The following is a 72,089-nucleotide window of genomic DNA, read 5'->3' on the forward strand; positions in this document are numbered from 1 at the left end:
CCACACTCCCACCACTCTCTGCGTGAAGAAGCCCCCCCTAATATTCCCTTTAAACTTTTCTCCTTTCACCCTTAACCCATGCCCTCTGGTTTTTTTCTCCCCTCGCCTCAGCGGAAAAAGCCTGCTTGCATTCACTCTATCTATACCCATCAAAATCTTGTACACCTCTATCAAATCTCCCCTCAATCTTCTACGCTCCAGGGAATAAAGTCCCAATCTATTTAATCTCTCTCTGTAACTCAGCTTCTCAAGTCCCGGCAACATCCTTGTGAACCTTCTCTGCACTCTTTCAACCTTATTTACATCCTTCCTGTAACTAGGTGACCAAAACTGTACACAATACTCCAAATTCGGCCTCACCAATGCCTTATATAACCTTACCATAACACTCCAACTTTTATACTCGATACTCCGATTTATAAAGGCCAATGTACCAAAGGCACTCTTTACGACCCTATCCACCTGTGACGTCACTTTTAGGGAATTCTGTACCTGTATTCCCAGATCTCTCTGTTCAACTGCACTCTTCAGAGTCCTCCCTTTTACCCTGTACGTTCTACTTTGGTTTGTCCTTCCAAAGTGCAATATCTCACACTTGTCTGCGTTAAATTCCATTTGCCATTTTTCAGCCCATTTTTCTAGTTGGTCCAAATCCCTCTGCAAGCTTTGAAAACCTTCCTCACTGTCCACTACACCTTCAATCCTTGTATCATCAGCAAACTTGCTGATCCAATTGACCACATTATCATCCAGATCATTGATATAGATGACAAACAACAATGGACCCAACACCGATCCCTGCGGCACACCACTAGTCAGTCACAGGCCTCCACTCAGAGAAGCAATCCTCCACAACCACTCTCTGGCTTCTTCCATTGAGCCAGTGTCTTATCCAATTTACTACCTCCCCATGTATACCTAGTGACTGAACCTTCCTAACTAACCTCCCATGAGGGACCTTGTCAAAGGCCTTGCTAAAATCCAGGTAGACAACATCCACCGCCTTCCCTTCATCCACTTTCCTGGTAACCTCCTTGAAAAACTCTAATAGATTGGTCAGACATGACCTACCACGCACAAAGCCATGTTGACTCTCCCTAATAAGTCCCTGTCTATCCAAATATTTGTAGATACTTATCACACCTTCTAATAACGTGCCCACCACCGACGTCAAACTTACTGGCCTATAATTTCCTGGATTTCTTTTGGAACCTTTTTTAAACAACGGAAGAACTTGAGCCACCCTCCAATCATTCGGCACCTCCCCCGTGAATACTGACATTTTAAATATGTCTGCCAGGGCCCCTGCAAGTTCAACACTAGCTTCCCTCAAGGTCCACGGGAATACCCTGTCCGGTCCTGGGGATTTATCCACCCTGATTTGCCTCAAGACAGCGAGCACCTCCTCCCCTTTAATCTGTAAAGGTTCCATGACCTCCCTACCTGTTTGCCCTATTTCCGTAGACTCCATGCCCGTTTCCTCAGTAAATATGGATGCAAAAAAACCATTTAGTATCTCCCCCATCTCTTTTGGTTCCATACACAGTCTACCACTCTGGTCTTCAAGAGGACCAATTTTATCCCTCACTATCCTTTTGCTCCTAACATACCTATAGAAGCTCTTTGGATTTTCCTTCACTCTGTCTGCCAAAGCAACCTCATGTCTTCTTTTAGCCCTCCTGATTTCCCTCTTAAGTAGCTTCTTGCACTTTTTATACTCCTCGAGCATCTGATCTGTTCCTTGCTGCCTGTACATTTCATACAACTCCCTCTTCCTCTTAATCAGTGTTACAATCTCCCTCGAGAACCAAGGTTCCTTATTCCTATTTACTTTGCCTTTAATCCTGACAGGAACATACAAACCCTGCACTCTCAAAATTTCTCCTTTGAAGGCCTCCCACTTTCCATTTACATCCTTACCAGAGAACAGCCTGTGCCAATCCACACTTCCCAGATCCCTTCTCATTTCATCAAATTTGGCCTTTTTCCAGTTCAGAACTTCAACCCGAGGACCAGATCTATCCTTATCCATGATCAGGTTGAAACTAATGGCATTATGATCACTGGATCCAAAGTGTTCCCTCACACTCACATCCATCACTCGAATCCTCTTGCAATGAAGGCCACTTGCCTTCCCCGTTGCTTGCTGTGTCCCCCCTTCACTTTCATTGACTGGTGTATAAGGACACCCAGATCCCTTTGTACATCCACACTTCCTGATATATCACCACTTAAGTAATACTCTGCCTTTCTGCTTTTCACATTAAAGTGTAAAATTTCACATTTTACTGTGTCTGCTATGTGTTTGCCCACTCACTTAACTTATCTAAATCAAACTTGGAAATATTACGTTTGTTTCCCTCATCAAGGACGTTGATCTATATTGTGAACGGTTGGGGCCCAAGAACTGATCCCTGCGATACCCCACTACTCACTGCCTGCCACTCAGAAATAGACCCACTTATTCCCATTCTCTGTTTCCTGTCTGTCAGTCAATTCTCAATCCATGCCAATACATTGCCCCCCATCCCACGTGCATTTTGCCCACTAACCTCTTAAGAGGGACCTTATCAAAAGCCTTCTGAAAGCCCAAATGCACCACATCCACTGGTTCCCCCTTATCTATTCTACTCGCTGCATTCTTAATAAACTCCAGTAGATTAGTTAATCATGATTTGCCTTTCATGAACCCATGTTGGCTTGTCAAATCCTGTTAATGCTTTCCAAATATTCTGTTATCCCATCTTTTATAATAACAAGCTCCAGCATCTTCCTCACTACTGACGCCAGGCTAACTCATCTGTAATTCCCCTTTTTCCTCTCTCTCCCTTATTAAATAGTGCGGTTACATTTACCACCCTTCAATCCATAGGAACTGTTCCAAAGTCCATAGAATTTTGGAATATGATTTGATTTGATTTGATTTATTGTCACATGGATTAGCATACAGTGAAAAGTATTGTTTCTTGCGCACTATACAGACAAAACATACCATTCATAGAGAAGGAAATGAGAGAGTGCAGAATGTAGTGTTACAGTCATAGCTAGGGTGTGGAGAAAGATCAACTTAATGCGAGGTAGGTCCATTCAAAAGCCTGAAGGCAACAGCAGGGAAGAAGCTGTTCTTGAGTCTTGGTACGTGACCTCAGACTTTTGTATCTCTTTCCCAAAGGAAGAAGGTGGAAGAGAGAATGTCCAGGGTACGTGGGGACCTTAATTATGCTGGCTGCTTTGACGAGGCAGCGGGCTACATTCACAACCTAAAATTTCTGGGAGGTTATTTGTGTCCTCCTTTGTGAAGACAGAACAAAAGTATGTGTTCAATTCCTCTGCCATTTCTTTGTTCCCCATTTTAATTTCCCCAGACAGTGTCAATGGTTGGGAGGCTGGTTTACATGATGGATTGGGCTACATTCACAACCTTTTGTAGTTTCTTGTGGTCTTGGGCAGAGCAGCAGCCATACCAAGCTGTGATACAACCAGAAAGAATGCTTTCTATGGTGCATCTGTAAAAGTTGGTGAGAGTCGTAGCTGACATGCCAAATTTCCTCAGTCTTCAGAGTAGGTAGAGGCGTTGGTGGGCTTTCTTAACTATAGTGTCAGCATGGGGGGACCAGGACAGGTTGTTGGTGATCTGGACACCTAAAAACTTGAAGCTCTCGATCCTTTCTACTTCGTCCCCACTGATGTAGACAGAGGCATGTTCTCCTCCACGCTTCCTGAAATCGATGACAATCTCCTTTGTTTTGTTGACATTGAGGGAGAGATTATTGTTGCTGCACCAGTTCACCAGATTCTCTATCTCATTCCTGTACTCTGTCTCGTCATTGTTTGAGATCCGACCCACTACGGTGGTGTCACCAGCAAACTTGAAAATCGAATTGCAGAGGAATTTGGCCGCACAGTCATAGGTGTATAAGGAGTATAGTAGTGACCACCAATGCAGCCAATATTTTCAGGGCCACTTCTTTCCATCCTTTCATACTCTGGGATGTGGATTATCAGGCCCTGGTGATTTATCAACCTTCAACCCAGCACCATTTCCCCAGCACCATTTTCTTACTAATCCTGATTTCCTTCAATTCCACCCTCTCACTAGACCTGTGGGTCCCTAAAATTTCTGGGAGGTTATTTGTGTCCTCCTTTGTGAAGACAGAACAAAAGTATGTGTTCAATTCCTCTGCCATTTCTTCGTTCCCCATTTTAATTTCCCAGCTCTGACTGTAAGGGCATTTGACTGTAAAGACTTGTTTTTCCTAATCTTTTTTTCTTCACATATTTATAGGAGCTTTTACAGTCAGTTTCTAGGTTCCCTGCAATTTTACTCTCATACTCTATTTCCCTCCTCAATCAAATTTTTTTGTCCTTTTTTGCTGAATTCTAATATGCTCCAAATCCTCAGGCTTGCTGCTTTTTCTGGCAATTTTATATTTTATGTTAAAGCCCTTTAGATTTAATATTATCCCAAATTTTCTTTTGTAAGCAATGGTGAAGCCACCTTTCCTCTTATTTTTGTGTCAGACAGGAATGAATAATTGTTGTAATTCATGTTCTTTTAATATGAACCATTGCCGATCCACCATCAACACCTTTAGTAAGGTTCCCCAATCCATCCTTGCCAATTCGCGCCTCATACCCTCATAGTTCCCTTTACTTAGATTAAAAACCCTAGTTTCAGATTCGACTATTTCACTCTCCATTTTAATGAAGAATTCTATCATATTATGGTCACTCTTCCCCAAGGGACACCATGCAACAAGATTGTTAATTAATCCTTCCTCATTGCACAGAACCCAGTCTAGCATAGCCTATTCTCTGGTTGGTTCCTCAATGTATTGGTCTAAAACATATCATGGAGGTAGGGAGACATGGGAGGCTTAGCCGTGATAGGGGAGACACAGTGGCACAGTGTTTAGCAATGCTGCCCCACAGTGCCAGGGACCCGGGTTTGGTTCCCAGCTTGGGTCACTGACTGTGTGGAGTTTGCACATTCTCCTCGTGTCTGTGTGGGTTTCCTCCAGGTGCTCCAGTTTCCTTCCACAGTCCGAAAGACGTGCTGGTAAGGTGCATTGTCCATGCTAAATTCTCTCTCTGTGTTCGCAAACAGGCACCGGATTGTGGTGACTAGGGGATTTTCACAGTAACTTAATTGCAGCATTAATATAAGCCTACTTGTGACGCTAACAAATAAACTTTAAAAACTTTATAGTATAAAGGGAGTATACTTCATGCTTAAAACCTTTGCTGCTTTTTTCAGACTGTACGTTTAACATGCAGGTTTTCATGGCTGTTTTTAGTAATAAATCTTTCTCTCACAGCTTGTGGACAAGGTTACTGTGGAACCCGCAGACTATTCGATCCCTGACTAACTCATCGGTAAGGGTGCCAAATACATATTTCTTTGCTAAGAGTTTCAAGGATTCCCTATAGAATTGCATTGTTTTTTTTTGATCTTTGGTTTGTTGAGTGAAATGCATGCCTGCCAAGTATTATGTTCTTCACTGGAAGGCAAATGTTTTCAAACTTTTTAAGAATTATTTTGGGGTCCTCTTTTTCCTCCTCCATTTGAAAGATAAATGATTCACATTTCTTGATGGCCTCAGAGCCCACTAAGTTTGGTAAGGTATAAGCTTGTACCTCTTTTCATAGAATCATAGAAACCCTACAGCACAGAAAGAGGCCATTCGGCCCATTGAGTCTGCACCGGCCACAATCCCACCCAGGCCCTACCCCATATCCCTACGTATTTACCCACTAATCCCTCTAACCTATGCATTTGTCAGATAATGCACCACCACAATAAATGCACCAGTCCTTCTCAAACTTTATCCAACTGCCCGCAATATCTTTGTCAAACATGAGTGAGTCGATGGAGCAAAGTTTTAAGTTTTTGAGTTGATGCCACATTGCCAATTTCTGATGTCATGTAGAAGTGTTGGGTTCCTAAAGACTGGCAACAAAGGACTTGGAAGAAACAATATTTTATTCACTAGCTCAGTAGATCTTACATGCACTACTCTGCCCCTCTAAGCAGCCATCATGTGACCACTTGGTCTCCATTCAACATAAGGGTGGCACGGTAGCACAGTGGTTAGCACTGCTGCTTCACAGCTCCAGGGTCCTGGGTTCGATTCCCGGCTCGGATCACTGTCTGTGTGGAGTTTGCACATTCTCCTCGTGTCTGCGTGGGTTTCCTCCCACAATCCAAAGATGTGCAGGTTGGGTTGATTGGCCAGGTTAAAAAAATTGCCCCTTAGAGTCCTGGGATGCGTAGGTTAGAGGGATTAGCGGGTAAAATATGTGGGGGTAGGGCCTGGGTGGGATTGTGGTCGGTGCAGACTCGATGGGCCGAATGGCCTCCTTCTGCACTGTAGGGTTTCTATGATTTCTTGTTTGAAAATGAAGTCTGTCACTTTTAGACTTAATATGGCATACAATTTTATTATGATCACTCTTTCCCAGAGGATCTTTTACTTTGAGACTTTAAACCTACCTCATTGCACAATACTGGATCTAAAATAACTCTATCAACAGTTGGTTCCACGACATATTGCTCAGAAAACTGTCATAAAATCATTGGACAAATTAATCTTCCAGATTACTTTTGCCCATTTGATTTAAGTAAAGTAAAGTTTATTTATTAGTCACAAGTAAGGCACTGCATTAACACTGCAATGAAGTTACTGTGGAATTCCCTTAAGCGCCACATTCCGGCGCCTGTTTGGGTCAATGTACCTAACCAGCAGGTCTTTCAGACTGTGGGAACAAACCGGAGCACCCAGAGGAAACCCACGCAGAGAACATGCAAACTCCACACAGACAGTGACCCAAGCCGGGAGTCGAACCCAGGTCCCTGGAGCTGTGAAGCAGCAGTGCTAACCACTGTGCTACCGTGCTGCCCCAGCTCTTTATTCAGCTCTTTGAAGGTAAAAGTGCCCCCCTCGCCATTGTGGTTGCTGCAAGCTGCAATTATTTCTTGCTTAATGCCCTCTCTAACTCTTGGGGGACCTATAAATTGCCACCACCAGCATTTTATAAATATTTTTATTCCTATTCTCCACCAGGATAGATGCTGCTTCCTGACCTCCCTCTCCCACTCCTCTCCTGGTGATGTTCTTTACCATGAGGACTATCCCATCTTCCTTTCCTTTCCATCTGTCCTTTTGAACCATTACGTAACTAGGAATATTGTTTTCCCAAGCTTGGTCACATTGTAACCATGACTCTGTATTGGTCGTTAGATCGAAACAACTTATCGCTATTTGCATTGTTACTTTATCTATCTTGTTGCGAATGCTTCAAGCATTCATATCAAGAGCCCTTTTGAGTTTTGTTTTTAGATTTCTAAACTTCCCTTCACTTTTAGTTTAACATTAATCCATGCCGATGTATTATTGTCTGATTAAAAGGAAGACATATAAATGTTAAAATCTTGGCAATTGGATGCCATCCTTTCTGTAAATTATGTTTTATTTGAAAATGGTAGACAAGCTTATTAATAATTTTCATCTTTCTGACCTTATTGAATCAGATATTCGTAGAATCATAGAATCCCTATGGTGCAGAAGGAGGCCATTCAGCCCATTGAGTCTGGACCAACTCTGACAGAGCATCTTACTCAGGCCCTCTCCCCCACCAAATCCCCATAACCCCACACATTTCCCATGGCTAACCCATCTAGCCTACACATCTTGGGACACTAAGGGGCAATTTACCAAGGCCAGTCCACCTAACCCGCATATCTTTGGACTGTGGGAGGAAACCGGAGCACTCGGAGGAAACCCACACAGACATGGGGAGAACGTGCAAACTCCACATGGATCGTCACCCAAAGTCGGAATTGAACTTGGGTCCCTGGCGCTGTGAGGCAGCAGTGCTAACCACTGTGCCACGGTGCCGCCTCCATATTAGGAACATAGGCACACAGGAACATAAGGAGCAGAAGTCGGCAAATTCAGCCCCTCAGGCTTGCTCCGCCATTCAATCAGATCATGGCTGATCTCTCCCTGGTCCCAAATCCCCCTCCCCACTCCGTTCCCCATGTCCCTTTATTCCTTTTTAAAAATCAGAAATATATCTATCTCCTTCTTGAAACCATTCAACGATTCCGACCCTACCGCGCTATGGGGCAGCGAGTTCCACAAATTCACCATTCTCTGTGAGAAACAGTTCCTCCTCGTCTCAGTTTTAAATCTACCGCCTCTCAACGTGTAACTGTCACCTCTTATTCTTGATTGCCCCATATTGAAAAATCAAAATCAACCATTTTCTTTGTGTCCATAATTGCTCTGAGTCCAAAGATGTGTGGGTTAGGTTGATTAGCCATGCTAAAATTGCCCTTAGTGTCCTGAGATGTGTAGGTTATGGGTGGGTGGATATGGGGGTAGGGCCTGGGTGGGATTGTGGTCGGTGCAGACTCGATGGGCCGAAGGGCCTCTTTCTGTACTGTAGGGTTTCTATGATTCCTATGAGTCACTGGGTAGTGAAGGGAATTGGCCTCAGTATTCATGTAGTCGGTCAGGCCATTTGCTCCACATCCCTTGAACGTGGAATCATGCTGGGAGTTGTGCCTCAGACTGATTGCTCAATAATTAAAAAAGGCAATGCGTTGATGTTCTGTATAAAACCTCTGCACTGTGCCTGGAGTGTACTTCAACCACAAGCAAATTGACACATTGGCTGGAACTCTATCACCTTGCAAGTGATAGAGCAAGGCTGTAAAATCCCACCCAACAAGAAAAGAAACTTAGTCCAAAATGGGTATTGCATTGGGGACATGCAGCGAAGAAAGGGCACGGTGGCACAATGGTTCGCACTGCTGTTTCACAGCACCAGGGACCCGGGTTCGATTCCCGGCTCGGGTCGCTGTCTGTGTGGAGTCTACACGTTCTCCCCGTGTCTGCATGGGTTTCCTCCCGGTCTCCTCCCACAGTCCGAAAGACGTGCTGGTTAGGTGCATTGGCCGTGCTAAATTCTCCCTCAGTGTACCTGAACAGGCGCCGGCGACTAAGGGATTTTCACAGTAACTTCATTGCAGTGTTAATGTAAGCCTACTTGTGACACGAATAAATAAACTAAACTTTAAGAAAAGATGCTTCAGATGGGCTTATGTGCAAGACATTCTGTGGAGGTTTGAGTGCGTTGCTGAGTGCTACCGTGGAGAAGTGGTTACTAGCAACAGTGCATTTATGTAATAACAATACAAAGCAATCGCTGAGGCTTTGTATCACTTATTGATTTAAGGGAGTTGTCCTGCATGCTGCAATATTTGTGTTACTCCAACGGTGCCCTGTAAAACAAAACAAACTATCCCCAAGTTTCAGCTTGATAAAAAAAATGAATTCAATTCAGCAGCTTTTATCAAATGAAAGGGAGAAATCTTACACTGAGTTACAGGGGAGTGAAACGAACAGCAGGTGAGCAAATACTCACATCAGCAATGTTTAGCGCAATCGCTTCCCTCCTCCCTGTCTGCAGCCTCACTACACAGGTGCTGGTGCAATGACGCCACGTTTGGCGAAGACTGATTAAGTTTGAGGGACACACCTTCAAGCTGGCCGTAGTATATCAATCCTGATACACACTGGACTCAGCCTCAGAGGGTCACTTGTGACTGTGCTTGCATTAGCTGGACAATCTCCATTAGCGCTGCAGGTTCCACCATGTCAGCTCCAGAAGCTTCGGCTAGTCCCATACCATCTGGGGGGAAAGTCTGTACCTCATTTCCAGAGATCCTGATGTTAGGTGAATTTGTGAGTAACAATTATTTAATTACGCACATTGCTGCTATAAAAGATTCTTCAACAATATTTTTTGATTGGATTTATTCTTGTAACATGTATTGAGATACAGTGAAAAGTATTGTTTCTCGCGCGCTATACAAAGCATATTGTTCATAGAGTACTAAGGGGATAAGGAAAGGAGAGGGTGCAGAATATTTTGATTTGATTTGATTTATTATTGTCACCTGTATTGGAATACGGTGAAAAGTATTGTTTCTTACGCGCTATACAGACAAAACATACTGTTCATAGAGTACAAAGGGGAGAATGAAAGGCAAGGGTGCAGAATATTCTGATTTGATTTGATTTATTATTGTCACCTGTATTGGAATACGGTGAAAAGTATTGTTTCTTGCGTGCTATACAGACAAAGCATGCCATTCATAGAGAAGGAAATGAGAGGGTGTAGAATGTAGTGTTACAGTCATAGCTAGGGTGTAGAGAAAGATCAACTTAATGCAAGATAGGTCCATTCAAAAGTCTGGTGGCAGCAGGGAAGAAGCTGTTCTTGAGTCGGTTGGTACGTGATCTGACTTTTGTATCATTTTCCCGACGGAAGAAGTATTGTTTCTTGTGCATTATACAGAGTACACAGAGTACATTTATAGAGTACATCAGGAGAAGGAAAGGAGTGGATGCAGAATATTTTGATTTGATTTATTATTTTTACATGCAGTGAAAAGTATTGTTTCTTGCGCTATACAGACAAAGTACACCGTTCATAAAGTACATAGGGGAGAAGGAAAGGAGAGAGTGCAGAATGTAGTTTTTCTGTGTCAAGATACCTGATATTCCAATAGGTTTACACAGAGCATGTGTTGAGTAATTGGAATACTGAGAATACAAGCGAGAGACAGAGAGCACAAGGGAGAGATGCGAGAGAAAAAAGATGACAGAGAAAGAGAGAGACACACATACAAGAACAGAGTCGACAGACAGAAAGGATAAAAAATGACTGGGGAAGGTTGGGAGGTGGTTGCTGTGAGGGGAAGATTTTCTCCAGATACTTTAATCACTAAAGAGCTTTGAAAGTGGCCAAACTGGGGGGTAAAGCTGCCAAGTTGGGTTTTGTCCTGTGGGCGGGGCATGACCTTGGTGAAGGAGTTGTTGGGTCAGCTGCTGAGAGGATTGGGAGTGATCCCCCAATTAAGTTTCCTGGTAAAGTTCCCATTAAACAGGTGGGTGACATAATGTTTGCTTCAGCTAATGCCCTCTGCAAACAGTAACCAGTTGAGCGTTGTTGATGAGCATTTACAGCACTCTTTCGAGGCAGTTTGAGCAGTTTGCAATTATCACTTGCCGACGCAGCTTTGAAGAGGGCGTTTGAGATACATCGAGAGACTACCTGGACAACTTGCCAACACTTCGCTAACGCTTTCTCACCATTTATTCTGGAAATTCCCTGAAATCCTCACCAACAGGGATAGGGTCTGTGCTACCCGCTGTTCATGGTGCTTTCTAAGAGTGACCTGAGGAAAGGGAATGCTTGGAATCTTCCTCAGAGTCCCCCTTTGGTCTGGAATGGGAGGAGGATATAAGGCTGCCTCGGGAGAGAGGATCAGGAGGTGAGCTCCTCTGCTGTGGGGCATCCCTCCTCCTCTGCACTCCTCCGCCAACCCCTCCAGTGCTGTGTCCGAGAACCTGTGTACATCTTCCCTCAGAACCCCCAGCTATGCCGGAACATGTGTTACTGCCAGCGAATTCCACACCCGACCCTCCAGCGCATTACCGGTCCCGCTCGTGTCTGCAGATTCCCTGCAGGACTTAGGGGCCATCTCAGAACCCATCGAACCAGAATGGAAGCAAGCTCAATCCTGAGAGACTGAAGAGAACAGAGAGAGGGGACATGGAGGCTCCATGAACATTGGGGGCAATTTCCCCAAAAAATGACTAACGGTGTGGGAGGGGGTGGGGTGAACCTCCCGGCCGGCTATCTTCCAGTAAGAATCACAATGGCCTAGAGCATCAGGCATCAGGCAAATGATGGGTTTGGCACTGGGCGGCAAGCCTGTCGCGATGTACCCGCCCCACCTCAAATTAGCCAGTTAACATATAACTGGCAGGTTCAAATAGCTCCTGCTATTCACCCACCTTCCCAGAGGGTCTGCACCGGCAGTGAAACCACAGGCTGTCAATCAGGATTAGACTCTGTCAACACTGCGATTAGGATCAATGGGGTACTAGAGATCCATTCAAGCATGAAGGGAAATGAACATAAACACAGGTGGCTGGAGGATTATGGAATTCCATCGAGGTGTCAGTGGAATCTTTCTCAAAGTACTGCCCATTGAATTTGCTCTAGGTCAAAGTGTTCCATTGGGATGGAGAGGGTTTCAAAAATTTCAGCTTGCTAGGAAGCCTCGAAATCAAAGCTGTGTGAATACATTCGGGCTGAGAGTACTGCTGAATGGACCAACCACCACCCCCCCATCCCCTCCAAAACTGGTGAAACTGAGATTGCTTTGTCAGAGGACTTCAGAGGGGTCTGCCCACACCTGCAGCTTCTGACAGGGAGAACAGGGAGATCTCTGCTGCAGAATGGAGTGATGCAATGATTTGAAATCCTGCCAGGTGACTGGAGGGGGGGAGGGGGGGGGGGCAAGGAGGTTAAAGTGACCTGGCCACTTCAGGTTTTTCACAGCTGACAGGCAGGAATATAAATGTTGATCACAAGACTGCCTGAAATCACCAAACCAGGGGTGATCTTCAGGTCTGCCTGGGCTAGAAGGGACAGTCCAGCCACGACACTCCCATCTTGGTGGAGACTGGTGGGATCAACTCTTTGCCCCTAGCCCGAGCCCACCCAACACCCAGGACCCTTGAGGCACTCTTCCTTCCTGCTGGCAGCAGCAGAGGGACAAATGACCACTGGATTTATCTCTTCAAGCCCCCTCAGGGCTCATGGTGCCAGGTCAGGGTGTCAGTGCCAGGGTGCCAGGGACAGTTCACCATGGGCACTGCCAAGGCATGTGGCCTAAAGGGGAGGCTGGGTAGGGGGTATGAGGGGAGGGTGTCTGAAGTGTGTGTCTGAAGGGGGAGGGGAACTGCGAGTGGGGCCTGAATGGTGGTAGTCGGGTTATCCTCATGCCTGTGTGATGTGTCGGGGGGGGAGGTTACCCGTTATTTGTGGGTGAGGGGAAGGATGCCCCTCTTTGGTGAGGGGTTGGTGGTGCTTCCTTGGTTAGTGTGGGTGGCACCATTTCATTGTTTGAAGGGGGGGGGCTGTTCCAGAGCACGGGGGCGGGGGGCCCCGATCTCTGAACAGCGAGGCTGGCTGGGGGGGGTTCTCCGAAGTGAGCGCCACCATCCTTCTGGTGGGTCCTGCCAGTGCCAGCATGAGCACTTAGTCCCAGTTTGGGAGGATCGTGGTTTAAGTGTCACTTTGGGTGAGAAAACCAGTGCGATGTCAATGAATAAGATCCCAATTTTCCCAAGCTTAGTCATTATTTGGGAGAGTGGGGAGTTTAGAGAAGGGCGGGGCCATAACACGCTGCCAAACCCAATTTCACAGAGATTGGACGCCATTTTAAAGGGTGTCCCAAACTCAAAGTGAAATTGAAGGACACCCCCTTCCCATTGAAGGATTCTCCATCCCACTCTTCCCAACATAGACCGCCGGTGTTGCTGCATTGGAACCAACACGGCAGCCATATCCCCGACCACGCAAGGGCTTCAATGGCCTCTGAGCCCCCCAATGTGGTCGTCACGCCCCATTTCTATTGGTGGAGAGCAGTAATGATTCTTGCCGGGTTCCCTCTGCGCCCAAGGGTCGGAGAATCCCAAAAGCAGGGAAGATCCGGCCTCAAACTGACTCAAGCCAACTTTGGTCACTGCCTGTGCGGAGTTTGCACATTCTCCCCGTGTCTGCCTGGGTTTCCTCCGGGAGCTCCGGTTTCCTCCCACAGTCCAAAGATGTGCGGGGCTAGGTGGATTGGCCTTGCTAGATTGCCCCTTAGGGGGAACTAGCTAGGGTAAATGCATGGGGTTGTGGGGATAGGGCCTGGGTGGGATTGTGATCAGTGCAGACTCGATGGGCCGAATGGCCTCCTTCTGCACTGTAGGGATTCTATGATCAATGATCAAGCATATTTAAAAACTTATTTAAATACTATTTAAATATGCTAATCTGGTTCCTGCCCTCACTGGACGGGAACCAGATTACATCCGGGACAGTAGCTGGGAGGATTCCAGCCCGTGCTGAACATGCTAAACCCTTCACCGGCGATTCTGCGACCTCGAGCTGCACCAGTGCGATCTGCGCCAGGCACGATGCAGCCAGAACATTGAGGCCATTGTTTCGAATCAGGCCCTGAATGCTGAATGTCGAGGTTAACATCTCCAGACAAGTTCAAATAGTGGCAATTTGAAACCAGACCCAAAAACTGTGTGATAAAAGCACGCTTGAACGTAGGGATGCGTTAGTAGCACAGCACCCATTATAGTGCCTGTTCTCAAACATTTAAAGTTTAAAGTTTATTTATTAGCCACAAAGTAAGGCTTACATTAACACTGCAATGAAGTTACTGTGAAATTCCCCTAGTCACCACACTCCGGCGCCTGTTTGGGTCAATGCACCTAACCAGCACGTCTTTCAGACTGTGGGAGGAAACCGGAGCACCCGGAGGAAACCCACGCAGACACGGGGAGAACGTACAAACTCCACACAGACAGTGACCCGAGCCGGGAATCGAACCCAGGTCCCTGGAGCTGTGAGGCAGCAGTGCTAACCACTGTGCCACCGTGCCATCCCTTTTACCACAGTAACCAGCAGGGACAATAAATAACACACACGACAGAAACATTAAAGGCGAGGGACAGCTACAAAGAAAAAGAGGAGGACAGGAAAGGAGGAAAAGAGAGGGCCAGGATGAGTCATAGAGTCATAGAGGTTTACAGCATGGAAACAGGACTTCTGGCCCAACTTGCCCATGCCCCGCAGTTATTACTAAGGCTAATCCCAATTGCCCGCATTTGGCCCATGTCCCTCCATACCCATCTTACCCATGTAACTGTCTAAATGCTTTTTAAAAAACAAAATTGTATCCGCCTCTACTACTGCCTCTGGCAGCTTGTTCCAGGCACTCACCACCCTCTGGACACTTTTGTATCTCTCCCCTCTCACCTTAAACCTCTAGTTTTAGACTCCCCTACCTTTGGGAAAAGATATTGTCTATCAAGCTGATCTGTGCCCCTCATTATTTTATAGACCTCTATAAGATCACCCCTCAGCCTCTTATGCTCCAGGGAAAAAAGTCCCAGTCTATCCAGCCTCTCTTTATAACTCAATCCATCAAGTCCCGGGTAGCATCAAAGAACAAAGAACAATACAGCACAGGAACAGGCCCTTCGGCCCTCCAAGCCCGTGCCGCTCCCTGGTCCAAACTAGACCATTCTTTTGTATCCCTCCATTCCCACTCCGTTCATGTGGCTATCTGGATAAGTCTTAAACGACCCCAGTGTGTCCGCCTCCACCACCTTGCCTGGCAGCGCATTCTAGGCCCCCACCACCCTCTGTGTAAAATATGTCCTTCTGATATCTGTGTTAAACCTCCCCCCCTTCACCTTGAACCTATGACCCCTCGTGAACGTCACCACCGACCTGGGGAAAAGCTTCCCACCGTTCACCCTATCTATGCCTTTCATAATTTTATACACCTCTATTAAGTCTCCCCTCATCCTCCGTCTTTCCAGGGAGAACAACCCCAGTTTACCCAATCTCTCCTCATAACTAAGCCCCTCCATACCAGGCAACATCCTGGTAAACCTCCTCTGTACTCTCTCCAAAGCCTCCACGTCCTTCTGGTAGTGTGGCGACCAGAATTGGACGCAGTATTCCAAATGCGGCCGAACCAACGTTCTATACATCTGCAACATCAGACCTCAACTCCTAGTAAATCGTTTCTGCATTCTTTCTAGTTTAATGGTATCCTTTCTATAATAGGGTGACCAGAACTGTACACAGTTCAGAGAGGGAGAGAGAGACAGAGAAAAAAAAGTAAAATCTTTAAAACTTTAAACTTAACTTTAAACTTTAAAATGTTTAAAAAAAAATTTATTTATTAATGTCACAAGTAGAATGACATTAACACTGCAATGAAGTTACTGTGAAAATCCCTTAGTCACCACACTCTGGCGCCTGTTTGGGTACACTATGGGAAAAAGGTAAGGGAAAAGGAAAATGGGACGGAGAAAGAGATATATGGAGGAAGAAAAAGGAGAAAAATAGAAAAACGGAAGACAGAGAAAGAGTGCAGCAGTATTTGTATAGAGACACACCCAGATTCGATACCTGGCTTGGATCACTGTCAGTCCGGAGTCTGCATATCCTCCCCATGTTTGCATGGGTTTCCTCCGGGTGCTCCGGTTTCCCCCCACAGTCCGAAAGACGTGCAGGTTAGGTGGATTGGCCATGCTAAATTCTCCCTCAGTGTACCCGAACAGGCGCCGGAGTGTGGCGACTAGGGGATTTTCACAGTAACTTCATTGCACTGTTAATGTAAGCCTACTTGTGACACTAATAAATAAAATTAAAACACACATGCAACGAGAAAGTAAATGGAGGAAAGCAAAACACACAGAAAAAGAAAAGAATAATTGTTTGGAAGTGAGAACGGTTTAAACTGAAAGGCAACGCATTCTGAGTTGAGTAAATAAAGCTAAACTCGAATGGTTGAAGATAAATGTTTACAAGTAACTCTAAAATCCTCTAAAATAACTTATGAATGTTGAGTGAGTGTTGTGACAGTAAGTGAAGCTGGTTTTTCTGGTTTTAGTGCTTGCAGCAACAGCTCACAGCTCTTTCCTAGTTTTTCAAATTGCAAACAGATTTATCATCAATGTAGATAAGCAGTTGCTGTTTTATTATTCCACTGGGGCGTAAACAATTCAAATTGTTCAAATTCAAATTTACAGTTTGTCTTACTAAAAGTCAATGGAATGTAAGAAGTATATGAACTTGGCTGAAGATCTTTTAACACTTTGGCTCTGACAGCTGAAAATCATAGAATCCCTACAGTGCAGAAGGAGGCCATTTGGCCCATCGAGTCTCTGAAACTTCTTACCCTATCCCACCCCGCCCTATCCCCGTGGATTGGCCATTGTTAAATGGCCAATCCACCTAACCTGCACACCTTTGGACACTAAGGGGCAATTTAGCATGGCCAATGCACTGAACCTGCACACCTTTGGACTGTGGGAGGAAACTGGAGCACCTGGAGGAAACCCACGCAGACATGGGGAGAACATGCAAACTCCACGCAGGCAGTCACCCAAGTCGGGAATCGAACCCGGGTCCCTGGCGTTGTGAGGCGGCAGTGCTAACCACTGTACCACCATGCCGCCAAGGTTTGCCTTTCCCCTTTTCATATATTAATCAGTGGCCCTATCCCTGTAACCCCACGTATTTACCCTGCTAGTCCCCCTGACACTGAGGGGCAATTATTATGGCCAATCCACCTAACCCGCACATCTTTGGAGACTGGGAGGAAACCAGAGCACCCGGAGGAAACCCACACAGCCACAGGGAGAATGTGCAAACTCCACACAGACAGTGACCCGAGACTGGAATTGAACCCGGGTCCCTGGCACTGTGAAGCAGCAGTGCTAACCATTATGCCACCGTGCCATCCAAAGAGCCAGTCACATTGCTGTGGCTCTGGAGTCCCATGTAGGCCAGACCAGGTAAGGATGGCAGATTTCCTTCCCTAAAGGACATTAGTGAACCAGATGGGTTTCTACAACACTCGACGATTGTTGTCATGGTCACCATTACTGGGGATTAGTTTACAATTCCAGAATTATTAGTTAATTGGATTTCAATTCTACCGACTGCCATGGCGGGATTTGAAATGGCGTTCCAGAATGGACCACTGGGTCTATTAACCCAGTGACTTCACCAGTACACCACCCTCTCCCCAGGATGGTAAAGCATACAAGTAGCTGATTCATTTGTTCTTGAATGTCTCAGGTTTGATCCCAGGCACGAGGCTCACTGATCTCACCCAATTTGATGTTAACAGGGTTACATTTGACCTCTGTGCCCCTAAGCCAGGAAGGGGAGGATGAAGCAGAATTCCTAATCCTGATCACCAACCACCGATCTTTGTTGGAAATATGTATGGATGATGGTTGAGGACTGGGTGATACTTACTGCCCTCCCTTAAGCTTGACTACCCTGCCAGCTCTAATTGTTCAGTGTCACATTTGAAGAACCGACCACTTGGGTGCCACTGGAGTTTGATCCTGGAGCCATAGGCTGGAATTTTACTGGCACGCCCGCCCTGGAATTGGGGCGGGCGAGGGTCACAGAAGGGCATTCTCCATTGGCCCCGGAGAAGGGATCTTACGAGCCTCGGGCGGGCGAGGCGGTAAAATTCCAGCAATAGAGTCACGGAGTCATAAGCGCAGGAAAGACAGTTCGGCCCATCGAGTCTTCACCGACAATAGCTACCACTAAAGTCAGCACTAATCCTATTTTCCTGCACTTGCCCCATATCCTTGAATGTTATGATATTCCAAATGCTCTTCCAAATATTTTTTAAAGGCTGTAAGATTTCCAACCTCCGCTACTTTCCCAGGCAGTGCATCCCATATTCATCTCAAATCCCCTCTGAATCTCCTGCCATTTACCCTAAAATATGCCTCCTTGTGATTGACCTCTCAACCAAGGAGAAACTGCTGCTCCCTGCTCACCCTGTCCATACCCCTCCTAATCTTATACACCTCAATCATGCCACCCCTCAGCCTTCTCTGCTCTAAAGAAAACAATCCAAGTCTACCCAGTGTCTCCTTATAGCTCAAATGCTCCATTTCTGGCAACATCCTGGTGAATCTCCTCTGTACCCCCTCCACTGCTATCACATCCTTCCTACATGATGTGGAGATGCCGGCGTTGGACTGGGGTGGCACAGTAAGAAGTCTCACAACACCAGGTTTAAAGTCCAACAGGTTTATTTGGAATCACGAGCTTTCAGAGCGTTGCTCCTTCATCAGGTGAGTGGAGAGGTAGGTTTCACAAACACAGCATATATAGACAAACATGGCATATATAGACGAAGACACAATTGCCATTAGTGCACTATATAGTCTATCGATGGTGTGTTTGTGAAACCTACCTCTCCACTCACCTGATGAAGGAGCAGCGCTCCGAAAGCTCGTGATTCCAAATAAACCTGTTGGACTTTAACCTGGTGTTGTGAGACTTCTTACTGGATCCTTCCTACAGTGAGGTAGTCAGAACTACAGCTGTGACCTAACCAGCGGTATGTAAGTCTCCAACATTACCTCCTCGCTCATACTCTATACCATGGGTGATGAAAGCAAGTGTCCCACATGCCTCCAGGAACTGATGGCATCAGAAACCCAAAGAGGGGGAATATTGGGAAAGGAACTTGGAAGGATTTTCCTAGAAAAATGTGTCACAATGCTTCTCTCTGAGTGTGTTGATGTAATCAAGCATGAACAAATGTTGACTTGTATTTAAATGAGGTTGGACCTTTTACAGAATCCTTGGTCATGCAAGCTGGTCTCAAGCCAACTTGCTGACAAATGAGGGACAAATGTGCAAACAAGATTCAATACATAGATAGGTTGAAAATACGTGCAAGATACGGAGAAACAGGGCATTTGTCCAATTAGTCCACACCGGTGTTTATGCTCTCTATGAGCAGATGACATTTACGCACCTATCTTCAAAACCTTCTAGAATCTTAACTTGGTTTCTGCCTCAGACCTGAAGAGAGGAAGTGTATCGCACTGCCTCGCACCAGCCTGAGCAACACAATCTTTCCTGCCCTTTGCTCCATTTCGCCGGTATTTACGGGAAGGGTTTAACCCAGTTTAACCCAGTGGAAAGTCGCTGTTCAAATTTGCTCAGAATTATTTTTGCTGAATCTAAGGCGGAGGTTCAGCCTCAATTTCCGATTGGGATGGACGTGAAACTGAGGGGGAGAGTTTCTGACCTCACCGCGCCGTTAGCAGATTGCGCCAATTCCGGCAAATGGCGTGCGGGCCGAAAAAATTGGTTTTGCGCCCAACGCCAAATGGTTTGCCTTTGTCTCGATCCCTAAGTAATGGCACGGACAGGATCGTGCCCACAAAGCAAGTGAGGCCAACTCGCATATTTAAAAATAGCATTTGAATATGCTTCGCCCATTTGACTCTAGATTTCCCCCAAGTCTGAGGATCGACTGACTGTCAGGGGCGGCGAGGATGGTGAGAATCACCATTAGTGGAGTACCTGGCACAATGCCAGACCAGAGTGGGGGGACGGGGGGTGGAGGGGGTTTTCGGAAGCCATTGAAGCCCCTGGGGATATGGCTGTGCAGTGCCCATCTGGTAGTGCCTGCTTGGCACTCTGGCAGTGCCCACCTGGCGCACTGGCAGTGCCAAGAGGTGGGGCCTGAATGAGGGTGGGGCCTGAGTGGGGAACATGACGGGGGGGGGGGGGTGTTTATGATGGGGGGGCTATGCAGGAGCGGCCGTATAAGGGAGGGTCACGCAGGGGAGGTTGTGGAGGGGTGAAGAACGGTGGGGCATGTTGGGTGTCATGAGAGGGGACCCATTGGGAGGGCTTCAATGCCCCGGTGGCGGCAACCCATGTCGGGGAGGGGGTAAGGAAACATGCCACCGCCGATGGGGGTGGGGTGGTCCCAATATTCGTGGTGCGGGGTGACGGGGGGGTCTCCCAGTGCCACTGTGAGATCAGGGCACCCTTGAGCAAGCGGCGCCTGACTGCTTTGCAGCTGGGCTCATAGGCATGTTTAGGCCCCTCCTCCTCCTCCTCCCCCTTGCCCCCGAACTGGCGTGCAACTCACCACTCTCCCAACAAAGTGCGGGACGATTGCCTGACAAACGGCCATAGATCGCTCCGGTTTTCTCGCCGTGACAACACTTTAGTTTTTTTTGGGGGGAAAATCTGAATTTGTTTGAAAGTCAAGAAATAAAAACAAAAAGTGCTGGAACTACTCAGAGTTTCAGGTTTGGACGACCTCTCAGCAGCCGTCACCCGTCCTGGTGCGAGGTCATCTCTGTTACCTTGACTTCTCTCTCCACAGATACTGCCCGACGTGCAGGCCCGTTCCCGGCACCGGTTGTCTTTATCTCGGGTTTCCAGCAGCTGCAGTATTGCAGATAAAGAAGTGTTTGCACTTAAAGCAGAGATAGACTTAAATCAGAGGCTACACTTGAAGCTGAGGTGATGGTGAAGAGAAAAGCAGGACTGTTTGTAATTCTGAAGTTGAGGTTGTAGTTGAACTCAGAGCTGAGTTTGATTGGAATACTGTGGAAAGTATTTGAAGATTTTTCCTGGTATTTTCGTGCTTAATCCAAGTTAGTGTCTAAAAAGTAGATACGATGAATCTGGAGTAAGATATGGAGGAGCAGGTTCCGTACCTGGATTGCAGTATATGTGGGGGAGTTAGTGCACAGTGAACCAGTCTTGATTTTGATTTGATTTGATTTATTTTTGTCACATGTACTAACATACAGTGAAAAGTACTGTTTCTTGCGCGCTATACAGACAAAGCATACCGTTCATAGAGAAGGAAACGAGAGAGTGCAGAATGTAGTGTTACAGTCATAGCTAGAGTGTAGAGAAAGATCAACTTAATGCGAGGTAGGTCCATTCAAAGTCTGACAGCAGCAGGGAAGAAGCTGTTCTTGAGTCGGTTGGTACGTGACCTCAGACTTGTATCTTTTTCCCGAAGGAAGAAGGTGGGGGAGAGAATGTCATCACACCGGGGAACCCAAAAAGCAAACCTTGTCGTGTTTGCTTGCAGGGTCCCCCGGAGGGTGAGTCCCTCGTTCAGTGGCACTCAGTGTCTAATCGAGGGACCTGGCATTGGGACGGGGAGCCACTGAGTGCCTTCCCCTGCCCTTTCCCCTACCCACCTGCTCCCCCTGGCAAGTGTCTCCTTCCCTGTGACCCCCCATCCTACCCTCACTCACCTCCGACCTCAGTCCTTCACTGATTCTGGGCCCTGGTAGGTTCTTGGGGTGTGTGTGTGAGGCAAGGCCAGCATTTATTGCCCACCTCTATAACTCGAGAAGATGGGGGTGAGTTGTCTTCTTGAACTGCTACAGTCCATGTAGTTAAGTACATCCAGATTTTTTTTTTCTCTAGTGAGCACTTTGATACAAATGAATGGCTTGCTAGGCCGTTGCAGAGGACAGTTAAGAAATAAACGCTTGTTATGGACCTGAACCTGCATGGGTTTCCTCCGGGTGCTCCGGTTTCCTCCCACAGCCCAAAGATGTGCGGGTTGGGTGGGATTGCCCATGCTAAATTGCCCCATAGTGTCAGGGGGACTAGCTAGGGTAAATGCATGGGCTATAGGGATAGGGACCAGGTGAGATTGCGGTCAGTGCAGGCTCAATGGGCCAAATGGCCTGTTGCAATGTAGGATTCTATGATTCTATGATTTAGCAAATGCTATGAACTCTGACAATACCCCAGTGGTAGTACTAAACATTCCTGCTCCAGAACTAACCATGCCCTGAGCCAAGCTGTTCCCCAGTCTCCCTTAGGGGAGGTAGTAGCATAATGGCTTTGTCGTGGGCTAGTAATGTAGAAATCCAGGTTAATGCTCTGGGGACCTGGGTTCAAATCCCACCAAGGCAGATGGTGAAATTCGAATTCAATTTTAAAAATCTACTGATGACCACAAAACCATTGTCGATTGTTGTAAAAACCCACCTGGTTCACTACTGGCCCAGCCAGCAACACCCACATGCTATGAATATAAAAATAGTCCAGTTACAAAACAGGCATCTCCCTGACAATGTGGATAATTGATCAGGTACATCCTGGCTGCTGCATGATTGAAGGACGTGCATTTATATTGTACTTTTCACAACTATTGAACATGTCAAAGTATTTACAGCCAATGAAGTAATTTTTTTTGGAATTATAGTCACCATTGGAATTCGGAAATATGGCATCCAACAATAAATTCCCATGACCAGATAATTGTGATATTAGTTGGGGGAATGAATATTGGCCAGAACATCGGGGTAACCCCCCTGCCCTTCTTTGAAATAATGCCAAGGGATCGTTTCCGTTAACCCGAGCAAGCAGAATATAGAGTTACAGAATCAGAGGTTTACAGCATGGAAACAGGCCCTTCGGCCCAACTTGTCCAAGCCGCCCAGTTTTTACCACTAGGTTAGTCCCAATTTCCTGCGTTTGGCCCATTTCCCTCTATACCCATCTTACCCATGTAACTGTCCAAATGCTTTTTAAAAGATAAAATTGTACCCGCCTCTACTACTGCCTCTGGCAGCTCGTTCCAGACACTCACCACCCTTTGTGTGAAATGGAGCTTTGTATGGTCAGTGTCCACCTGTTATGATTCCTGTGGTGGGCAGGATGGAAAAACTGCGCACATGGACACACACATAGATCCACGCGGACACACACACACATACACACACATATACACACACACATGCACACACTGGCACACAGACAGGCATAGACACGCACATAGACACACACACATTGACTCACACACACACACGCACACATTGACACACAGGCAGACATAGCCACACACTCATAGACACACACACATACAGGCACACACATAGACACACACACATTGACACACACATAGACACACACACACACACATTGACACACACACATTGACACACACACACACACTGACACACACACACGCACACATTGACACACAGGCAGACATAGACACACACTCATAGACACACACACATTGACACACACATGCACACACATACACACACACAGACACACACACAGACACACGCACACACATAGACACACACACACAGGCATAGACACGCACATAGACACACACACATTGACTCACACACGCACACATTGACACACAGGCAGACATAGCCACACACTCATAGACACACACACATTGACACACACATGCACACACACACACACACACACAGACACATACACACACAGACACACACACACACACATTGACACACACACACACATACATACACACACATACAAATTTGTTGTGGTCTGATAGGTGGGAAGTTGCACTTGTGCCACTAAAGTGCCAGGCAATGACCAACACGAGGGAATCTAATCCTCTCCCCCTTTGTCATTCAACAGCATTACCATTGCTGAATGGCTCATGGGAAGACCACCAGCTGCACACACAAGGCCAGTGTACAAGTCATTAGGAAAGCTAATAGAATGTTATCATTTATTGTGAGTGAATTGAATATAAAGATAGGAAGGTTATGCTTCAGTTGTACGGGGCACTGGTGAGACCACATTTGGAGTATTGTGGAGAGCATTGGTCTCCATATCGAAGAAATGACGTAAATGCGTCATAAGCAGTTCAGAGAAGATTTATAAGATTAATGCCTGGAATAGGTGGGTTGTTTTATGAGGAAAGATTAGACAGGCTAGGCTTGTGTCTGCTGGAGTTGAGAAGATAAAGAGAAGACATGTTTAAAGCATATAAGATCCTGAGGGGCAATGACAGGATGGATGTGGAGAGGATGTTTCCTCTTCTGGGAGAATCTAGACCTAGGGATCACTGTTTAAAGATGAGGAGTTGCCTATCGGACATGTGGTAAAATCTTTTCTGTCAGAACATCGTGAGTCTTTGGAACTCTCTTCCTCAAAAGGCAGTGGAATCAGATTCTTTGAATATTTTGAAGGTAGATCTGGATAGATTCGATATAAGTAAGTGGGTGAGAGGTTATCGGAAGTAGGCGGAGGTTCTATCAGATAAGTTATAATCTTATTAAATGGCAGAGCAGACTTGAGGGGCTGAATGGCCTACTTCTTGTTTATATCTTTGTCTGTAAATTCCCCCCTGGGTCACTCACCATTCTGACTTGGAACTATATCGGCTATCCTTCACTTTGATTTGATTTGATTTATTATTGTCACATGGATTAATATAAAGTGAAAAGTATTGTTTCTTGGGTGCTTTACAGACAAAACATACCGTACATAGAGAAGGAAAAGAGAGGGTGCAGAGTGTAGTGTTACAGTCATAGCTAGGGTGTAGAGAAAGATCAAAGAAAGAGCAAAGAACAACGAAAATTACAGCACAGGAACAGGCCCTTCGGCCCTCCAAGCCTGCATCGACCATGCTGCCCGACTTATCTAAAACCCCCAACCCTTCCGGGGACCATATCCCTCTATTCCCAACCTATTCATGTATTTGTCAAGATGCCCCTTAAAAGTCACTCTCGTATCTGCTTCCACTACCTCCCCCGGCAACAAGTTCCGGGCACCCACCACCCTCTGTTTAAAAAACTTTACGACACAAATGTTGCGGATAGCGAACGACACAAAAGTTGGTGGATTTGCTGATAGTGATGAGGACCGTCAGAGGATACAGCAGGATGTAGATCAGTTGGAGACTTGGGTAAAGAGATGGCAGATGGAGTTTGATCCAGACAAATGTGAGGCAATGCATTTTGGAAAGTTTAATACAGATAGGAAATATACAGTAAATGGCGAACCCTTAAGAGTATTGATAGGCAGAAGGATCTGGGTGTACAGGTACATAGGTTACTGAAAGTGGCAATGCAGGTGGAGAACGTAGTCAAGAAGGCATACAGCATGCTTGCCTTTATTGGCCGGGACATTGAGTTTAAAAATTGGTGAGTCATGTTGCAGCTTTATAGAACCTTAGTTAGGCCGCATTTGGAATCAACTTAATATAAGGTAGGTCCATTCAAAAGTCTGATGGCAGCAGGGAAGAAGCGGTTCTTGAGTTGCTTGGTACGTAATCTCAGGCTTTTGTATCTTTTTCCTGACAGAAGAAGGTGGAAGAGAGTATGTCTGGAGTCCTTGATTATGCTGGCTGCTTTGCTAAGGCAGCGGGAAGTGTAGATGGAGTCAATGGATGGGAGGGTGGTTTGAGTGATGGACTCCGCTATGTTCATGACCCTTTGTAGTTTCCTGCAGTCTTGGTCAAAGCAGGAGCCATACCAAGCTGTGATACATCTGGGAAGGATGCTTTCTCACTTAGAATCATAGAATCCTACAGTACAGAAGGAGGCCATTTGGACCATTGAGTCTGCACCAACCACAATCCCACCCAGGCCCTATCCCCATAAATTTACCCTAGCTAGTCCCTCCGACTCTAAGGGGCAATTTACCATAGCCAACCCACCTAACCCGCACATCTTTGGACTGTGGGAGGAAACCAGAGCCCCCGGAGGAAACCCATGCAGACACAGGGAGAATGTACAAACTCCACACAGATAGTGACCCAAGCCAGGAATCGAACCCAGATCCCTGGTGCTGTGAGGCAGCAGTGCTAACCACTGTGCCACCGTGCTGCCCACTTGTCACTGGGTTGCTGGAGCTCCCTCCCTAACGGTACTTTGTGTGAACCTACACCAGATCGATTGCAGTGATTCACGAAAGTGATTCACTATGCTAATGTCTCATGGGCAATTAGGGATAGGCAATAAATACCGGCCTAGTCAGTGACACTCACAACCACACCTGGGTCAGACTCCAACTCCTGAAGGACATTAGTTAACTGGGTGTGTTTATATGACAAAAGCCAAAGCACTGTGGATGCTGGAATCTGAAACAGAAACAGAAAATGCTGGAAAATCTCAGCAGGTCTGACAGCATCGAGGGAACATTTCGAGTCTGGTTGAACTCATAGCCGTAGGGTATTCATCCAGGAACATTGCTAATTCTTCCGGCATAGAAGTGTAGAATCATAGAATCCCTACAGTGCAGAAGGAGGCCATTTGGCCCATTGAGATTGCACTGGCCACAATCCCATTTTATCCCCATAACCCCATGTATTTACCCTGCTAATGCCCCTGACAGGGCCAATTTGTCATGACCAATCAACATAACCTGCACATCTTTGAATCAACACGATGGTCTAGAACCAACAAGGGAGCATGCTGTGTTAGATTTAGTAATCAGTCAATTATTTATTAGTGTCACAAGTAGGCTTACATTAACGCTGCAATGAAGTTACTGCGAAAATCCCCTAGTTGCCATACTCCGGTGCCTGTTTGGGTACACTGAGGGAGAATTTAGCATGGCTAATGCACCTAACCAGCACGTCTTTCGGACTGTGGGAGGAAATCGGAGCACCCGGAGGAAACCCACGCAGACACGGGGAGAATGTGCAGACTCCGCACAGACAGTGGCCCAAGGCTGGAATTGAACCTGGGTCCCTGGTGGTGTGAGGCAGCAGTGCCAACCACTGTGCCAGCGTGCCTGCCAGTTACGTTAAAACCTAATGGTGCATGAACATTTATCCAATAACCATCATGATCAAGTTCAATCAAGGAGGCATTTGAGAGGGAGAAATGTGAAGGAGCTGCGTAGGGTGCAATTCTGCGCTCCTGTCAGTGTAGGAATCATGGCAGGCAGGGGCAATAAATCTAGCATGATGGGAAATGTCTAATTAGTTTGGAATTTTCCTGAGTTTGAGTTAAAGGCAGGTCGAGTTTCCTGCTGATCTACCTTGGGAACCTCATATGCATTCATTTGCGTCTCAATAATGTTCATTAAAAGGCCATCCCAGGAATCAGTCTGGTAAACCTTTGCTGTACTCCCTCTATAGCAAGGACATCCTTTTCAGATAAGGAGACCAAAACTGCACACAATACTCCAGGTGTGGCCTCACCAAGGCCCTGTATAATTGCAGCAAGACATCTCTGCTCCTGTGTTTTGAATCCTCTTGCTACGAAGGCCAACGTACCATTTGCCTTCTTTACCACCTTTTGGGCCTGAATGCTTACCTTCAGCGAATGGTACAACCTTTGTCTTGTTGCACATCCCTCTCTCTCCATTATAGCCAATCAGATAATAATCTGTCTTCCTATTAGTGCTACCAAAGTGGATAACCTCACATTTATCCACATTATACAACATCTGCCCTGCATTTGGCCACACATTCAACTTGTCCAAATCATACCGAAGCATCTCTGCATCCTCCTCAAAGCTCACCTTCCCACCCACCTTTGTGTTGAAGGAGGAAATTTTCCAGAAAACCATATTTTGTATCATCAAACATATTTACTTATTGGACTAATTGGCACCACTCATAACGGGCCAACAATGCAGAGGGGCACCCCCGGATGGATATTCGATCGGGTCCCCCCCTGCACAGCTGAGAGACTCGCGAATTTCAAAGACTACGGAAGATCCCTAATCTGCCTAGCAACAGCGCGCAGCTGCATTTTAAACTGGCCAAGGACGATCAAGATCCCTACGAAACGAGACATAGAGTGGGTTATCAAAACCAAGCTATCACTGAAATATTACCAATTCGGCCAAGGCAGACATAAAAATCTGATAAACTAAGATATAAGAATAAAAGATTAGAATGAAATACTCCAGACATCCAACAGGACAGGATGACATTAACACTCAATCTCACAAGCAGGAAACACAGACACGAAACAATAAGATCAATTCAGATAAGAGGACACATAGAGAAGATAATGGGAAATGCATTTAGACACCGGGGCAGGACCAAGTAATCCCATTAACACGAACACACACCATACAAATGCTAATCGATGAAACTTCCTAGGGACTTTTTAAACTGACAGACCACTTTATACATATTGTAAAAATGCATAATCAAATGTTCCCGCTCGAATTTGGATCCCTATAAAGATCCAGAGCTGATGTGAAAGGATTGAGATCAACGTGGCCAAGCCACTGTTTCTGAGCTGGCTACGGGGGTCTCCCTGGGATCCCAGTAATTGTACAATAAAGACATGCTTTGAACCTTGATTTGCGACTCAACTTCTATTCTGCACTGGTAAAGGGATATTTCCCTACAACAGTGTCATCTGCAAATTTGGAGATATTGCATTCAGTTCCCTCTTCCAAATCATTAATATATATTGTGAATAGCTGGGGTCACAACACTGATCCTTGTGGAACCCCACTAGTCACTGCCTGCCATTTGGAAAAAGACCTGTAAATTCCTACTCTTGGCTTCCTGTCTGCTAACCAGTTTTCTATCCATCTCAATACCTAATCCCATGCACTTTTTATTTTAACCTCTCATACGGGGCTTTGTCAAAAGCCTTCCGAATGTCCAAATAAATCACACCCTCTGGCTCCCCCTCATCAACTCTACTAGTTACATCCTCAAAGAATTCCAGTAGATTTATCAAGCATGATTTTCCTTTCGTTAATCCATGCTGACTCTGGTCGATTCTGTCACTGTTTTCCAAATGCTCTGCTATTAAACCTTTTATAGCGAACCCCAGCTTTCTCCCCGCTGCCAATGTCAGGCTGACTGGTCTATAATTCCCTGCTTTCTCTCTATCACCCTTTTTAAATAGTGAGGTTACATTAGCCACCCTCCAATCTGTAGGAATTGTTCCAGAGTTTATAAAATCCTGGAAGATGATCACCGATGCATCCACTATTTCTAGGGCCACTTCCTTAAGTAAGGAATCAATAGTGGGCTTGGTGGGGGGTGGGGGGGGGGGGGGGGGTGCAATTCAGTGGGAGGCTTGAAAATTGGTTTCATAACTGCACAAAATGACATTGTGATCTTGCCATGTTGCCTGGAGTGGAAGATCGGGCTTCCCACAAGAAGCCGGCATGAAACCGATTTGCATCCCACTAATGGGATACAGATGAAGGCCCAACTGGAACACCCAGCCATAACACCAGCAGGAGAACAGGCCAGTCCATACACATCTGGCTTGACGTGGCGAACAAAAGTCAGGACTTACCTGAAGAAGGTCTTAGGCTGCCACCAGAGTTCAGGATGGACATCCATCAGGTGGAGCTTCCAGCTTCAGAGTCATTGAGGAGGTCCATCTGCCAGCCTCAGAGCGTTCCTCAAGATCCATCCTCTTTCTTCAATAACAGTGGGTTTTAAATATGGCCTCGGGATGTGACGGCACCTTCAAACCTGCCCTGTCACAGAAGACGGTGCTAAACCCCGGGAAGCATCATTAATTATGCTGGGGATGGAAGATATGGGCCGGAATTCTTTGGCCGTTCATGCCGGTGGAATGCTCCGTCGGCAGCGCACCCCTGTCCGTGGGCTTCCTGCTGGCATGGGGTGACGTCAGTGGGAATTCCCATTGACAGCGGCGGGACCGGAGAATCCTGCCGTGAGCAAACAACGTGCCTCCTCCCACCGGCGGGGAACACTCCGGCTGAGAGGCCGGAGAATCTTGCCCATGCCGTGGTTTCCTGTCAACTTCCACAGCGGAAAATGGTCCCGTCCATGCCCCAAAGCGAGACTTAGTCCCGGATGGGAGAATTCCGCCACCGTGTCAAGTGCTTTGATATTGATTTGATTTGATTTGATTTATTATTGTCACGTGTACTGGTATACAGTGAAAAGTCTTGTTTCTTGCGCGCTATACAGGCAAAGCATACCGTTCATAGAGAAGGAAAGGAGAGAGTGCAGAATGTAGTGTTACAGCCATAGCTAGGGTGTAGAGAAAGAAAAATGGTGAATTTTGAGTAAATCAGATGGACTGCAATTGCAATAAGGCTTGAACCAAACCAGGTCCGCATTTTAATTGATGTTCTTGTTTGCTTTTCTCTTTCTAGGTTTTTGGCGGCCTAGTTTGGATTCTTGTGGCTTCGGCTCGAGTTTCATTCCCAAGCGATCAAGGCTGGGTGATGTTTGTTTCGGTTTTCTGTTTTGTTATAACGACATTGCTGCTCATTCTGTACCTGGCTGGAGTTCAGAACAGTTCCTCTGCGTGGACTGCAGTGGTATGTCTGTGAGCTCTGCATTAGGCAACGGAACAAGTTCCCATTGCAAACCTGTCTGTGATACTCTAACCTCAGCAACATAAGCATTAGTTGCTGCTCTATAATCTCTTAATGGTTACTCTAACTAAGACATGTGCAACTTAACACTCAAGTTAACAAACTGGAATGCTTTTCATTAATTGATATTCCAGTCAAACAGATATAATACCCAGCAATCACTCCTATCGTAAACCAAAAGAGAAAATGCTGGAAAATCTCAGTAGGTCTGGCAGCACCTGTAAGAGAAAAGAGCTGAAGTTTCGAGTTCAGACGACCCTTTGTCAAAGCACTGTCAGTGGCTTTGGGGTCATCTGGACTCGAAACATAGAACATAGAACATAGAACATTACAGCGCAGTACAGGCCCTTCGGCCCTCGATGTTGCGCCGACCAGTGGTACCAATCTAAAGCCCCTCTAATCTACACTATTCCAATATCATCCATATGTTTATCCAATAACCACTTGAACGCTCTCAATGTTGACGAGTCCACTACTGCTGCAGGCAGGGCATTCCACGCCCTTACTACTCTCTGAGTAAAGAACCTACCTCTAACATCTGTCCTATATCTCTCACCCCTCAATTTAAAGCTATGTCCCCTCGTGCTAGCCAACACCATCTGAGGAAAAAGGCTCTCACTATCCACCCTATCTAATCCTCTGATCATCTTGTATGCCTCTATTAAGTCACCTCTTAACCTTCTTCTCTCTAACGAAAACAACCTCAAGCCCCTCAGCCTTTCCTCATACGATTTTCCCACCATACCAGGCAACATCCTGGTAAATCTCCTCTGCACCCTTTCCAACACTTCCACATCTTTCCTATAATACGGCGACCAGAACTGTATGCAATACTCCAAACGTCAGCTCTTTTCTCTCCTTACAGATACTGCCAGACCTGCTGAGATTTTCCAGCATTTTCCAATCTGGTTTCAGATTCCAGCATCCGCCGTAATTTGCATTTACTCCGATCTTAAACTCTACAACAAATCCTTAGGCTGCATTTAGTGATAACAGGGAATGGAAAGAAAGGGTGTCCAGTCAAGCTTCCAGAAGAACAAGGTGGTAAGTTCGAACGCTGAGTTTGAGAGGCCTCTCCCTGCCCTGTGCCTGCCGGGTGGCTAACTTATAATTATCCTTCAATCGATCATGTACAAAATCATAAATATTGGCAATGCTGCCCATGCTGGTGTACATGATAGGCTGGCCAGCATTTATTGTCCATCCCTAGTTGTCCTTGGGAGGCAGTTGAGAGTCAACCACATTGCTGTGGTTCTGGAGTCACATGTAGGCCAGACCAGGTAAGGACAGCAGATTTCCTTCTCTAAAGGACATCAGTGAACCAGATTGGTTTTTCCTGACAATTGACAATGGTTTCATGGTCATCAGTAGATTCTTTTTTATTGAATTCAAATTCCACCATTTGCCGTGGTAGGATTTGAACCCGGGTCCCCAGAACATTAGCTGAGTTTCTGGATTAACAGTCTAGTGCTAATACCATTCTCCATCACCTCCCACATAGCTCCAGGGACTATCAGATTTCGCCCCACGAGTATACCTGGTTGCTCTCTAGTAATTGTGATTGTTTTCAGTTCCTCCAACTTTTCTACTATTCTTGGGATGGTTTTTTTGTGAAGACGGACAAAACTTTATTTGTCCAAAGTCTCTGCCATTTCCTTGTTTCCCATTATTAATTCCCCAGTCTCCCCCTCTCAGGGACCAATGCTCACTTTAGCTACTCTCTTCCTTTCTAATTGCTTGTAGAAGCTTTTACTGTCTGCGTGTAAAATTCAATGATTGACAGTGCAGAGAAAGTCATACTTTCCCTCCCGATAACTGGAGTCACCTGAAGAAGGAGCAGTGCTCCAAAAGCTCATAATTCCAAATAAACCTGTTGGACTTTAACCTGGTGTTGTGAGACTTCCTACGTGCCCACTCGAGTCCAATGCCGGCATCTCCATTTCTTCAACCACTGTAGACCATGTGGTGCAGGTACACCCACAGTGCTGTTAGGGAGGGACCACTAGGATTTTGACCCAGTGACAGTGAAGGAACATGATATAGTTCTTAATAATGTACCTGGAGACAACTGTAGGATATAAACAGTGCTGAAACAGGCTTGTAGTTGTATTCTATAAATGGTTTCATGTTTGTGGTGTGATTTTGGTTTCTTTGCGTCTCTTCCCCCCTCACTAAAGGATGCTGATTTTTTGTGGGATACAGTTCAGTTGGTAATTGCTGCTCTTGGTACCTCAGCCAAGTTGCTGATATTCATGTATGGAATTGATCAGTTAGAGTTAGTGGGTCTTTGGTTCTTTTTTTCCCCAAATATGTGTCTCAGGGCAAAGAACAAAGAACAAAGAACAGTACAGCACAGGAAACAGGCCCTTCGGCCCTCCAAGCCTGTGCCGCTCCTTGGTCCAACTAGACCAATCGTTTGTATCCCTCCATTCCCAGGCTGCTCATGTGACTATCCAGGTAAGTCTTAAACGATGTCAGCGTGCCTGCCTCCACCACCCTACTTGGCAGCGCATTCCAGGCCCCCACCACCCTCTGTGTAAAAAACGTCCCTCTGATATCTGAGTTATACTTCGCCCCTCTCACCTTGAGCCCGTGACCCCTCGTGATCGTCACCTCCGACCTGGGAAAAAGCTTCCCACTGTTCACCCTATCTATACCCTTCATAATCTTGTACACCTCTATTAGATCTCCCCTCATTCTCTGTCTTTCCAAGGAGAACAACCCCAGTCTACCCAATCTCTCCTCATAGCTAAGACCCTCCATACCAGGCAACATCCTGGTAAACCTTCTCTGCACTCTCTCTAACGCCTCCACGTCCTTCTGGTAGTGCGGCGACCAGAACTGGACGCAGTACTCCAAATGTGGCCTAACCAGTGTTCTATACAGCTGCATCATCAGACTCCAGCTTTTATACTCTATACCCCGTCCTATAAAGGCAAGCATACCATATGCCTTCTTCACCACCTTCTCCACCTGTGTTGCCACCTTCAAGGATTTGTGGACTTGCACACCTAGGTCCCTCTGTGTTTCTATACTCCTGATGACTCTGCCATTTATTGTATAACTCCTCCCTACATTATTTCTTCCAAAATGCATCACTTCGCATTTATCCGGATTAAACTCCATCTGCCACCTCTCCGCCCAATTTTCCAGCCTATCTATATCCTGCTGTATTGCCCGACAATGCTCTTCGCTCTCCGCAAGTCCAGCCATCTTCGTGTCATCCGCAAACTTGCTGATTACACCAGTTACACCTTCTTCCAAATCATTTATATATATCACAAATAGCAGAGGTCCCAGTACAGAGCCCTGCGGAACACCACTGGTCACAGACCTCCAGCCGGAAAAAGACCCTTCGACCACTACCCTCTGTCTCCTATGGCCAAGCCAGTTCTCCACCCATCTAGCCACTTCTCCTTGTATCCCATGAGCCTTAACCTTCTTAACCAACCTGCCATGTGGGACTTTGTCAAATGTCTTACTGAAATCCATAGAGACGACATCCACGGCCCTTCCTTCATCAACCGTTTTTGTCACTTCCTCAAAAAACTCCACCAAATTTGTAAGGCACGACCTCCCTCTTACAAAACCAAATGGAGCTTCCACAATGCGAAGCATAACTAACATTTACCAGCCTAGCTCAGTGTCCCCTGTGGAACCTTGTTGGCTTTTTTCAGTGGGCTCTGCATTTTTCATATAGGTGATGAAAGTTTATTGGAGTAGGTTAGGAGGAGGTTACTATCAGGCCAGTCATGATCTTATATCGAAACATAGAAACTAGAAGAGGAGTAGACCATTCCAGCCTGCCCCGCCATTCATTTTGATCATGGCTGATCATCAAATTCAATATCCTGATCCCCCCTTCCCCCCACCCAATATCCTTGATCCCTTTAGCCCCAGACAATGTTTTAGCCTCAACTACTTTCTGTGGTAGTGAATTCCACACATTCACCACCCTCTGGGTGAAGAAATTTCTCCTCACCTCAGTCCTAAAAAGTTTACCCCTTATCCTGAAACTATGACCCCTAGTTCTGGACTCCCCCAACTATTGGAAACATTCTTTCTGAATCTACCCTGTCTAACTCTGTTAGAATTTTATAAGTTTCTATGAGATCCCCTTTCACTCTTCTAAACTCCAGTGAATATAATCTTAACTAACTTGATCTCTCCTCATATGACAGACCTGCCATCCCAGGAATCAGTCTGGTAAACCTTTGCTGCTTTTCCTTTATAGCAAGGGCATCCTTCCTCAAATAAGGACACCAAAACTGCACACAATACTCCAGGTGTGGCTTCACCAAAGCCCTATACAATTGCAGCAAAACATCCCTATTCCTATATTCAAATCCTTTCGCTATGAAGGCCAACATACCATTTACCTTCTTTAATGTCCGCTGTACCTGCGCACTTACTTTCAATGACAGATGCATGAGGACATCAAGGTCTTGCTGAGTATCCACCTCTTTCAATTTACACCTATTCAAGTAATAATCTGTCTTCATGTTATTGCTACCAAAGTGGATAATCTCACAATGATCCACACTATTCTGCATCTGCCACGCAGATGCCCACACACTCAGCCTGTCCAAATCGTGCTGAAGTATCTCTGCTTCTTCCTCACAGCTCACCCTTCCACCTCATCTGCAAATTTGGAGATAATACATTCAGTTCCCTCTTCCAAATCATTATAAGTTCATAAGATATAAGAGCAGAATAAGGCCATTCGGCCCATCGAGTCTGCTCCGCCATTCGATCATGGCTGATATGTTCCTCATCCCCATTTTGCTGCCTTCTCCCCATAACCCTTCAACGCATGACCAATTAAAAATCTGTCTAACTCCTCCTTAAATTTACTCACTGTCCCAGCATCCACCGCACTTTGGGGTAGCGAATTCCACAGATTCACAACCCTTTGGGAGAAGTAGTTTCTCCTTAACTCTGTTTTAAATTTGCTGCCCCTTATCGTAAGACTATGACCTCCCAGCCTAGAATGTCCCACAAGAGGAAGCATCCGCTCCACGTCTACTTTATCCATATCTTTTATCATCTTGTATACCTCAATTTAATCTCCCCATATTCTTCTAAATTCCAGAGAATATAGGCCTAAACTGTTCAATCTCTCTTCATACGACAAACCCCTCATCTCTGGAATCAATCTAGTGAACCTCCTCTGAACTGCCTCCAATCCACTACATCTTCCCTCAAATAAGGGGACCAAAACTGTTCACAATACTCCAGCTGCGGCCTCACCAATGCCTTGTATAGTTGCAACAATACTTCCTTACCTTTATATTGTATACCTTTAGCTTCATATAATGTGATCAGTGGTGGTCCTAGCACAGATCCCTGTGGAACTCCACTAGTCACTGCCTGCCAATCGGAAAAAGACCCATTTATGCCAACTCTTTGCTTCCTGTATTGAGTGACGGAGCAGGTTGGGGAGGGGGGCTAAGTGGCCATATGTTCAATTTCATTGTAAATGATTGTGAGAATTAGCTTGTCATTCCTCGTTTCCTCTTCTCTTTCAGGATGTGTTTTACCATTTCATTGCAGCGGTGTTTTATTTAAGTATTGCGGTTCTGGAGGCGAGTGACACAAGGCACATTTTAAGAGGCAGCAATCAAAAAAATTTCAGAATCAACATTGCCGCCACAGTAAGTCACTAAGCATCTGTTGAAATACTCTCCCCCAGTACTTTCTCAGTACTATGTTTAACAAGTGAAGAAAGGAAGCCTCCTCATGTTAAATAAATATCAGTGTTAACCAAGTGTAAAACAATAACCGCGGGTCCGATTCTCCCATCGTGGCCCGCAATGTTTCTGGTGGGTTGGGTCGGGCGATGCGCATGTCGGCCATTTTGCGGGTTCCCCATGAGCTTTTATGATCCGCGTGCACCTCCCAACTGGAAGAAAATGGCGCCGCCGGGAAAGCGCAGATGTCCGGTGGGAAGTGAGGTGAGTCATTTGAATATGTTTTACATATATTTTAAATGAATTTTAAATGCGATTATCGGGCCCGGCAAGTTCTGTGCTGGGCTCGATGATTTTGAATTGAATCTCCCAACCCGCCAGGAGTACTTCATTCTGGCGGGATTTAGAGTAGTTCCCCAGGTGAGGGGAACGAGCGGGAGACACCGGAGGAGGAGGGGGGGGGCGGCAACCGGGGCCCCTCAGGGGTTTGGGCAGCAGGGGCTGGTGCCTCCTGGGCATGAGCGCCCTCACAGTGCCAGCCTGTGCCTCCTGCCACTGCCCAAGGGGCAAAGTGCCCAGGCGACATCTTGGCACTGCCCACCGGGCATCGGGCAGTGCCATGGGGGCGGGGCCTATTGTGGGCTGGGCCTAAGGGGCAATTGGTGGGGTTAGGGGTTCGCCGCTGCAACTCTGCATTGGGATTGGTCTGGGATGAGAGTATGGCCAGCGATCGGGGCGGGCTGGGGGGTGGGGTGTGGTGGTTGTCTGCTGGTGGGGAGGGGGGGGGGGGGCGGCCTTCCGGTGGGGGGTGGGGTCAGCTGGGGTGAGGGAGTGGGGGGTGGGGGGGATCGCCACTGCTGGGGGGGAGGGGTGGGCTGGACATCGGGGCACTTCGTAGCTGGGGGGGGGGTCAGGGCTGGCCCAGGAATTGTTGTGGGGGCCTCGATTGGGCCGTGGCAGGGGGGAGGGGGTGCTGGAGGGGCAGCACTGCGGTGGCCCCGGGCTATTCAGTGACCCTGAGTTGTTTGCTGAAGGGAAACTAGGGATGGGCAATAAATGCTGGCCAGCGACACCCATGTCCCATAAATGAATTAAAGAAAAAGCTGTTTTAGAATCATAGAATCCCTACAGTGCAGAAGGAGGCCATTCGGCCCATTGGACCTGTACTGACCACAATCCCACCTAAGTGCTATCCCTGTAGCTCCATGTATTTACCCTGCTAACCCTCCTGACACTAAGGGACAATTTAGCATGGCCAATTAACCTAACCTGCACATCTTTGGACTGTGGGAGGAAACCGGAGCACCCGGAGGAAACCCACGCAGACACGGGGAGAATGTGCAAACTCCATACAGTCACCGGAAGCCCGAATTGGACCTGGATCCCTGGTGTTGAGGCAGCAGTGCTAACCACTGTGCCACCGTGCCGATGAATATATCCCATTTAGAAAAATGGAGTATGTCTTCAGCACGAAGATGGGACCCTCAACTGCACAAGGACTGTGTAGTGGCCACTCCTGCCAATACTGCCTTGGACAGATGGATCTACTACAGGTAGATTCACCTGTGGTGACTGGGGGACTTTCACAGTAACTTCATTGCAGTGTTAATGTAAGCCTACTTGTGATTAATAAATAAATTCCTGTTCTGTTTTATGAAGGTACCATCTTCCTATCATTCAGATTTATCTCTTCCTGTTCCAGGTGTTTGCCTTCGTGGCCACTTTACTTTATACGATACACGGAATACTGTCAATATTGAGATGGAAGTCCGCCTCATGAACTTCAAGATGATCAACAACTTACCAGAGGATTTTTACCCCTTCCCAAACCTGCTGATTGCTCTTTCCTTAATATTGTTGTACCTCATTCGCGTTTGTAACAGTAATTACGGCATTTACATATAACCAGGAAAGTACAGAATGGATGTGAAATGTATTTAATATTTAAAAGTTGGGAATACTAAATGTTCCAAAGGATATTGGAAATCTGCAACTCCAGATACGTCAATTTCAAAGTTCGGATGGTCAGATTTCCATTTGGTAAGGGTATTAAAGACTATGGAACCGAGCCAGGTTAATGGATTTAAGATGCAGGTACAGATCATCCATGGTCTTAATGACGGATGGAGGAATTTAATAGTCTTGCTTTTCATTGAATCAAAGAATCCCGACAGTGCAGAAGGAGCCCATTCGGCCCATCGAGTCTGCACCGACCACAATCCCACCCAGGCCCTATTCCCCTAACCCCACCATGGTTACCCTGCTAATCCCCCTGACACAAAGGGGAATTTAGCATGGCCAATCCACCTAATCTGCACGTCACATCTTTGGAGTGTGGGAGGAAACCGGAGCACCCGGTGGAAACCCACGCAGACACGGGGAGAACGTGTAAACTCCATACCGACAGTGACCTGAGGCTGGAATTGAACCCGGGCCCCTGGCACTGTGAGGCAGCAGTGCTAACCACTGTGGCACCGTGCCGCCCCTAAATTGTTCTTATGTCCCATATATCATGGATAGCTTATACCGCACTCCTTACTCAAACTGTAGAAAGATTCAGAGGCTCTGCAAGTTTTTAAGACTTTCTTTGTGGATGGGTTTCTTGCTTTGAGAATCCCCAATGAAAGATTAATCATAGACTCATGGAAGGGATGTGGCACAGAAGGAGGCCACTTGGCCCATCGTGTCTGTGCTGGTTGTAAAATGAGCCACCTGCCTAATCCCCACTTTCCAGCATTTGGTCCACAACGCTGCAGGTTACAGCACTTGAGATTCATACCTGGGCACCTTTTAAATGAGTTGAGGATTTTTGCCTCTGCCACCCTTTCAGGCAGTGGGTTCCAGATCCGCACAACCCTCTGGGTGGAAAATACCTTTCCTCATCTCTCCCTTAACCTTTCTACAAATGTGGGGGTGGGTTTAGCTCAGTTGGCTGGATGGCTGGTTAGTGATGCAGAGCGATGCCAACAGCATGGGTTCAATTCCCGTACCGGCTGAGGTTATTCATGAAGGGCCCCGCCTTCTCAACCTTGCCCCTCGCCTGAGGTGTGGTGATCCTCAGGTTAAATCACCACCAGTCAGCTCGCCCCCTCAAAGCAAGAGTAGCCTATCGTCATCTGGGACTGTAGTGACATTACCCTTCTACCAATCTATGCCCCCTAGTCACTGATTTCTCTGCTAAAGTCCCTTCCCAAGCAGGTCCCTCACAATTTTGTACATCTCAATCAAATTTCCCCACAGCCTCCCTTGATCTGGACAATCCCAGCCCATCCAATCTTTCCCCATTGCTGCAATTTTCAAGTCCTCGCAACATCCTTGTAAATCTCCTTTGTAGCCTCTCTAACACAGTTACATCCTTTCGTTAATGAGGTGACTAGAACTGCACACAGTACTCAGGTTGTGGCCTAACTAATATTTTATACAGTTCCAACATGACCTCCCTGCTCTCATATTCTCTGACTTGGCTAATGAGTGAAAGGATTCTGTTGTGGGGCTTTCTTTGATGTTCAGCTTGTTAATTTATTTACAACTTTGTTCCCTTCAAGCAGCCAGACAAAGTCACGGAATGTTTCAGAATAGTGGTTTATTCGAGCTCGAGCTATGGGACTTTGGAGAGTCAGCTGGTGAACAGCCAGAGTGCAGAATTCAGGAATACACAAGCAGATTTAGTTTTAAATTTGATTACAAGTAATTATCATATACCAATCAAGGTATCGGTGTTATCTCTACCCACCCACAACTATTGAGTAAGGTTACAACATGCATAAGATACAAATGTTAAACACCAATTGCTACCACCATGCGCTTGCTTAATTATAATATCCAATCAGCGTGAAGACTTAATCATGTTAGTTGACCTAATTCATTATTAGTGTTACAAGTTATCCTTGACATCCCAACTTGTGTCTGGGTTTGTGGATCTCAATCACCTCTCCCATGCCAAGATGTCTGATTTAATGACTCCTTCCAGACTAAGGGCCTTTGATAGATAAATGAATTTATATTCTATGGTTTTCTCCCTTGTAATTATACCTTGATGCTTATCTGGGTCAGCTTTAATACACACTTATGCTTTCTCTCATAGCAGCTTAAGTAATTTTTAAACTTGTGTGATTATTAACTCTTTCAGATTCCTGCTTAACCACCTTATCGACCTGTCCTGTTAGATAAAGCATTGATAGTATAACAAATGCACGTTTTGAATCTTAACGTGACTCATCCACAAAATCAAAATCATTAAGATATAATAAAGTATTGCAAAACCTTGTGGCTTTCTTTAATTCACAGGGTGGAAGAGTCAATTATGAGGGGGCATAGGTTTAAGGTGCGAGGGGCAAGGTTTAAAGGAGATGTACAAGGCAAGTTTTTTACACAGAGGGTGGTGGGTGCCTGGAACTCATTGCCGGGGGAGGCAGTGGAAGCAGATACGATAGTGACTTTTAAGGGGCATCTGGGCAAATATATGAATAGGATGGGAAGAGGGATATGGTCCCCAGAAGGGTAGGGGGTTTTAGTTCAGATGGGCAGCATGGTTGGTTTAGGCTTGGAGGGCCGAAGGGCCTGTTCCTGTGCTGTAATTTTCTTTGTTCTTTGTACTAAAATGAGAAAAGGAACAATTAATCTCAAAACACGACAGGACAACTCCTAAAAACGGCGTCAGACAATAAAGAATAAAATATGAAACATGTAAAAGGTGAAATCTGATGCCCATAAAAATTTGTTAAAAAATATTGGGGTGGGAATTAACGGCCGCACTCGTCCCGAAACCGTAAAATCCCGGCTGAGGTCAACGGACCTTTCCATTATCCGTCCCTCGCCCGCTCCAATTCCCGTGGCAGGCCGGGCGGTAAAATTCGGCCACAATGTCAAAAGCGTGGCAAGTCAAAGTTTTAAACTGAACAGGTCTTAAAAATTTCATCAGTTAATTGACTGAACTTCATTAATGAATCATAACATTTCCCCCGTGAACCCACAACAATGACCAAAAAATTCAGCAATCTGTGGACAATCACTCCAAGGTCCCTCCCTTTCTCCACACCTCAGTATCCTCCCATTGATTGTGTAATTCTTTGCCTTGTTTGACCTAGAATCATAGAGTCATAGAGGTTTACAGCATGGAAACAGGCCCTTTGGCCCAACTTGTCCATGTCGCCTTTTTTTTAACCACTAAGCTAGTCCCAATTGCCTGTGTTTTGCCCATATCCCTCTATACCCATCCGACCCATGTAACGGTCTAAATGCTTTTTAAAAGACAAAATTGTACTCGCCTCTACTACTACCTCTGTCAGCTTGTTCCAGCCACTTACCACCCTCAGTGTGAAAGATTTGCCCCTCTGGACACTTTTGTACCTCTCCCCTCTCACCTTAAACCTATGCCCTCTCGTTTTAGACTCCCCTACCTTTGGGAAAAGATGTTGACTATCTACCTTATCTATGCCCCTCATTATTTTATAGACCTCTATAAGATCACCTCTAAGCCTCTGACGCTCCACGGAAAAAATTCCCAGTCTACCCAACCTCTCCTTGTAACTCAAACCTCTCCAAATGCATCACCTCACACTTCTCTGGGTTGAATTGCTTTCGCCACTTTTCTACCTAACTGACCAGTGCATTGATATCTTCCTGCAGTCTACAGCAATCGTCCCCATTATCAACCATGCAACTGTTGTGATATGTTAAAACTTCTTGATCATTCCCCCTACCTATAGGTTCAAACCATTAATATATGTCACAAAAAGCAGGGGACCGAGTACTGATTCCTACGGAACCTCATTGGAAGCAGCCTTCCCGTCGCAAAAACACCCATCAACAATTACCCTGAGTTTCCTGACACTCACCCTGTGAACCCTGAGCCAATTTTGTATCCAGCTTGCTGCATTCCCCTGGATCTCATGTTTATTTCAACCAGTTGGACAAATGGGACCTTGCCAAAAGCCTTGCTAAAATCCACATAGAACAAATCAATCGCACCACCCTCATTCTTACCTCCTCAAAATATTCAAGTCAGATACGACCTTCTCATAACAAATCTGTGCTGGCTGTACTTGATTAATCTGTACCTTTCTAAGTGACAGTTTATCCTGTACCTCATGACTGATTCCAATAACTTGCCCACCACCAAGGTCAGACTGACTTGCCTGTAATTATCCATCCCAAACCTTGCTGCCTTTTTAATCAAAGGTACTAAGTTAACAGATCGACAATCCTCTGGCACCTCGCCTGTATCCAGTCAGGTTTGGAAAATGATGGCCCAACTCTCTGCAATTTCAAGCCTGGCTTCTTATAACAGTCTGGGGAACATTCCGTCTGGCCCTGGTGATGTAGCCACTTTCAAGGATGTTAATCCCCTTAATACTTGATTGTCACATCCAATACTTCACACAGTGTGAGGGGAGGGGAGGCAGTGGCATAGTGGCATTGTCGCTGGACTAGTAATCTCAGAGATGCAGGGTAATGCCCTGGGGACCCGGGTTCGAATCCCACCACGGTAGATGGTGAAATTTGAATTCAACAAAAATCTGGAATTAAAAGTGACCATGAAACCATTGTTGATCGTCAAAAAAACCCCATCTTATTCATTAATGTCCTTACCCGGTCTGGCCTACATATGACTCCAGATCCACAGCAATGTGGTTGACTCTCAAATACCCTCTGGGATAGGCCCAGCCAGTGATGCCCACATTCCATGAATGAATGTAAAAAGAACCTCCTATCTGCATTCTCCCCCTCTTTTATGAAGACAGACACATTTCGTGGATCTTGTCGCTTCAGGAACCGGGTGCACTAATCAAGAAAAATATTCCACTCATTGGGCTGAATTTTATGGCACCTTCGTGAATGGGGCGGAGTCATTCGAAATGTGGCGAAAGTGGAAAACCCAGCCAGTGGAAAACTCCTCTCCTTGTGTTTGGGTGGGCACGGTGAACTGTGCGGAGAAAGAATAGAGGGAACTCAAACCCAGAAATGAGTCTGTCTGATCTTCTGCTTATTAATTGAAATGGATGGGAAATCAATGAACACTGTGGCATCTTCCCCGTCTGAAATTCTGATATATGGTTCATCCACCCAAGCATTGAAGGAGAAAACTCTTCCCGTGTATATCAAACACTAACCCTTGCATTTATAATAAGCTTACTAGATTCATTCTGATTTTTTTAATAACCCAATTTTTTTCTTTTCATTTCTTTTGATTGACAACAATCTCAAATCATATATTGTTGCGGATTTGTGGTTTCTGCATTTCGGTTGCAAGATTAGTTGACTTGCATTGCATATTCTGATAGATGCATAAAGTAATTTTTTGTTTTGGTCCTGTTGCTTGTTTAATAGGAAAAGAATAAAATGAATAAAAAGTTGCTTCCAAACCCATTGTGGTTCTGGTTCCCACCGCGTGCTTTTTCTTCACATTCTGAGGTGGATCCCAGTGTCTATCTCCTCCGTTCAGCCTTGCTGCATGTGGTCACAGAGATGGCAGCCACTGCTGGAGAGGTTGGCTCTGTCACTGTGAGCTGGAGGCAGCCACACCTCGTAGAGTCACAGAGATATACCGCACGGAAACTCATCTCCAAACTGCGTGGCCTGGGACTCAGCACCTCCCTCTGCGACTGGATCCTAATCTTCCTAACTCACAGACGGCAATCAGTAAGTAGAGGGAACAACACCTTCCCCACGATCATCCTCAACACCGGTGCCCCACAAGGCAGTGTTCTCAGCCCCCTACTATACACCTATGACTGTGTGGCCAAATTCCCCTACAACTTGATTTTTAAGTTTGCCGAAGACACCACTCTAGTGGATCAGATCTCAAACAATGATGAGACGGAGTTGAGGATAGAGATAGAGAATCTGGTGAACTGGTGTGGCAACAATAATCTCTCCCTCAATGTCAACAAAACAAAGGAGATTGTCATTGACTTCAGGAAGTGTAGTGGAGGACATATCCCTGTCTGTATCAATAGGGACAAAGTAGAAATGGTCGAGAGCTTCAAGTTTTTAGGTGTCCAGATCACCAACAACCTATCCTGGTCCCTCCATGCAGACACTATAGTTAAGAAAGCCCACCAACGCCTCTACTTTCTCAGAAGACTAAGGAAATTTGGTATGTCCGCTACGACTCTCACCAACTTTTACAGATGCACTATAGAAAACAATCTTTCCGGTTATATCACAGCTTGGTCTGGCTCCTGCTCTGCTCAAGATCGCAAGAAACCACAAAGGGTCGTGAACGAAGCCTGGTCTATCACTCAAACCAACCTGATGCGCTATCAATAAGGCGAAAGACTACCTGTGTGCCAATACAAGTGTAGGCTTTTATTCACAACAGAATCAGGAGCAGATCCCAACAAATAACCAACCTGGACTGAACAAGGGGGAGGAGACAGCCACCTTTATACTAGGTGCCGAGGGGAGGAACCGAACTGGGAGGGGATGTGTCCAGGCATGACAAACACACAACGGTGGTCCATATAGGACAAAGGCACAACTGAGGTCCACCACACAACCTCCCACCCATTGACACTGTCTACACTTCCCGCTGCCTTGGAAAAGCAGCCAGCATAATTACCGCACGCACCTGGACATACTCTCTTCCACCTTCTTCCATCGGGAAAAAGATACAAAAGTCTAAGGACACATACCAACCAACTCAGAACAGCTTCTTCCCTGCTGCCACCAGACTTTTGAATGGACCTATCTTACATTAAGTTGATCTTTCTCTACACCCTGTCTATGACTGTAACATTCTGCACTCCTTTCCTTCTCTATGAACGATATGCTTTGTCTGTATAGTGCGCAAGAAACAATACTTTTCACTGTGTACTAATACATGCGACAATAATAAATCAAATCAAATCAATTCTGCACTTTTAGTCAGAAAATTACAGTCCATATCAGGCCAGTTTCACTCGACAATGACTGCCCACTATGCACTCACTTCTTGCAACCTTGCAGGCACTCACATTGGCACAGTTGGCAGAGAGATTCTGTGCTTAAAAAGGCTCTTACATGTCTTTTAAACTACCACAGTTGGCATCCTGCCACATCCCTGGGTATACACCACTGAACATACATGCAAACTTACAAACTAGAAGCAAGAGTATGCCACTTGTCCTCCTGAGCCTGCATTGCCATTTGATAAGATAATGGTTGATCTGACTGTTACCTCAATTTCACTTTCCTGTCTGCTCCCTGATGCGCTATCAATAAGGCGAAAGACTACCGATATGCCAATATAAGTGTAGGCTTTTATTCACAACAGAATCAGGAGCAGATCCCAACAATTAACCGACCTGGACTGAACAAGGGGGAGGAGACAGCCACCTTTATACTAGGTGCTGAGGGGAGGACCCAAACTGGAAGGGGATGTGTCCAGGTATGACAAACACACACAACGGTGGTCCATATAGGACAAAGGCACAACTGAGGTCCACCACATTCACCCCTTCCTTTTAAAAAAACAACACGGGGGTGAAGCGGAAACAATATCACAAGTCCAGACGAACCGGTGGCTTGATCCGTCGTTGCGATCGTCGTAGTGCAGGTCGCAGAGTCGTCCGAGCAGGGAGCGATGTCGGCCCAGGCTCCGTACAGTGAGCGTCGAGAGAAGGCGCTGGGTGGTGTGAAGCGGACCGATCCGTCGTCCCGTCCAGTCGTCGGGTACTGCGTGGCGACGGCTCCGGCGACTCAAGCGAGCTGTACATAGGGGTGAGAGGAATGAGCAGTGGCCCTGGTGGCGTATGGGGAACAGTGGGAACCGGAGCTGGGGGGTGGGGGGCTGCAACAGGCTCTGGGCACACTACATTGGGGACAGGGACTGAGGGAGGAAGAGGCGTAGCAGTCTCCGAATGGACGACACCAGGGACCGTGGGGCGGAAGGACGTGGTGACCTCCGGGGCACCCGCGGGTGCCAAGTCACGGACAGAAACCGTGTCCTCCCGCCCATCAGGGTACGCTACATAAGCATATTGGGGATTAGCATGGAGCAATTGGACCTCCTCGACCAAGGGATCTGCCTTATGGGTCCGGACATGCTTCCGAAGCAGGACGGGTCCCGGGGACATCAGCCAATCCGGGAGCGAAGTACCCGAGGAGGACTTCCTGGGAAATGAAAACATCCGCTCGTGAGGGGTCGTATTGGTCGCTGTGCACAAGAGTGACCTAATGGAATGTAATGCGTCCGGAAGGACGTCTTGCCAACGGCTGACTGGAAGGCCCCTAGACCGTAACGCTAATAGAACGGCCTTCCAGATGGTTGCGTTCTCCCGCTCTACTTGACCATTGCCCCTGGGGTTATAGCTAGTGGTGCGGCTGGAGGCAACGCCTTTGGCGAGCAGGTACTGCCTCAGCTCGTCACTCATGAAAGAGGACCCACGGTCGCTATGAATATAGGCTGGGAAGCCGAACAGGGTGAAGAGCTTGTTCAGGGTCCGAATCACTGTAGCCGTGGTCATGTCCGAGCAGGGGAAGGCAAAAGGGAAACGTGAGTATTCGTCAATGATATTCAGGAAATAAACATTGCGGTTAGAGGAGGGGAGGGGGCCTTTAAAATCAACGCTAAGGCGCTCGAACGCGCGAGTGGCCTTTACAAGGTGCGCCCTACCTGGCCGGTAGAACTGCGGTTTGCACTCAGCGCAGACCCTGCATTGCCTGGTAATCGTCCGGACTTCCTCAAGGGAGAAGGGCAGGTTACGGGACTTGACAAAATGGAAAAATCTGGTGACACCCGGGTGACAGAGGTCGTTATGGAGGGACTGTAGCTGGTCTAGTTGGGCACTGGCACATGATCCACGGGACAGGGCGTCTGGGGGCTCATTGAGCTTCCCAGGCCGGTACATGATGTCATATCTGTAGGTGGAGAGCTCAATCCTCCACCGCAAGATCTTGTCATTCTTAATCTTGCCCTTTTGCCTGGTGTTAAACAGGAAGGCAACTGACCGCTGGTCCGTAATTAAGGTGAAACGTTGGCCCGCGAGATAATGGCGCCAGTGCCGGACGGCTTCCACGATGGCCTGGGCCTCCTTCTCGACCGAGGAGTGTCGAATCTCAGGGCCTTGTAAGGTCCGGGAAAAGAAGGCCACCGGACGGCCCCTCTGGTTAAGGGTGGCAGCTAGGACAAAGTCAGACGCATCACTTTCCACTTGGAATGGGATGGATTCGTCCACAGCGTGCATCGCGGCCTTCGCGATGTCTGCTTTGATGTCATCGAAGGCCCGACAGGCCTCCTCCGCCAGGGGAAAAGAGGTCGATTTTAGGAGCGGACGGGCTTTATCTGCGTAACGGGGAACCCACTGGGCATAATAGGAGAAGAAGCCCAGGCATCTCCTCAGTGCTTTGAGGGTAGTAGGGAGGGGAAGCTGCATAAGGGGACGCATACGGGCTGGGTCGGGGCCAAGGACACCATTTTCTATCACGTACCCAAGGATGGCGAGGCGGCGTGTCCGGAAAACACACTTCGCCTCATTGTATGTGAGGTTCAGGAGAGTGGCCGTACGAAGGAATTTTTGTAGGTTGGCATCATGGTCCTGCAGGTCATGGCCGCAGATGGTGACGTTATCCAGATACGGGAAAGTGGCCCGTAGTCCGTGCTGGTCCACCATTTGATCCATGGTCCGTTGGAAGACTGAGACCCCATTGGTGACACCAAAGGGGACTCGGAGGAACTGGTAGAGGCGGCCATCCGCCTCAAAGGCAGTGTATGGGCGATCCTCCGAGCGGATAGGGAGCTGGTGGTAAGCCGATTTCAAATCGATCGTTGAAAAAACCCTATAGTGCGCGATGTGGTTGACTATGTCCGCGATACGGGGAAGAGGATATGCATCTAGTTGGGTATACCTGTTTATGGTCTGGCTGTAGTCAATCACCATGCGGTGTTTCTCCCCCGATTTAACTACGACCACTTGCGCCCTCCAGGGGCTGGTGCTGGCCTGGATAATCCCTTCCTGGAGCAAACGTTGTACCTCGGACCGAATGAAGGCCCGGTCATCCGCACTATAGCGCCTACTCTTGGTGGCTATAGGCCTACAATCCGGGGTGAGGTTATCAAATAACGGGGGGGGGGGGTGATCTTGAGGGTCGAGAGACTGCAGGTGGTGCGCGAGGGGCACTGCCGTGACGGCGCCTTGCAGACGGAGAGCGGGGGATAAGGGCCATCGTACTGCAGGATGACGCTTCTATGATGGCTGAGGAAATCTAACCCCAGCAGTACAGCTGCGCAGAGTCGCGGCAGCACGAGGAGCCGAAAACGCTCGTAGACTGTGCCCTGTACCGTCAGCGTCACCAAGCAGCACCCGAGGACCTCCACTGAGTGAGAATTCGAGGCCATGGAGATGGTCTGGCTCCAGGGTCGCACGGGAAGGGCATATTGACGCACTGTGCGAGGGTGTATAAAACTTTCCGTGCTCCCACAGTCAAACAGGCAGTTTTCTGCATAACCATTTACCTTGATCTCCATTATGGACTTGGAGAGTTGATGTGGCTGCGACTGGTCCAGGCAAATCGATGCCACTGTTGACTTAAAGAAGAATCCATCTTCGTCGCCGTCTGATGACGTCACGGATGAAGCTTCCTGCTCAGCTTGCCTTGATGCCAGTCTCAAAGATGGCGACTCCCGCACTTCCGGTGACCGCATCAAAGATGGCGATTCCCGCACTTCCGGTGACCGCATCCAAGATGGCGATTCGCGCGCAGCCGCCGCCTGCATCAAAGATGGCCGCGCCCTCGGAGCACACATGGCTCCACGAGTCTTCAGAAGCGGCTTTGCTCGGCAGACTTTAACAAAGTGGCCTAGCTTACCGCATCCGGAGCAAATCGCATCCTTTGCCGGGCAGTGACGCCGAGGGTGCTTAGGGAGGCCACAAAAGTAACATTTGGGCCCTGCTGGAGCAGCCGTCGCAGTGGAGCCGTCGGTGGAACGGGATCCAAGGTAAGACCTGAGATTATGGGAGGCTGCTTCTTACGTTTCGGCCATCGTGGCCGTTTTCCGGAGGTCTAGGTCATCTTGTTCCAGCAGACGCTGCTGGATGTATGTAGACTCAATGCCCGCAACGTAGGCGTCGCGGATCAGATCCTCCGTGTTCTGAGCTGCTGAAACAGCCTTACAGTCGCATGCTCGGGCGAGGACTCGCAGGGCGCGCAGAAATTGGGCGCACGATTCTCCTGGCTGCTGTTTGCGGGTAGTTAGGAGGTGTCTGGCGTAAACCACGTTAGGGCTCTTTCGGAACTGCCCTTTTAGGAGTTCGATAGCGTCCGCGTAAGTAGCAGCGTCCCGGAAGATTCCATAGACAGTTTCGCTTACCCGGGCGCGGAGCACGTGGAGTTTAGCAGCGTCGGTGTCGATGGCCGTAGCGGTGTCGACGAATGCTTCGAAGCAGTCCAACCAATGATCAAATTTATCAGAGGCTCCAACCTCTTGAGGGTCTAATGCTAACTTGTCGGGTTTTAGAAACTGCTCCATACTAGTAACTGTTGTGAATAAAATTGATGCGCTATCAATAAGGCGAAAGACTACCGATATGCCAATATAAGTGTAGGCTTTTATTCACAACAGAATCAGGAGCAGATCCCAACAATTAACCGACCTGGACTGAACAAGGGGGAGGAGACAGCCACCTTTATACTAGGTGCTGAGGGGAGGAACCAAACTGGAAGGGGATGTGTCCAGGTATGACAAACACACACAACGGTGGTCCATATAGGACAAAGGCACAGCTGAGGTCCACCACACTCCCTATAACCTTTGACTCCCCCTTGTCAATCAAGAATCCATCTAACTCAGCCTCAAAAATATTCAATGACTCAGCCTTCACTGCCCAGTGTTTGAGGGTGGCACGGTGGCACAGTGGTTAGCACTGCCATCTCACAGCACCAGGGACCCGGGTTCAATTCCTACCTTGGGTCATTGTCTGTGTGGAGTTTGCACATTTTCCCCGTGTCTGCGTGGGTTTCCCCCGGGTGCTCCGGTTTCCTCCCACAGTCCAAAGATGTGCGGGTTAGGTTGATTGGCCATGCTAAATTGCCCCTAGTTCCGGGGGGATTAGCAGGTTAAATGTGTGGGGTTACGGGAACAGGGTGGGATTTTTGTCAGCGCAGGCTCGATGGGCCGAACGGCCTCCTTCTCTACTGTAGGGATTCTATGATTCTAAGAGAATTGCATAAGTGAAAAACATTCTCCTCACTTCCATCTTAAAAGTGTGTCCCTGTGTTCCAGCCTCTCTCATAAGGGGTAACACCTCAGCAGCCAACTTCTCAAGTCCCCTCAGGTTCATTTATGCCTCTTTAAGATCGCCTCACTTTCATCTAAAGCCCAATGAATACAGACCCAGCACATCCAAACTTTCCTCCTGAAATAATTCTTTCATTCCAGGATTCCGTTGAGTGAATCTTCTCCAATTTATTCTAATGCAATTATATCCTTTTGTTAAAGGAAGGAGACTAAAACAGGTCTGGAGTACTTATTTTTCTTTATTTATTCATGGGATGGGGGTGCTGTTGACTGGGCCAGCATTTATTGCTCGCCCCCAACTGCCCTTGAGAAGGTGGTGGTGAACAGCCTTCTTGAACCGTGTAAGGCAGCATGGTGGCACAGTGGTTAGCACTGCTGCCTCACAGCACCAGGGACCCGGGTTCGATTCCCGGCTTGTGTCACTATCTGTCTAGAATCTGCACGTTCTTCCCCTGTTAGCGCGGGTTTCCTCCGGGTGCTCCGGTTTCCTCCCACAGTCCAAAAAGATATGCTGGTTAGGTGCATTGGCCATGCTAAATTCTCCCTCAGTGTACCCGAACAGGCAGCGGAGTGTGGTGACTAGGGGATTTTCACAATAACTTCATTGCAGTGTTAATATAAGTCTAATTGTGACAATAATAAATAAACTTTAAACGTTGTAGTGCCTGAGGTGTAGGTACACCCACAGGGAGTTGTTAGGGAGGGAGTTCCAGGATTTTGAGCCAGCGACAGTGAAAGAACGGCGATATATTTCCAAGTCAGGTTGGTGAGGGACTTGGAGGAAAATTTGCGGGTGGTGGTGTTCCCATGTATCTGCTGCGCTTTTTCCTTCTAAGTGGTAGAGGTCATGGATTTGGAAGGTGCAGTTGAAGGAGCCTAGGTGAATTGCCACATGCATCTTATAGAAGCTGCTTGCTCCCCTTCCTCCACTGCCATTCCCACCAACTGAAAACAGGCTTGGAGAATCCCCACTATCAACATCCTGGGTGTTACCACTGACCAGAAACTGAACTGGACTAGCCATATCAATACTGTGGCTAAGACCAGGTCAAACACTCGGGGTCCTGGGAAGCTCACATCCCACAAATGAATTTTCAGAAAGATGAAAATCTACCCGTGTATTTTTGGCCCATCGAGTCTGCGAGTGTGCGCATGAAGGAACATCTTCAGAAAGGACCACCACGAGGATGAGTCCACATCGGGCCGTGATCTTACGACCAAGGCCTGCCCAACATTTGGCAAGACAAGGTGGTAAAATCGGGCGGGATGAGAAGTCAGGTCTGCACCCGGTTTTTCACTTACCCCTATCGTGCCAGCCCTGTTTTGGCACGAAATTGGCATCGCGCCCTTTCAAAAAAGGCCTGACGCAGATTTAAATATTAATGACAACACTTGAATGTCATTACCGAGTCCTGGACGCTATCACCTGGGCTCACTTACCTGTACCACTTCACCGGCTGGGAGTCACGTATGGTCCCCACCCACCGGGACCAGACATGATGGCCTTGCCGGGAGGATTGGAGGCCACTGAAGCCCCCGGGTAGTCAGGGGCAGGACCGGGCAGTTCCCATGGGACAGTGCCAGCCTGGCATCCTGGCACTGCCCACTGGGCACCCTGGCACTACCCACTGGGCACCCTGGCACTGCCCACAGGCATCATCACTGTGCCAGGGCCAGAGCCAGAGTGGAAGGTACCATGACAGTGAGGGGAGTGGGGGGGGGGGGGCGGAGACAAGCAGGGAACTCCGCAGTGGTGGGAGGGAGGGGACTCTGCTGGTGTGGGAGGGAGCTCTGCTGGGATAGGAGGGAACGAGTGAATTCTGCCGGTGGGGGAGGGGAGACGGGAGGAACTCTACTGGGGGTTGACTGGCGGGGAAGTTATTGGCGGTCAGGGAGGGAGGGTGGAAACTCTGTACGGGGTGGGGGGAGGGGCAATCGGGACAGAAAGGAATTCTGCAGAAAGGGGCGTGATTGGCGAGGGTGATGTCCATGGGGGGGGGGGGGGGGGGGGGCGGTCCTGAAGTCCGTGGAGGGTAGTCCTGATGTCTATGGGGTGGGTGGGGGGAGGACGGCAAGAGGACTCCCAATAATGGGAGATCGGGGAGCCTGCACAATGGCGCCCCTAGAGCTCAGCAGCCGGCTTCATCAGTGAGCTGAGGCTCCACCCCCCTTCCCCTGCTGGCGGGAATCACATCCTGGCACCTTTTACACTACATGCCATGAGACTCACCCAAAAAACGCATCTGAAACTCCCATTTTCTTGCTTTGAAGCTTTTTTGGAACATTCCATCCTTAAAGTTTCTGTTAAAGAGCTAAACTTTCAGTTACGAGTTAAAGTTAAGGAATGAAAATTAAGAGTTGAAGTATAAGAGTTAAAATGTTGTCACTGTTGTGAGTTTGAGTTTGGGAACCAAAGTGTTAAATAAACGAAAGTTTGTGAGAGTGAATTTGAGTCGACTCCTGTCCTTCAGTTTGTTCTACTAAACTAAGTACCTGGAAAGAGATTGCAGTGCGAAGCTGGATAGCAAAATGATAGCTGCACACAGCAGCCTCGACCCCTGAGGTCAAACCAATGGCATAGCTGGTGACCTTTGACCCATCAGCACAATCTCTCAGTGAACAAAACGTCCTCACCTGCTGTGATTCACACTCCCTAAGTGTTTTATTGCTCTCAGCATGTACCATTCCAGTCAATTGCCACATTAACAAGCACAATTAAACAATTACATTGAATTTAAATAAGGTGGGGAGAGTACCTCCCCCCAGGCCTGTCAGCTGACAGGTATTATCATGTTAAGCCATGGTGATGTAAGGAAGGTGACCCAACGTTATCCCGCCTAATAATACATTGTTGCGGCCACAGTGCAGGCCTGTTTTAGCCATGTGTTTTTTTCTGCCCTGGATGTCCAAAACAGACATGTCCAAAACAAAACATCTCCTCTCCAGCATAATATTCACCTTGACACATTGAAGTGCAAACACGGTGGCACAGTGGTTAGCACTGTTGCCTCACAGCATCAGAGACCCGGGTTCGATTCCAGCCTTGGGTCACTGTCTGTGTGGAGTTTGCACATTCTCCCCGTGTCTGCGTGGGTTTCCTCCGGGCGCTCCGGTTTCCTCCCACAGTCCAAAGATGTGCGGGTTAGGTGGGTTGGCCATGCTAAATTGCTCCTTCGTGTCAGGGGGGATTAGTACAGTAAATATGGGGGGTTATGGGGATAGGGCCTGGGTGGGCTTATTGTCAGTGCAGGCTCGATGGGCTGAATGGCCTCCTTCTGCGCTGTTGGGATTCTATGATTCTTTCTTTTAATTGAAGGCGATTTTTTTTCCCTCACCTGTGTATGAACAGCAGAGGTGATGATGTCAAAGGCATCGCACTGAATGCAAACTTGCCTTCCCACTGAATCTCCCCGCGTATAGAGCAGGGGATCAGTGGATAGTGTTGATTAGGAGCTGGAATGCTGGTTTAGCTTCTTACTTTATCTAAGAGCAGACGCCTGCGATGGTGGTTTGCCCAGGCTGGGGTAGAGTAAGGGATCAGGGTAGCTTATGCGGTTAAACCGAGGCTTTACCTGATGCAATTTTTCAAAGCCATTTCGGCCTTTTAGCTAAGATGAAGCGTTAGATCGAGCCCAGGGCGCAATGCCTCATCCTGTCACCTTGAATCTTGTTTGTCCCTCATATGGGGACCATGATTGGAATTAATTGGCTTTTGTGATGAGGAATAAAGTACCGCAGTGCCACGCTGACCAACTGTTGTACCTGGACTGTCACCTTAGACTGAGCTAGCTAATTAACGGCAGCTTGGGGATCAAAGCTGACATTGGTACAGTTGATCATATGTACTTACCCACTGAACCAACCACTCGCGTGCTGTCTTGCATTGTAAGCTATTCCAACAACACCAGTCAATTGAAATGTTAATCAAAATTCAGGATAAAATGGTACGAATCGATACTCAGTCAAGCTTTCTTCTTGCAATATTATTGTCCGTTGAAACATTCTTGTGTCTTAGCTATGGTCACTCTACCTGCAATATTATCAACATTGAGAAGAAATCCTCCTCATAAATGCCGATTAAGCAGAAAATGCCTGATTGGAATTATTTCCCCATTTCGAAAACTGCTGCTTGCCCTTTCCTTAATATTGTTTTACGTCATTCTCATTGCATTGGGGCAGCATGGTGACGCAGTGGTTAGCACTGCTGCCTCACAGCGCCAGGGACCCGGGTTCAATTCTCGGCTTGGGTCACTGTCTGTGCGGAATTTGCACGTTCTCCCCGTGTCTGCGTGGGTTTCCTCCGGGTGCTCCGGTTTCCTCCCACAGTCCGAAAGATGTGCTGGTTAGGTGCACTGGCCATGCTGAATTCACCCTCAGTGTACCCGAACAGGTGCCGGAGTGTGACGATTTTCACAGTAACTTTATTGCAGAGTTAATGTAAGCCTACTTGTGGAAAGAATAAATAAACTTTAAACAACACTGTATTAATGTACAACTAGGAAGATCCACTAATGGGAAACAAAATATAAAGTTTCGAGTGCTAAAATTTCCATATTCCAACCCGGATAGGGTTGGTATCTTATTTATATCCCAAGTCTTATTGAATCCGGTGCAAGATAATGACATCCTGAAAATAGTTTATACATTATCCACAGTTCATTTTAAAGCATTTTGAGTGGGTACAGTTCGATTTGATTGAGAACATGCAAGGAGTTAAAATTTATGTATCAGTGTCACAAGTAGGTTTACATTAACACTGCAATGAGGTTACTGTGAAAATCCCCTAGTTGCCACACTCCGGTGCCTGTTTGGGTACACTGAAGGAGAATTTAGCACAGCCAATGCACCTAACCAGCATGTCTTTCAGACTGTGGGAGGAAACCGGAGCACCCGGAGGAAACCCACACAGACACGGGGAGAATGTGCAGACTCCGCACAGACAGTGACCCAAGGCCTATATGATGGAGTGCATTTTCTCTCAGTGTTAGGATGTAAAAAGAGAAACAGAACTTCTGGAAAGGAGCCTGTTGGATCTTCTATTTGTAAGTTTAATTGGATGGGAATCTGGGGATATTCCATGAGTCCAATCCTATTCTAGGGAGATGTTTTGTGGTTGCCATGACGCTGGACTAATAATCCAGAGGCCCAGGCGAGTGCTCCAGCGACATGGCAGCTAGTGGAATTTAAATTCAATTTATTTTTTAAAAATCTGGAATATAAAGTTAGTCTCAATGATGTTGGCCATGAGACTATCACCGATAGTCACAAAAACCCAACTGGTTCATGAATGTCCATTAGGGAAGGAAATCCGCCACCCTCCAAGTCACTTATCATTCTGACTTGGAAATACATCCCCATTCCTTCACTGTGACTGGGTCAAAATCTTGGAACTACCTCCCTAGCGTGTACCCACACCACAGAAACTGCACCAGTTCAGAAAGGCAGCTTCTCAGGGGTAACTAGGGATGGATAATAAATGTTGGCCTAACCAGCGACGCCCCACATTCCACAGAATGATTAAAATAGGATGGAAATCTGTCCATATATTTGCGTAACACCAGGTTAAAGTCCAACAGGTTTATCTGGTAGCACAAGCCACAAGCTTTCGGAGCGCTGCCCCTTCGTCAGGTAAGTGGGAGTTCTGTTCACAAACAACTTTGTGATGAAGGGGCTTGGAGCTCCGAAAGCTAGTGGCTTGTGCTACCAAATAAACCTGTTGGACTTTAACCTGGTGTTGTGAGACTTCTTACTGTGTTTACCCCAGTCCAACGCCGGCATCTCCACATCATATACTTTTGGCCTTTGTTTCATTTATTTACGATGTGGAGATGCCGGCGTTGGACTGGGGTAAACACAGTAAGAATTTATTTATAGCATTTATTTATAGCAATGTTTGATTTTTTGATTTGATTTAATTTGATTTATAATTGTCACATATATTAGCATACAGTGAAAAGTATTGTTTCTTACGCGCTATACAGACAAAGCATACCATTCATAGAGAAGGAAACGTGAGAATGCAGGATGTATTGTTACAGCCATAGCTAGGGTGTGGAGAAAAATCAACTTAATGCCAGGTAGGTCCATTCAAAAGTCTGACGGCAGCAGGGAAGAAGCTGTTCTTGAGTCAGTTGGTACGTGACCTTTGTGTCTTTTTCCTGAAGGAAGAAGGTGGGAAAGAGAATGATCAGGGTGCGTGGGGTCCTTAATTATGCTGGCTGCTTTGCCGAGGCAGCGGGAAGTGTAGACAGAGTCAATGGATGGGAGGCTGGTTTGCGTGATGGATTGGGCTACATTCATGATTTTTTGTAGTCCCTTACGGTCTTGGGCAGAGCAGTAGCCATACCAAGCTGTGATACAACCAGAAAGAATGCTTTCTATGGTGCATCTGTAAAAGTTGGTGAGAGTCGTTGCTGACATGCCAAATTTCCTTAGTCTTCTGAGAAAGTAGAGGCGTTGGTGGGCTTTCCTAACTATAGTGTCAGCATGGGGGGACCAGAACAGGTTGTTGGTGATCTGGACACCTAAAAACATGAAGCCCTCGACCTTTTCTACTTTGTCCCCATTGATGTAGACAGGGGCATGTTCTCCTTTACGCTTCCTGAAGTCGATGACAATCTCCTTTGTTTTGTTGACATTGAGGGAGAGATTATTGTTGCCGCACCAATTCACCAGATTCTCTATCTCATTCCTGTACTCTGTCTCGGCATTGTTTGAGATCTGTCCACTACGGTGGTGTCGTCAGCAAACTTGAAAATCAAATTGGAGGAGAATTTGGCTACACAGTAATAGGTTTATAAGGAGTATAGTAGGAGGCTGAGAACACAGCCTTGTGGGGCACCGGTGTTGAGGATGATCATGGAGGAGGTGTTCTTGCCTATCCTTACTGATTGTGGTCTGTGGATTAGGAAGTTCAGGATCCAGTCGCAGAGGGAGGAGCCGAGGCCCAGACCATGGAGTTTGGAGATGTGTTACTATTTTCTCCACACGTTTTGGATTTACACTTTGCTGGATAGTGGACCGTGTAATAAGTCTTCGGAGGCAAAAGTGCTTTAACCAAAATCCCTTTATTTACAAACTCTAACAAAGGTACACAGAGTGCTTTCAGTCAGCAGTCTATCTCCGGGGGTGTCAGAGGAACTGACACTCCCAGTTAAGTACAAGGCAAAGACTCCCTGATTGGCCCATCAATTGGATCTTTAATCAGGGAGTTCATACTCCAATAGGCCAACCTCAAAGGCCTGATTGAAGTCATTACAAACCTGAATCAAATGTTCTTATTTTATATATAGAAATATGTAGAAACCCGACAGTGCAGAAGGAGGCCATTCGGCCCATCGAGTCTGCACCGACAGCGATCCTACCCAGGCCCTATCCCCGTAACTCCACATGTTTACCCCGCTAATCCCTCTAACCTACGCATCCTGGGACACTAAGGGGCAATTTAGCATGGCCAATCAACCTAACCCACACATCTTTGGACTGTGGGAGGAAACCGGAGCACCCGGAGGAAACCCACGCAGACATGGGGAGAAAGTGTAAACTCCACACAGACGTTGACCCAAGCTGGGAATCGAACCCTGGTCTCTGGAGCTATGAAGCGGCAGTGCCAACCACCGTGCCACCGTGCTGCCCATTTAAACTTGGCTTATATATTTACGGAGCAGGCCGATTTAGCTGTTATTTAACAAAATGTAACAAGATATTTTGCCAAACACATTGCTCTGAGAGTTGTGTGTTTTATCACATTTCTAAATACATAAACTCATTAAACAAAATCATAACGTAATGAAGTATGTTACTAGGAAGAATGTACCTCATGTGTTTCAGTCTCACGACCTTTATTACCAGTTATGAACTTTTGAAATGTAGTCCCTCTTGCAATGAGGCACATACAAATGATTTTGTTCACATCACAGTCCCAAAGCTGAGACAGTGTAAACATGACCTCATATCTCACGCACTGCCAATATCACAAGCTCACCCTTGTTCCATTTTCCTTTCCAGAACCTGGTGATACCTGGTCAGCAATGGAGTCACATCAGGAAGAGAGTAATGATGAAAACACAGCGCCCACACTTTCAGCCACTATCTCAGATATAGACAAAGGGTATATCTTATAGAATAGAGGAGGAATAGAGACCTGGGTGTGCAAGTCCACAGATCTTTGAAGGTGACGTCACAGGTGGAGAAGGTGGTGAAGAAGGCATATGGCATGCTTGCCTTTATAGGACGGGGCATAGAGTATAAAAGTTGGGGTCTGATGTTGCAGATGTATAGAACGTTGGTTCGGCCGCATTTGGAATACTGCGTCCAGTTCTGGTCGCCACACTACCAGAAGGACGTGGAGGCTTTGGAGAGAGTACAGAGGAGGTTTACCAGGATGTTGCCTGGTATGGAGGGGCTTGGTTATGAGGAGAGATTGGGGAAACTGGGGTTGTTCTCCTTGGAAAGACGGAGGATGAGGGGAGACTTAATAGAGGTGTATAAAATTATGAAAGGCATAGATAGGGTGAACGGTGGGAAGCTTTTCCCCGGGTCGGTGGTGACGTTCACGAGGGGTCATAGGTTCAAGGTGAAGGGGGGGAGGTTTAACACAGATATCAGAAGGACATATTTCACACAGAGGGTCGTGGGGGCCTGGAATGTGTTGCCGGGCAAGGTGGTGGAGGCGGACACACTGGGAACGTTTAAGACTTATCTAGACAGCCATATGAACGGAGTGGGAATGGAGGGATACAAAAGAGTGGTCTAGTTTGGACCAGGGAGCGGCGCGGGCTAATTGTTCCTTGTTTCTCGTGGAAGTGGAAATGACTAGGGTTGGGAAGCATTTTCCGATCAGGGCCATTGTGATCTCCTGGACTCGTTTCGATCGCCTCAGGGGGTCGGAGAGGAATTTCCCAGATTTATTTTTCCCCATATTGGCCCTGGGGTTTTTCACTCTGGGTTTTCGCCTCTCCCTGGAGATCACATGGTCTGGAATGGGGGGTGGGGGTGAGTTAATAGGTTGTAATGAACAAAGCATCGTAGCTGTGAGGGACAGCTCGGTGGATAGGATATTGGTATGTAGATAGGCTGGAAAATTGGGCGGGGATCCTGGATTCAGGATTCAATCCTGGACCGGGGAGCGGCGCGGGCTTGGAGGGCCGAAGGGCCTGTTCCTGTGCTGTATTGTTCTTTGTTCTTTGTTCTTTGAATAATCTGGGATTAATCTCCCTGGGAAGACGGAGGCCGAGAGGGTGACCTTATAGAAGTTTATAAAATTATGAGGGGTATAGATAGGGTGAACAGTTGGAAGCTTTTTCCCAGGGCAGAAATGACAATTACAAGGGGGCACAAGTTCAAGGTAAGGGGGGGAAAAGGTTCAGTGGAGATGTGCGGGGGAAGTTTTTTACACAGAGGGTGTTGGGGGCCTGGAATGCACTGCCAAGTGAGGTGGTTGAGGCAAACATGTTAGCGATATTTAAGACTTATCTGGATAAACACATGAACAGGCGGGATATAGAGGGATACCTAGGTAGGATATCATGATTGGCGCAGGCTTGGTGGGCCGAAGGGCCTGTTCCTGTGCTGTACTGTTCTTTGTTCTTTGAATCTACACCTGATGAGACATATTCCTCTGGGATAGAGAATTCCTAACAGCATCCCTTTGAGTGAAGAAATTTCTCCTGATTTCAGTCTTAAAGAGCTGACCCTTTACTGTGAGATTGTGAGTTCCTGGTTAGACTCCTCAGCCAGGGGGGGAAGCAGCTTCCACAGAGAGTAACATTTAGCATTGAGACACTTGAGGAGATGTCAGAGCAGATGAGCAAATGTTGTTCAAAGAGGTCGGTTTTGAGGAGCGTCTTCAAGGATGAAAGAAAGGTAATGATACACAGAGGGGAAAATTCCAGAGGAAATGAAGCCACAACCTCCAATGGTAAAGCAATTAAATTTGGTGATTTGCAAAGACCAGAGTTGGAGGAGGGTGGGAATCTCAGAGGGATTTAGGACTGAAGGGGGTTACAGAGGCAGGGAGGGGTAAGGCCATGGCGGGGGATCAGAATTTTAAAAACAAGGCATTTCTGGTCTCGGAGCCAATATCAAGGTCGGTGAACACAGGAACAATAGATAATGGATGAGCTCAGGTTTATGCTGGGCAGGAGACCATTATTGGACAGAGTCAAGCTTAGAGCTAATTGTAGAGCGGCACGGTGGCACAGTAGTTAGCACTGCTGCCTCACAGCACCGGGAACCCGAGTTCAATTCCGGCCTCGGGTCACTGTCTGTGTGGAGTTTGCACGTTCTCCCCGTGTCTGCGTGGGTTTCCTCCGGGTGCTCCGGTTTCATTCCAAAGATGCGCGGGTTAGGTGGATTGGCCGTGCTAAATTGACCCTAGCCTCGGGGGATTGGCAGGGTAAATATGTGGGGTTACGGGAATAGGGCCTGGGAGGGATTGGGGTCGGTGCAGACTCGATGGGCCAAATGGCCTCCTTCTGCACTGCAGGGATTCTATGATTCTAACAAAGGCAGGCAGGCACATAGAAAAAAAGAAAAATAGGTGACAAAACCCTCACCTCGGAAACATTTGGCACAATCACTTTCTCTTTTATTTTCTTCCTTCTCAGTCTCACATGGGAAGTGGCATTGGTTCAATTAAGATGAAATGAGAGTGTAAAGGGCTAAGTCTGATTACCACCTATCCAACGCAATTCCTTTATATTGTTGTTGATATACGTTGGACTGTAGATTCAAAGTATCACTCCATCGCGAGTGTCCGAGACAGGAATTCTTTCTTGGAACTTCTTGACTGCTGTAAATAAGACCATGTCGGCTCCTGCGGTTTCAAATAGTCTCACACCATCTGGGTTTAATGTATTTAAATCATTTCCAGAGGTTCTGATGATAGGTGAATTGGTGAGTAACGTCACCCTGTTTTATTAAGTTGACGCTAAAATGTATTCCTAAATATTTGCACTTTGAATTGCAGAGTGTCTTTGACGTTTCGATAAGTATGTCTGTAGTGGGTAACCGGGGTACTCGAAGCAGGGAATTCGATCAAAGAGTGAGGAAAAAGGTGGAGAGAAATGAAGAAGATGGAGAGCCAGTGAAGAATAATAAACAAGGGGATAAAGGAGGCAGATGTCAAAACCTTGCACAGAAAAGAAGCATCCTGATTGAAAAGAGAGAGAAAGAGAGGACGGGGGGGAGGGGAGGAAGGAAAAAGGATCAGAAGAACAGAGAAAAGGAAGGAGAGAAAAGAGCTTGAGAAGGGAGACAGAGAGGGTCTGAGGGGGAGGGTGGAAGAGAGAGGGGGGAACCGTGCTGTGAGAACTAGGCTGCGTTCCTGCTCCCGGCTTACAAGCAAAAACTGAAGCGGGAGAATCCATGAAAGAGAGTCGTGCAATGTTGGTCTGAGGAATCGGATGATCTCCTACGGGGCTGCTTGGAGTCAATGGACTGATCAGTATTTAAAAACTCTGCGACCAGCCTGAACGAGTACGCCACGACAATAACTGACTTCATTAGTAAGTGTGTAGAGGTCTGTGTGCCAAAGAAGCAAATCCGTGTGTTCCCCAACTGGAAACCATAGATGAACAGGGATATCCACTGCTTGCTGAAGTCCAGGTCTGAGGCGTTCAAGTCAGGCGACACTGACCTATACAAGAAATGATGCAGAGATGCCGGCGTTGGACTGGGGTAAACACAGTAAGGAGTCTAACAACACCAGGTTAAAGTCCAACAGGTTTATTTGGTAGCAAACGCCCTAGCGTTTGGTACCAAATAAACCTGTTGTACTTTAACCAGGTGTTGTTAGACTCCTTACTGTCTATACAAGAAAGCCAGATACGATCTAAGGAGATCCATCAAAGATGCCGAAAGACAGGACCGGACCAAGCTAGAGTCCCAGGCTAGCCACACCGATCCCCGCCAACTATGGCAAGGTCTCCAAGACATAACAGGCTACAAGATGAAGGCATGTAAAATCGCCGGCTCCAACGCACCCCTCCCTGATGAGCTCAATGCATTCTACGCCTGTTTTGAGCAAGAGGCCAGCGAGAGTATGCCCTCCACCCTGGAAGCCCTGGATGAACCTGTATCTGGGGTCACCACTGCAGATGTCAGAGCAGCTTTCTCGAAGGTCAATACATGGAAAGCGACTGGCCCGGATGGGGTACCCGGACGAGCACTCAGATCCTGTACGGATCAGATGGCGGAGGTATTCACAGACATCTTCAACTTCTCTTTACAACAATCTGAGGTCCCTATCTGCTTCAAGAAGACGACCATCATCCCGGTACCCAAGAAAAGCCAAGCAGCGTGCCTTAATGACTATCGGCCGGTTCGAAAGGTTGGTCATGGCACGAATCAATTCCAGCCTCCCGGACTACCTGGATCCAATACAGTTTGCCTATCGCTGCAACAGGTCGACAGCAGACGCCATCTCCTTGGCCCTGCACTCAACTCTGGAACACCTAGATAACAAGGACACCTATGTCAGACTCCTATTTATTGTCTACAGCTCAGCCTTCAACACCATTATTCCCATGAAACTCATCTCCAAACTCCGTGGCCTGGGCCTCAGCACCTCCCTCTGCGACTGGATCCTGAACTTCCTAACTCACAGACCACAATCAGTAAGGAAAGGCAACAACACCTCCTCCACGATCATCCTCAACACCAGTGCCCCACAAGGCTGTGTTCTCAGCCCCCTACTATACTCCTTATATACCCATGAATGTGTGGCCAAATTCCCCTCCAATTCGATTTTCAAGTTTGCTGCTGACACCACTGTAGTGGGTCGGATCTCAAACAATGATGAGACAGAGTACAGGAATGAGATAGAGAATCTGGTGAACTGGTGCGGCAACAATAATCTCTCCCTCAATGTCAACAAAACAAAGGAGATTGTCATTGACTTCAGGAAGCGTAAAGGAGAACATGCCCCTGTCTACATCAATGGGGATGAAGTAGAAAGGGTCGAGAGCTTCAAGTTTTTAGGTGTCCAGATCACCAACAACCTATCCTGGTTCCCCCCATGCCGACACTATAGTTAAGAAAGCCCACCAACGCCTCTACTTTCTCAGAAGACTAAGGAAATTTGGCATGTCAGCTACGACTCTCACCAACCTTTACAGATGCACCATAGGAAGCATTCTTTCTGGTTGTATCACAGCTTGGTATGGCTCCTGCTCTGCCCAAGACCACAAGAAACTACAAAAGGTCGTGAATGTAGCCCAATCCATCACGCAAACCAGCCTCCCATCCATTGACTCTGTCTACACTTCCCACTGCTTCGGCAAAGCAGCCAGCATAATTAAGGACCCCACGCACCCCGGACATTCTCTCTTCCACCTTCTTCTGTTGGGAAAAAGATACGAAAGTCTGCGGTCACGTACCAACCGACTCAAGAACAGCTTCTTCCCTGCTGCTGTCAGACTTTTGGATGGACTTACCTTGCATTAAGTTGATCTTTGTCTACACCCTAGCTATGACTGTAACACTACATTCTACACTCTCTCGCTTCCTTCTCTATGAACGGTATGCTTTGTCTGTGCAGCGCGCAAGAAACAATACTTTTCACTGTATGTTAATACATGTGACAATAATAAATCAAATCAAATCAAATCAAATGGAGCAGAATTTTCCCTTTGTGAAGCACAGTGTAGCAGCGGACGGGGTAAGCCCTAATGGCGGCTCTCTCTGCTGCACTGTTGGCGGCACGTTGGCACAGTGGTCAGCACTGCTGCCTCACTGCTTCAGGGACCCGGGTTCAATTACAGCCTCGGTCACTGTCTGTGTGGAGTCTACACATTCTCCCTGTGTCTGCGTGGGTTTCCTTCCACAGTCCAACGATGCGCAGGTTGGGTTGATTAGCCGTGGTAAATTGACCTCGTGTCAGGGGGATTAGCTAGGATAAATGTTTGGGGATATGGGGATAGGACCTGGGTGGGATTGTGGTCAGTGCAGACTTGATGGGCGGAATGGCCTCTTCTGCACTGTCGGGATTCTATGATTCTAACTGAGGACAAAATGCCAAGGGTTGGAGTCCATGACATCACGATGGCAGGACGGGCACTGATTGGGTTCACCCGATCAGCAACTTAATTTTATAAATATTGGGGCATCATTTTTAAAGACTGCCCCAATGCACAAAAGCAGGGCCCATGTTCTGTGGAGCAAATGAAATACAGCAACACAAAACTAAAATTGAATTGATTTGATTTGATTTATTATTGTCATTGGGATACAGTGAAAAGTATTGTTTCTTGCGCGCTATACAGACAAAGCATACTGTTCATAGAGTACATAGGAGAGAAGGAAAGGAGGGGGTGCAGAATGTAGTGTTACAGTTACAGATAGGGTGTAGAGAAAGATCAGCTTAATATATGAAAGGACCATTCAAAAGTCTTGAGTCGGTTGGTATGTTACCTCAGCCTTTTGTATCTTTTTCCTGACGGAAGAAGGTGGAAGAGAAAATGTCCAGGATGTATGGGGCCCTTGATTATGCTGGCTGCTTTGCCGAGGCAGCGGGAAGTGTAGACAGAGTCAATGGATAGGAGATTGGTTTGCGTGATGGATTGGGCTACATTCACAACTCTTTGTAGATCCTTGCGGTCTTGGGCAGAGCAGGAGCCATACCAAGCTGTGATACAACCAGAAAGAATGCTTTCTATGGTGCATCTGTAAAAATTGATGAGAGTCGTAGCTGACATGCCAAATTTCCTTAGTCTTCTGAGAAAGTAGAGGCGTTGGTGGGCTTTCTTAACTATAGTGTCAGTGTGCTGGTACCAGGACAGGTTGTTGGTGATCTGGACACCTAGAAACTTGAAGCTCTCAACCATCTCCACTTCATCACCTCTGATGTAGACAGGTGCATGTCCTCCACTATGCTTCCAGGGCTGAGTGTAGGGCCAGGGAGGTGGCATCTGCATTGATAGGTGAACTGTAGTGGATCCAGGCAATCTGGGAGCTGGAATTGATTCGTGCCATGACTAACCTTTCGAAGCACTTCATAATGATGGATGCCAGAGCCACCGGCTGATAGTCATTAAGGCACACTGCCTGGCTTTTCTTTGGTACCGGGATGATGGTCGTCTTCTTTAAGCAGATAGGGACCTCAGATTGGTGTAAAGAGAGGTTAAAGATGTCTGCGAATACCCCCACCAGCTGGTCCGCCAGGATCTGCGTGCTCATCCAGGTACCCCATCTGGGCCAGTCGTTTTCTGTGGGTTAACTTTCAAGAAGGGGCCTCGGATACAGGTTCAACCGAGGCCGTTGGGGGCGGATGACATCCTCTCGCTGACCTCTTACTCAAAACGGGCGTAGAATACACTGAGCTCATCAGGGAGGGGTGCATTAGTGCCGGTGATTCTACACACCTTCACCTTGTAGCCTGTTATGTCTTGCAGACCTTGCCATAGTCAACGGGGGTCAGTGTGGCTAGCCTGGGACACTAGCTTGGTCCTGTCCTGCTTTTTGGCATCTTTGATGGCTCTCTGTAGATCATATCTGGCTTTCTTGTATAGGTCAGGGTCACCCGACTTGAACGCCTCCATCCTGGATGTCAGTAGGCAGTGGATATCCCTGTTCATCCATGGTTTCCAGTTGGGAAACACACAGATTTGCTTCTTTGACACACAGTCTTCTACACACTTACTAATGAAGTCAGTTACTGTAGTGGCGTACTCGTTCAGGCTGGTTACAGAGTTTTTAAATACGGACCAGTCCACTGACTCTAAGCAGCCCAGTAGGAAATCATCCGATTCCTCAGACCAACATTGCATGACTTTCCTTCTTGGATTCTCCCGCTTCAGTTTTTGCAGGAGCAGGAGTACAGCCTTGTGGTCTGATTTGCCAAAGTGTGGGTGGGCGATAGAGCAGTAGGTATGCTTGATGTTTGCGTGGCAGTGGTCTAAGATGTTTGGGCCTCTGGTTGAATAGGAGACGTGTTAGTGGTATCTTGATAGGATGTTTTTGAGCTTGGCCTGATTGAAGTCCCCGGCCACGATGAACAAGGCTTCCTCTCAAGGCTATTTGTGGTGGTGTATATTTTGTCCAACACGATTTTCACGATCGCGTGGGGTGGGATGTAAACTGCCGTCAGGATATAAGAGGTGAACTCCCGCGGAACGTAGTAGGGGCGGCATTTTAGAGTCAGGTATTCTAGGTTCGGGGAGCCAGTGTTCCTACATCTAGGCACCAAGATGTGTTGATTAGAAAGCAGACCCCACCTCCCCTAGCCTTGCTGTGCGGCCCATTTGGTGGATTGAGAAACCTTTCGGCTGTAGTGCACAGTCTGGTGAGGCAGGAGTGAGCCATGTCTCTGTGAAACAGAGCACACAGCAGTCCCTCAGTTCCCTTTGAAAAGTGAGTCTGGCTTTAATCTAGTTTGCTTTCCAGAGATTAGACATTTGCCAGGAGGGGGACCTTGGGACCGTGTTGTTTCAATCTCACCTGCAGGCCTGTGCGTTAGAAGAACATGATGTGGAGATGCCGGCGTTGGACTGGGGTAAACACAGTAAGAATTTTAACAACACCAGGTTAAAGTCCAACAGGTTTATTTGGTAGCAAATGCCATTCGCTTTCAGAGCGCTGCTCCTTCGTCAGATGGAGTGGAAATCTGCTCTCAAACAGTGCACAGAGACACAAAATCAAGTTCCAGAATACTGATCAGAATGCGAATCTCTACAACCAACCAGGTCTTAAAGATACAGACAATGTGAGTGGAGGGAGCATTAGGCACAGGTTAAAGAGATGTGTATTGTCTCCAGACAGGACAGCCAGTGAGATTCTGCAAGTCCAGGAGGCAAGCTGTGGGGGTTACTGATAGTGTGACATAAATCCAACATCCCGGTTTGGGCCGTCCTCATGTGTGCAGAACTTGGCTATCAGTTTCTGCTCAGCGACTCTGCGCTGTCGTGAAGGCCGTTAGAAGAACACACAGGAAGCTGTCACCGTGGCTTCAACATGTCATCTTCAAGCGTGGAGCTCTTACGATGAACAGGTTTTCTTGCTTTTGTGGGAGGAATCATCCATTTTATAAATGTCATTATTTATATTGTACATTCAACACGAGCTGTTTGTTTGTGCAGTGATATAAAGAGTTGGGGCAAATTTAACTTTCGGTGACTGTTTAAAACAGAGACAGCTCCATTTATGCAGGCGAGGTTGATTGGCCATGCTAAATTGACCCAGGTGTTAGGCTTAGCAGGGTAAATATGTGGGGTTACGGTGATAGGGCCTGGGTGGGATTGTGGTCGGTGCAGGCTCGATGGGCCAAGCGGCCTCCTCTGCACTGTGGGGATTCTATGATTTATGTATCTCTCCATTGGTTTGAAACATGAACTGAGATTAATGTATAATGGGTGACTGGATTGATATCACCGTTCCACTCGCCTGTCTTGTTTTCTGTCAGCGCTGAACCTTGTTCTGCTATTAACACATTCTGCTATCTGATCTGCATACCGCTACAAACACCTGCTTTAGTCTTTAACACTATCACTACCATTCCCTTGTATCCAGGACATCTCTGTCCTTTTATCGCTCCAAACCTCCAACATACCCCAGTCCTTCCATTATGATCCACCCCTTCTCCGCCCCTCCCCCCTTATCAACAGCATTAAATCCATCACGTTTCTTCCACTCACCCGCTCTGAAGAAGAGTCATCCAGAGTGCGTCGAATCATAGAATCCCCACAGTACAGAAGGAGGCCATTCGGCCTATCGAGCCTGTACTGGCTCCAATCCCACCCAGGCCCTATTCCCGCAACCCCACACATTTACCTTGCTAATCCCATGACACTGGAGGCAATTTAGCATGGCCAATCAACCTAACCCGCACATCTTTGGACTGTGGGAGGAAACTGGAGCACCCGGAGGAAACCCACGCAGACACGGGGAGAAAGTGCTAACTCCACACAGACAGTGACTCAAGGCCAGAATTGAACCTGGGTCCCTGGCGCTGTGAGGCAGCAGTGCTAACCACTGTGCCACCGTGCCATTCCCTCTGTTTCTTGCTCCACGGATGCTGGCAGACCTGCTGAGATTTTGCAGTGTTTTCTTTTTTATTTCTCTTTCACTCTATTGTCCAAAGTCAAACTCCAGCCACCTCCACCATGCTCGCTTCCATTTATCCATAAATACCAAGGCTGATGTGGCTATGATAACGCAGTGGGTGGATTACACAGGTCAGCTTCTTTGTATTGTAACTTGGCACGGTAAGAAGTCTCACAACACCAGGTTAAAGTTCAACAGGTTTATTTGATAGCACGAGCTTTTGGAGCGCTGTTCCTTTATCAGGTGAATGCAGGGTTTGTTTCACAAACAGGGTGTGGTGAACCATTGTTGGTTCCCACTAGGTAGTGCTGAGCCATGGTCTGGCCAGTACTATGAGTCTGTAGATATGTTACTGTTGGGGTTAGGGTTGGGCTGTTCTACCTGTTAATATAGTTGTTATGGTACACCCCAGTCGGCTCCGCCTCCTGGGAGAGGTATAAAGGTCACTGCTCTGCCTGGTGACCCTTTAGTCTGGGATCGTATACTGTATATAGTAGCTCTGTTATTGTTGGCAATAAAAGCCTTTATTTCCTGAGTACATCCAGCCTCTCGTGTGTTATATCGCGCATCACAGGGCATATATAAACACAGACTTCATTACAAGATAATGGTTGGAATGCGAGTCTTAACAGATAATCAAGTCTTTACAGGTGCAGACAATGCGAGTGGAGAGAGGGATAATCACAGGTTAAAAAGGTGTGAATTGTCTCCAGACAGGACAGTTAGTGAGATTTTGCAAGCCCAGGCAAGTCGTGGGGGTTACAGATAGTGTGACATGAACCCAAGATCCCGGTTGAGGCCGTCCTCATGTGTGCGGAACTTGGCTATCAGTTTCTGCTCGGCGACTCTGCGTTGTCGTGTGTCTTGAAGGCTGCCTTGGAGAATGCTTACTCGAAGATCAGAGGCTGAATGCCCGTGACCGCTGAAATGTTCCCCGACAGGAAGAGAACACTCCTGCCTGGTGATTGTCGAATGGTGTTCATTTATCCGTTGTCGCAGCGTCTGCATGGTCTCCCCAATGTACCATGCCTCGGGACATCCTTTCCTGCAACGTATCGAGTAGACAACGTTGGCCGAGTTGCAAGAGTAGGTACCGTGTACCTGGTGGATGGTGTTCTCACGTGAGATGATGGCATCCGTGTCGATGATCCGGCACGTCTTGCAGAGGTTGCTGTGGCAGGGTTGTGTGGTGTCGTGGTCACTGTTCTCCTGAAGGCTGGGTAGTTTGCTGTGGACAATGGTCTGTTTGAGGTTGTGCGGTTGTTTGAAGACAAGAAGTGGGGGTGTGGGGATGGCCTTGGCGAGATGTTTGTCTTCATCGATGACATAGAGTCATAGAGGTTTACAGCATGGAAACAGACCCTTCAGCCCAACTTGTCCATGCCGTCCTTTTTTTTAAAACCCGTAAGCTAGTCCCAATTGCCCGCATTTGCCCCATATCCCTCTATACCCATCTTACCCATGTAACTATCTAAATGCTTTTTAAAAGACAAAATTGTACCCGCCTCTACTACTACCTCTGGCAGCTTGTTTCAGACACTCACCACCCTTTGTGTGTAAAAATTGCCCCTCTTTTGTATCTCTCCCCTCTCACCTTAAACCTATGCCCTCTACTTCTAGACTCCCCTACCTTTGGGAAAAGATATTGACTATCCACCTCATTATTTTATAGACCTCCATAAGATCACCCCTCAGCCTCCTACGCTCCAGAGAAAAACGTCCCAGTCTATCCAGCCTCTCCTTATAACTCAAACCATCAAGTCCCGGTAGCATCCTAGTAAATCTTTTCTGCACTCTTTCTAGTTTAATGATATCCTTTCTATAATAGGGTGACCAGAATTGCACACAGCATTCCAAGTGTGGCCTTACCAATATCTTGTACAACTTCAACAAGACGTCCCAACTCCTGAATTCAAAGTTCTGACCGATGAAACCAAGCATGCTGAATGCCTTCTTCACCACTCTGTCCACCTGTGACTCCACTTTTAAGGAGCTATGAACATGTACCCCGAGATCTCTTTGTTCTGTAACTCTCCCCAATGCCCTACCATTAACTGAGTAAGTCCTGCCCTGGTTCAATCTACCAAAATGCATCACCTCACATTTATCTAAATTAAACTCCATCTGCCATCGTCAGCCCACTGGCCCAATTGATAACTTGAGGATAACTTTCTTCACTGTCCATTATGCCACCAATCTAGTGTCATCTGCAAACTTATTAACCATACCTCCTATATTCTCATCCAAATCATTAATATAAATGACAAATAACAGTGGACCCAGCACTGATCCCTGAGGCACACCGCTGGTCACAGGCCTCCAGCTTGAAAAACAACTCTCTACAACCACCCTCTGGCTTCTGTCAAGAACCAATTTTGTATCCATTTAGATACCTCACCCTGGATCCTGTGAGATTTAACCTTATGCAACAACCTACCATACGGTACCTTGTCAAAGGCCTTGCTAAAGTCCATGTAGACAACATCAACTGCACTGCCCCCATCTACCTTCTTGGTTACCTTTTCAAAAAACTCAATCAAATTTGTGAGACATGATTTTCCACTCACAAAGCCATGCTGACTGTCCCTAATCAGTCTTTGCGTCTCTAAATGCCTGTAGATCCTGTCTCTCAAAATACTTCCCAACAATTTACCCACCACAGATGTGAGGCTCACTGGCCTATAATTCTCAGGCTTTTCCCTGCAGCCCTTTTTAAACAAAGGCACAACATTTGCCACTCTCCAATCTTCAGGCACCTCACCCATGACTATCAATGACTCAAATATCTCGGCTAGGGGACCCGCAATTTCCTCCCTAGCCTCCCACAATGTCCTGGGATACACTTCATCAGGTCCCAGGGATTTATCTACCTTAATGCGCTTTAAGGCTTCCAGCACCTCCTTCTCTGTAATATGTACACTCCTCAAGACATCATTATTTATTTCCCCAAGTTCCCTAACATCCATGCTTTTCTCAACAGTAAATACTGATGAGAAATATTCATTTAGGATCTCACCCATCTCTTGTGGATCCGCACATAAATTACCTTGTTGATCCTTAAGAGGCCCTACTCTCTCCCTTGTTGGTCTTTTGCCCTTTATGTATTTGTCGAAGCTCTTTGGATTCTCCTTTGCCTTATCTGCCAAAACAATCTCGTGTCCCCTTTTTGCCCTCCTGATTTCTCTCTTAACTCTACTCCTACACCCCCTATTCTCTTCAAGGGATTCACTTGATCCCAGCTGCCTATGCATGTCATGTGTCTCCTTCTTCTTCTTGACCAGGGCCTCAATATCCCGAGTCATCCAGGGTTCCCTACTTCTTCCAGCCTTGCCCTTCACTCTAAGAGGAATGTGTTTACCCTGAACCCTGGTTAACTCAACTTTGAAAACCTGCCACTTACCAGACGTCCCTTTTCCTTCCCACAGATTCCCCCAATTAACTTTTGAAAGTTCCTGCCTGATACCATCAAAATTGGCCTTGCCCCAATTTAGAATTTTAACTTTTGGGCCAGACCTATCATTCTCCATAACTATCTTAAAACCAATCGAATTATGATCACTGGTCACAAAGTGATCCCTCACTAACAT

The 72,089-nt window shown here is 47.1% G+C and overlaps 2 protein-coding genes across 2 annotated transcripts in view; both read left to right on the forward strand.

Annotated features, from left to right (window-relative positions):
- Window positions 1-9,567: 9,567 nt before the first annotated feature.
- LOC144494071 (myelin and lymphocyte protein-like) lies at window positions 9,568-40,503 on the forward strand. The gene is made up of 4 exons (XM_078213648.1): window positions 9,568-9,752; window positions 30,331-30,498; window positions 36,084-36,209; window positions 37,948-40,503. Exons 1-4 carry the CDS (start codon window positions 9,663-9,665, stop codon window positions 38,023-38,025), a joined length of 462 nt encoding a protein of 153 aa, XP_078069774.1. The 5' UTR covers window positions 9,568-9,662; the 3' UTR covers window positions 38,026-40,503.
- Window positions 40,504-61,195: 20,692 nt separating this feature from the next.
- LOC144493426 (myelin and lymphocyte protein-like) overlaps window positions 61,196-72,089 on the forward strand; it is a 23,955-nt gene continuing 13,061 nt past the window's right edge. The window contains exon 1 of the mRNA XM_078212310.1: window positions 61,196-61,359. Within this exon, the coding sequence (XP_078068436.1) occupies window positions 61,270-61,359 (90 nt within the window). The 5' untranslated portion in view covers window positions 61,196-61,269. The remainder of the gene's footprint in view (window positions 61,360-72,089) is intronic.

The sequence above is a fragment of the Mustelus asterias genome, chromosome 5 (genome assembly GCF_964213995.1).
Source record: "Mustelus asterias chromosome 5, sMusAst1.hap1.1, whole genome shotgun sequence".
Taxonomy (NCBI): Eukaryota; Metazoa; Chordata; class Chondrichthyes; order Carcharhiniformes; family Triakidae; genus Mustelus; species Mustelus asterias.

Coding starts and splice junctions, on each gene's coding strand:
- LOC144494071 (XM_078213648.1), top strand. CDS start 9,663: ATGTCAGCTCCAGAAGCTTCGGCTAGTCCCATACCATCTGGGGGGAAA. Junction 9,753..30,330: donor TCCTGATGTTAGGTGAATTT/GTGAGTAACAAT, acceptor TTCTCTTTCTAG/GTTTTTGGCGGCCTAGTTTG. Junction 36,210..37,947: donor GAATCAACATTGCCGCCACA/GTAAGTCACTAA, acceptor TTCCTGTTCCAG/GTGTTTGCCTTCGTGGCCAC.